We start from the raw sequence: 61,887 nt of genomic DNA on the forward strand, positions 1-61,887 counted from the left end.
TCCTAAGAGCAACAATTAGACACTGAAGGATTTGAAAGAGGCCACTGAAATTATCAAACTATGATCCAAAATGAGGCCAACCTTTTCTCTGGAGAATGAATTCAAAAAAAAGCCAAATATTTACTTCTTGGGTTAAAAAATTAATAACTGAACTAACAAGTTTAGATAACTTATGTATCAATTTCATGTTAACTGTGTATAATTAAATTTGAATTTTAACAGCAAATCTCAATGTATCACCTTCTTTTTTTTTTTAAGATTTATTTATTTATTATATCAGACACTCCAGGAGAGGGAGTCAGATCTCGTTACAGATGGTTGTGAGCCACCATGTGGTTACTGGGATTTGAACTCTGGACCTTCAGAAGAGCAGTCGGGTGCTCCTACCCAATGAGCCATCTCTCCAGCCCAATGTATCACCTTCTAATTGAAATATAATACCTATATGCTTTCAAATTCTCTAATAGCTTCATTTAAATAAGCAAAGAGAAACAGGTAAAATTAATTTCAATAATATATTATCTATTATATCCAAAATAATTTCAATAAGTAATCAACATAAATGGTTTTGTTGGGGAGGAGAGGTTAGGTTTTTTGGTTTTGTTCTATTGGTTTTTCAAACCCTGTGTATCCTTGTCTATCTAGAACGCATTCTGTCGACTTCTGCCAATCAGGTGCTGAGATTAAATATGAGCACCACCAGTGCCCAGCATAAAATATTATTAACTAGATAATTTATATTACCTTTTGCATTAAAATGTGTAGTTTATGCTGAGAACCTGTATCAATTCAGATAGTCATATTTCATGCACTCCGTGGTCATTAGGGAGGTGACTTAGTGAAATGTGTAATTACAGCAATTTCACCAAATGGTTCTCAAATACAAGCAGTACCATTTTAATTCAGTCATGAAGGTCACACAACCCTTAATGGTCCTGGGAGCGTTTGAACCGTAGCACTGGCATTCATCTGTGTCTGCTTCACGGTGGGAGATGCATGCAGCCAGCAGCCAGCAGCCAGCAGCCTGCAGCTGCCATGTCTTCTCTGCATGGCAGACAAACTGTACACCCTCAAACTGTGAGCCAAAAGAAAGCCTTTCTTCCTGAAGTTGCTTTTGTCAGGAGGAGTGACTGATATACCCTCCATGATCATGGCAACCCTTATAAGGAAAGCATTTAAGTGTGGCTTGTGTATGGCTTCATAGGTTTAATCCATTGTTATCATGGTAGGCAACATGGCAACACACAGGCAGACATGGTGATGGAAAAGCCGAGAGATCTACATCTGCATCCACAGAGAGTAGACAGAGAGAACGGCCCTGGCTTGGGCTTCTGAAACCCTAAAGCCCACACCCAGCGACACACTTCCTCCAACAAGGCCACAACCACTCCATCAAGGACACACCTCCTAATCCTTTCAAATAGTACTACTCCTTGCTGACCAAGCATTCAATGGGGACATTCAATGTTGACAATGGGGACACTCTTATTCAAGCTACCACAATCTTCTAATGACAGGAAGGCAGAGAACCTGGTAGTTATTCAGTCAATGAAGCTGGGTGTCTCTGTGGTTTTTCAATCTGGTGTTTGAGTTCTGGAGGATTGCCCTAAAACTACTGATCTTGAGTCTATATTAGAAGGTTGAAGACATTTGTTCTAATACCAGCGAAGGTATGATACTTTGGATCATATTCAAAATATGATCCAGCCAGAATGCTGATATGACCTAGATTACAGTACAACCTGGCTGAAATACAGACATGCCCTTAGTACACACTTTTAATACTTAACAATGAAGGTAAGGTTAGTTTGTAGAAGGAAGTGGCCCTATGTGAAAGTGACATCTAATTGAGGGGCAGACAAAGTGATGAGTCATAGAAAGATTTGACAGAAAGAGTCAGAGATAGGATACATCCAACTCACATGAGAACAGCAGAAAGAGAGAGGCTACTTAGGAGTAGTGAGAGAGAGAAAAAAGTGTGGTTGTGATGTATTGTGGGTGGTGTGTGTGTGTATAACAGTTTTATAGAGACAGGCTACAGAGAGAACAAGCTAGAAACAGGTGAAGACAGAACTAGCCAGAGAATGAGAAGGAGCCAGAATATTAGAACATATTGTCAAAGTTAGTATGAAAACGGGCAGAGAAATTCAGTCAGAAGCTGAGAAAAGCTGGATTGAATAAGTCAGCTTATATGGAGGCTAGAAGCTTATAGCCCTAGGCCTAGACGATAGAACAGAGAAGGAAAGGCTCTAGGCTCAGCCCAAGCCATGCATTTGTACACCATGGGTATGCCTCTCTCCATCTCACTTTATCTCAGGAAATACAAGTGACATTAACATTTACAGGGAAGCAGAAACAGAAGGATCTCTGTGAGTTCAAGGCTAGCCTGGTCTACAAAGTGAATCCAGAAAAGCTAGGTTCTGTTATACAGAAAAGCCCAGGGAAATCCTCTTTCAAAAAAGAAAGAGAGAGTGAGAGAAAGAGAGGGAGGAAGAAAGAAAGAAAGAAAGAAAGAAAGAAAGAAAGAAAGAAAGAAAGAGAGGAAGAAAGAAAGAAAGAAAGAAAGAAAGAAANAAAGGAAGGAAGGAAGGAAGGAAGGAAGGAAGGAAGGAAGGAAGGAAGGAAGGAAGGAAGGAAGGAAGGAAACAAAAAGAAAATTCCTTTCAGGAGTGTCTGGAACTTTGGGTTTTTTTTTTTTTTGGTCTATTTTGGACATTGGACATTTTTATTCTCATTTTAAGTGTATTAGTGTTTGTGTATATACAACATGTGCTTGCCCGGTGTCCTCAGAGGACAGAAGGGGGCATTGGGTCCCCTTGAACTGGAGTTATAAGTGGTTATTCAGTCTGTGAAACTAGGAACTCCATGTGGCTGGGAACTGAACTCTGGTCTCCTGAAAAAGCCACAAGCACTCTTAACCACTGAGCCATCTCTCCAGCCCCAGCTTGGGTTTTAGTTGGTCTGAGATACAAACAAGTTGACAACCAAGATTAACTACAACAGTTGCAAAAACAAATAAATGGCTCATGACCACCAACCCAGCACTGCAGAGGGTACCAGAAGGAATTATACCCATAGAAGAGGAAGAAACATTTCACAAACCAGTAGAGCTCAGAAATATATAAATATCTTGAGAAACAACAGATGAACAATAGAGAACCAAGAAAAAAACCTAACATGTTCACCTTAGTGAGCCAAAGAGCTCCTAAGGTCAACAGGAGAACAAGAAAAATAACATTTAAACAAAACAAAAATGATGAACAAAATTATAGGAATCCATAAATAACAACCAACAATAAATCAGACTATAAATGGCTTCAACAGATATATATATAGCGTGTATGTGTATATATGTATATATAGTGTATCTATGTATATACACTATATATGTGTGTGTAGGATGGAGAAGTGTATGCTGAGCAAGAATAAGGAACAAGCAGGAAAGGCCACTCTTATCTGACAAATACAATGCAAGCCACTCTCAGAAAAGATAAAGTTTACTACACATAAGCAAGGGAAAATACGGTAAGAAGATAGAGGGACGTTAAATGCTTCCTCAGCAAATGCCAGCATACCCAGTTTCATAAACTAAACACTGCTGGGCATAGAAAGATAGGCACCAATACATCCAATTCACCACTCTCCATTATACATAGATCATGCAAGCACAACAGCAAAAGAGCAACTTCAGAGTTAAACAGCACCTCAGAGAAGATGGACTTGATAAATGCCTATGAAGTATCATACCCAACAATTGCTACAGATTGTACATTCTTCTTAGCAACCCAAGGAATTTCTTCCAGAACAGATTGGGTCCTGGCCATAAAGCAAGTCTTAACAAATATCCAAAAAGTAAAAATTAAAGTAATTTATTTGATACTATCAAATCATAATAGAATAAACTCTGGTGTCAATAACAAAATAAGCTACATGAACATATGAAGATTAAACATGTTTGAACTCACCACTGACCCTAGACCTGTTCCTACCCCCAGTGACACACTTTCTTCAGCAAGGACACACCTGCTCCTTCAAGGCCATCCCTCCTAATCTTTCCCTAAACAGTCCACCAACTAGGAACAAGAAATTCAAATCCATGAACTTATGGGGCCATTCTTATTCAAATGACCACATGCACATGCTACTAAGCCTAGTGATAGCCTGAGTTCAATCCCCGTATGGTAGAAGGAGAGACCTGAACACTAATTGTTCTCTGATCTCCACATATGCACTGTGTCTGTGATGTACCCCTCTCTCCCCCTCCCCCTCCCCCTCCCTATCTCCCCCTCTCCTCCCCCTCTCCCCATCCCCTTCACACTCCCCCTCCCCCTCCCCCCAAAAGTTGGTACCAGGGACTGGGGTATTGCTGTGATAGGCCTGACCATGCATTTGTTTGGAGGAATGTAGATTTGGGGACTTTGGAAAGCAGTTGAATGCCTTAAGTTGGGCTTAATGGGCCATCCTAGTAGGAATATGGAAGGCTTCGTTTCTGAGTATGATGTGAAATGTGCAGACCTGCCTGGTCCAAGAGGTTTCAGTGGAGAAGAATTTCAGAATGTGACTGTTTTTGTGGTATTTTGGTGAAGAATATGGCTGCTTTTTGCCCTTGTCCGAAGAGTCTACCTGACGCTAAGGTAAAGAGATTTATATTAATTGCATTGACAAAGGAACTCTCTGCCCAGCAGAGACCTTGTTCTCTGGTTAAGTCTCATGAAGGACGTTTTGAACAAGCCTAGCAAGCTTAGAAAGGAAAAATATAAACTAGATGGTTCAAGTATTAAAGGAGAACCATGAAGTGAAATGGAACTGAATTCTATGTTCTAGGAGGTAACAGATTAAGGGATTTGGGGACAAGATCCTACCCAGCTAAATTTAGATCCAGGCAGGTGGTGCACACCTTTAATTCCAGGAGACAAAGCCAAACAGATCCCTGAGTTCAAGGGCAGCCTGAGTCAGAGCAGGTTCTAAGTGAAGAAAAGCTTAAATCCAGGCATGGTGATACACACCTTTAATCCCGAATTACAGGAGACAAAGCCAAGCAGATCTCTGAGTTTAAGGTCAATCCACAGAGCAAGTATCAGGAAATGCCAAGCTTAGGCAGAAAGGGAGTTGAAAAACAGAAAGCTGGTAACAAAATAAGGATGGCCATGTTCCAACTCCAGCAATCAGCAGAACACAGCAGCTTCAACCATATGGCTCTGGCTTTAGAGTGAAAAATAGAAGGGACTACTGGAACAATTGATGCTGGTTAGCTGGAGTTAGGAAATTAGCAGTGATTAAGAAGAGACCAGCATCACTGAAGCAAAATCTTCTGGGAATTATTTTTTGAGGGCACAAAAAAGCTGTATTCCAGAGAGAGCCAAGGTTGTACCTCGTGCTACAGTTGTACTTGGTAATGTGTAAGAGTCACCCAGGTGGAACTGATTTTGAAGGCATGAAGGGGTCATGAAGAGCAGCTGAGGCTTGGCACTGTGAGAGGCCATGGAAGGCCATTGGCGAAGGTGCAACCTCGGTTATAGTCGACAGCCCAGGACTGAAAGGTTTATGCAAAGGATTTGATGCTTTGCACCATGAAGAGAGCCTATGACAGGCTATTGGTGAAGCCCAGTTGCAACAGAAGACCCCAGTATATTGGAGATGCCAGTACCATGGGATGATCACCAAGAACAGCAGTGGCAGTGGAGTGGATCAACCTGAACAAGGGCAGAGCTGGAGAAGTGACCCAAGCCCTTTGAAGGAGCACAGAAGATCATGTGTAGATTCCAGACACTGAAACAAAAAGCTGTAACATTGAATTTGCCTTGGAGGCCACAAGATGTCTTGAGATTCCAGAGACATAGGCTATCTCCTGAGGACTGCTGCTAACAGAGTGGAATCAGCCCAGGAAAAAGAACTTTGTTCCAGTCAACAAAGATTAAAAAAAAAAAAAAAAAAAGGAATTGGGCTGGGCGGTGGTGGCGCACGCCTTTAATCCCAGCACTTGGGAGGCAGAAGCAGGGGGATCTCTGAGTTCAAGGCCAGCCTGGTCTACAGAGTGAGTTCCAGGACATCCAGGGTTAAAAGAAAGAGAGAAAGAAAGAAAGAAAGAAAGAAAGAAAGAAAGAAAGAAAGAAAGAAAGAAAGAAAGAAAGAAAGAAAGAAAGGAAGGAAGGAAGGAAGAAAAGAAAGGAAGGAAGAAAGAAAGAAACCCTGTCTCGAAAAAAAACAAAACAAAAACAAAAAAAGGAGTTGGAGATCTGAAAACTGCTTTGGCATCAGCCATGGAGATGCAGAATTTGGATGCAACTGATTTTCTGTTTTACTTTGGGGATTACAGTTAAGTGATTGAATGGATCTCAGAAGAGACTTTGAACTTTGGACTTTTAAGATTGTTGATACTGCTATAGACTATGGAGACTTTGGAAGTTGGATTAAATGAACGTTTTTATTATGCTATGGCTAGATGTGGCCCCCATAGACTCATGTGTTTGAAGAAAGCTATGGGGTTAGGGAAGGGAATGTGATGGTTTGCACATGCTTGGCCCAAGGAGTGGCACTATTAGGAGGTATGGCCCTGTTGGAGTAGGTGTGTCACTGTGGGTGTGGGCTTTAAGACCCTCATCCTAGCTGCCTGAAAGCCAGTATTCGGCTAGCAGCCTTCAGATGAAGATAGAGAAGTCTCAGCTCCTCCTGCACCATGCCTGCCTGGACGGTGCCAGGCTCCCACCTTGATGATAATGGATTGAACTCTAAACCTGTAAGCCAACCACAATTAAATGTTGTCTTTAGAAGAGTTGCCTCAGCAATGGTATCTGTTCACAGCAGTAAAACTCTAACTAATACAGACACCAACAACCCAATTAAAAATGAGGCACAGAGGTAAACAAAGAACTCTCAACAAAGGAATGGCCAAGAAACACTTAAAGAAATGTTCAAAGTTCTTAGTAATCAGGAAAATGCAAATCAAAACAACTTTTGAGATTCCACCTCACACCAATCAGAATGGCTAAGATCAAAAATCAAGTGACAGCACAAGCTGGCGAGGATGAAGCAATGGGAACACTCCTCCATTGCTGGTGGGAGTGCAAAATGGCACAACCACTCTAGAAATCAATTTAGCGGTTTCTCAAAAAACGGGGAATAGTCCTACTTCAAGACCCAACAAGACCACTCCTGGGCTTATACTCAAAAGATGCCCCACCATCCCGCAAAGACACTTGCTCAGCTATGTTCATTGAAGCTTCATTCATAATAGCCAGAAACTGGAAACAACCGAGATGTCCCTCAACTGAAGAAAGGACAAAGAAAATGTGGTACCTCTACACAATGGAATAGTATTCAGCTAATAAGCAAAGACATCATGAATTTTACAGGAAAATAGATATAAGTGAGAATATCATCCTGAGTAAGGTAGCCCAGTCCCAAAAGGACACGCATGGTAGGTACTCACTTATAAATGGATATTAGACATAAAATACAAGATATCCACACTACACTCCACAAACCCAAAGAAGCTAAACAAGAATGAAGGTCCAAGTGAGGATGCTTGAATCTCACCTAGGGGGAGTAAAATAGTCATAGGAAGCAAATGGAGATAAGGAACTGGGTGGAGAGGGGACAGAGAGGGGAATGGGGGTATCAGGAACAGGTGTGGAAGACACAGGGGAGAAAGACAGATGGCCACAAGGAGGAATGGAAATCTGCAGCTGACATGGGTGGAGATGGCACATCCTTGAGATGTCACCCATCCCTATGGATAGGGGGGCTCCCAAGAATCAACAGGGGTGACACTAGCTGAGACTCACAGCAGTGGGGATATGGAACCTGAAGAGGCCACCTCCTGTAGCAACCCCAGTGGAGCCATAGGGACACCCAGCAGCTGACTCAGACAGATGCAGAGACCCACAGTAAACGTTGGATGGAGCTTGGGAGCTCTTAAGGAAGACTTTGGGGAAGAATTGAGGACCTGACTGGGATAGGAAGCCACAGGAAGTCCAACAGAATCAACTAACCTAGACCCTTGGGATCTCTGAGATGGAACCACCAATCAAAGTGCATAAAGGGGTTCGACCTAGGCCTCCCCCCCACATATGTAGCAGATGTGCAGTTTGATCTTCATGTAGGTCCCAAAGAACTGGATTTGGGGCTATCCCTAAGCCTGTTGTTTGTCTGTGGAATCTGTTCCCCTAACTTGGCTATCTTGTTTGACCTCAGTGAGAGAAAAAGCCCTGTGGAGACAATGTGCCAGGGTTGGGGGAATACTTGAATACCAGGGGGTAGGGGTGTTCCACTCTCTCAGAGGAGAAGGGGAAGGGTATGGGGAGAGGGACTGTAGGAGAGGGACCAGGAAGGGGGACAGTGATCTGGATGTAAAGTCAACAACAACAACAGATCCAATCAAGAAAGTCAAATAAAGTGGGCAAACAATTCTCAAGAGCACAATGTCCAACACATTAGCCAGAAAAATGGCTCACTAGTAAAGGTTCTTGCCATGCATGCTGGCCAATCTGAATTCAATCCCACCCCATGCCCAAAGCCACATACAGGCACATATGAGAGAACTGATTCCACAATGTTATCCTCTGACATGTACACTGTAACATGTGTGTGCTCACATACACATATCATATACACATACAATAGTAAATGAACAAAATCTAAATAGCAAAAATTATGAAAAAACAATTTGACATCCTTAGCCATCAGGAGATTTCAAATCAAAGTACATTAAGATTCTATCTTACCCCCCCCCCCATTGGAATGGCTGCCATCCGGAAATCAAACATCAAAAGAACAAAAGCTGGCAAGGACACTGAGGAAAAAGACCCTTATCCAATCAATGGGTATTTGATATATTGGTGTAATGGCTATTTCTAGTTGTCAACTCGACTATATCTGGAATGAACTACAATCCAGAATTGGAGGGCTCAACTGAGATCCAGATCTTGAGGCTGGAAGACACAAGTTTCTGACCTGGATCTTGGCATGGAGATCTTGAGGCATAGTGGCTATGAAAAACTTAGGCCCAGGCAAGGTAGTACATGCCTTTAATCCCAGGAGACTAAGGCAAGGGATCCCTAGGGCAAAACAAGTCCCAGATCCAAGCGTGATAGTTCATACCTTTAATCTGGGCCACAGCTTATATTGGAGACCTACATAAGGACATTGAAGAAGGAAGAGTCCCACTTCTTCGCTGCTTGCATTTACTTGCCAGCACATCTGTTGGAATCTACTTCTACAGAAGACCAGCTGAAACAACTGGCCTCATGGGCCTGAGCAACTAACTACTAGATCCTTGGACTTCCCATTCACAGCTGCCCAGTGTTGGGGAGTTGGGGTACAGACTCTAAGTCATCATAAAAAATTCCCTCAATATAGAAGGACATTCCATATTCTGTGACTCTAAAGACCCCTGACTAATACAGTTGGTATGAACATAAATAGCACAGCCATTATAGGGCTCAGTATAGAGGTTCCTTAGAAAACTAAAATTAAAGGTACCATCTTCTCCAGCAGTTGTAATCTTCCTAGGCTACAGGAACCTAAATCATCATACTACTCAGTAATCTGATTGTTTCTACCGGTTGTGGTGGCACAGGCAGAGGTAGGCAAATCTCTGAGTTCAAGGCCAGCCTGGTCAACAGAGTGAGTTCCATGTCGGCTAGAGCTACACAGAGAAACCCTGTCTCAAAAAAACTAATAATAATAATAATAATAATAATAATAATAATAATTAGAGTATTATTATTAAAAACTGGCCATGGTGGCACATGCCTTTAATCCTTGCACATCTCTGTGAGAACAAGGCCAGCCTGGTCTACATAGCTGATGAGGACACTCATCAGGACAGCCACAGCTATGTAAAGAGACTCTGTCTCAAAGAAAGAAAGGAAAGAAGGGAGGGAGGGAGGGAAGGAGGGAAAGAGGGAAAGAGGGACAGAGGAAGGAAGGAAAAAGAAACCTGCCCATTCATGCTGATTAAGCACTATTCACAACAGCCAAGATATGGTATCAGCCCAGGAGTCTATCAATAGATTAACAAGTGAAGAAAGCATGGTATATATAGACAGTATTGTTCAGCTATTAATTAGAACACAAATGTTATTGGTAGAAGTATGAATGACACCTCTGTAAATAACCTCAATACAGTCACCAGCTCACCAAGTTGGACTTGGGTGGAATCCTTGGGTCTGTTGTCAGTTCCTTCCTGGGGCGAATAGGCATTTGTTCACTATTTCCCAGAAATAATGTCACACAACAGCAGGTTCCAGTTCTTTATGGTCATTGGTCAGGGTGTCAGTTTACTGAAGCTGCTATGACATGATAATACAAACTGGATGACTTAAGCAAAAGACATTTTTTCAAGAAGCTATAGAAAAAGTCAAAGGTCAGGGATTCTGCCTTTTTAGGCTTCCCTGGTTGGCAAACCGATGACTTCTCACATTTCAGTACCCTTCTCTACGTGCATCCATCCCACTTATATGCAAATTCCCTCTTATTAAACACACCAGTCAGAGCCAGGCGTGGTGGCTTTAATCCTCGGGAGGCAGAGGCAGGTGGATTTCTGAGTTCGAGGCCAGCCTGGTCTACAAAGTGAGTTCCAGGATAGCCAGGGCTATAGAGAGAAACCCTGTCTCGACCAAAAAGAAAGAAAGAAAGAAAGAAAGAAAGAAAGAAAGAAAGAAAGAAAGAAAGAAAGAAAGAAAGGAAGAAAAAACAGTCAGATTGGGCTAGGGCCCGGTCTAATGGTCTTATTTGAAGTGTTATGCCCTTAAAAGCCTTATCTTCAAATATAGTCAAAATTGTGAGGCATTGGGGATTAAGTGCTTCACGATACGGATATTAGGGGCTACAATTACCCTGTGACAGCCAGAGTGTCAGTTGCCCGCTGTAGATCTTTTTGTAGTTGGTTCCCATGCATATAGTTTCATGTAATCTTTGTGGGAGCAGATGAGAGTGTACCTCCTCCCCTTCCTCTTTTTCCTTCTATTTGTTTTGTTTTTGAAACAGCCCTGACCCTAGGAACTTACTATGTAGACCAGACTAGCCTTGAAGGTTACAGAGATCCTCCTGCCTCTGGCTTCTAAATGCTAGGATTAAAGGCGTTTTTTTGAATGCCCTGGTCCCTAGTGTACAGTGAAGAAATCTTAGACCAACGGTTCTCAACCTGTGGGTCGCGACCTCTTTGATAAACCTCTGCCCCCCCCAGAAGTATTTACAGTACGATTCAGAACAGTAGCGAAATTACAGTTATGAAGTAGACACAAAAATAACTTTATGGTTGGAGGTCACCACAACATGAGGAACATAAAGATCCACACCACTGGGAAGGTTACGAACGACCGCTTTAGACAGTCTAAACTTTGGAGGAACATGGGAGTCTGTGTCTATTGCCATGCATTATTAGATTTAATCCTTAATACTGATTAAAGTGGGTCACTTATTTGAGACTATAATTCCAGTTCCCAGGACAGCAGTTTCAACGCCTGAGAAAGGATGTGGCAAGATCCCCGCCCCTGGGTGGGAGTCCTGGTGGGCGTGGTCTCACCTGGCTTTAAGGAGTGGGGCCGGAGAGCCGCCGAGCCGTAAAGAACGCTACGTGTCGTGAAGAGTCGTGGCCGGAACAGCTGCTTTACGACTAGCTCGGCTTCCCGCAGGCGTGCAGAGCTTGCCGCGGCTGCTTTGCTGCACGTGTGGCGCTGTCGGCGGTTCGTTTGGTAGTCTCTCTTATTGGCGTGGTGGTGCCACCGTGAAGAACGGAGTGGCAGCTTCGGCCTAGGCTCGTGAGCTCATGGAATCTGCAGCTGAGAAGGAAGGGACTCCAGGAGGAGGTCCCCAGAGGGTAGCGGAGGGGGCGCGGCCGAGGCCTGCGGCTGGTTGGGAGGGAGCCAGGGACTTAGATGGGAGCCCCGAAGCTGGCAATGGAGAGGAGAGGAACGGACTGACAGGAACTAAGTCCACAGAGGATGCGGAGGAGATAAAGATGGACTTAGCTGTGGTGAAGCAGGAAGTAGTAGACTGGTCGGATTTAGACGGTGGTGTTGCGGACAGCCAGTGGGTGAAGCAGGAGGTGGAGGGCGGGCCGGAGGTGAAGGATGAGAAAGGCGTGTTGGAGGTGAAGCAGGAGGCGGATAGTAGCCTGGTGGTGAAAGAAGAGGAGGTGGATGAGCCAGAAGTGAAGGAAGAGAAGGTGAAGGAGGAGGTGACGGACTGGGAAGAAGTGAAGGAGGAGGACTTGACCATAAAACAGGAGTTGTTTGTTGGTCAGAACGTAAAGGAAGAGCAGGTGATGGATGCAGCGCCTATAAAAGAAGAGGGTTCCCTCAAGAGCGAAGCGATGGAAGACGCGAAGGTGAAGGAAGAGCCCCAGATGAACCCCCGAGTGGGCAGCAAAAGGAAATTGGCTATGTCAAGGTAGGGCGGGGAGAAAACCTAGATGGGAAATAGACTACTGGGTGGATGAGTCCGTAACAGCAGAAAGTGAGGTAAGTTAAACCAGGCGTGACGTGGGGCCCTGAAGTCTGAGTGATGAAGTTCAGGTTGGGTGTGACGCTTTCGAGGACACAGTGTGAAGTGACAGTGTCCGGAAGGGTATGGCCAGGTTAGGGAGTAAAAATTCTGGGCATCAGAGGGCCTTTGTGGAGCCAGAGCTTCTTAAATAAGAAGCGCTTGCGCAGTCTTCCTTTTAGAGAGAATAGGATTAGAGGGGCCATCTAATATAAACCAAAAACCAGCAAGTGGGTAGACTAATAGACACACGTCAACTTACTCTTGAATTTATTCCTGACTCGTATGAATGTTTGTTTCTTGGATGTAGTCTCTTTAATGTGCTCATGTGACAGTACAGAAGATCAGATTGTGGTCAAATTCAGTCTCAAACTCCTTGAGCTGATAGAGCTGACTGGTACGAGGTACACTTTGGTTCTCAGTATCACCAGACCCTAGAAGACCGAGGACAGATGAGTCATACCATTATTTGGGTGTTCATTCTGAATTCGCTGTGGAACTGGGGGAAGGGCACACATTGCTGCCAGTCTGGTTTCAGCCTTCCTTGTTTCTCCGGTGTATATGTTTTTAAAATACTCATATGTAGCTCATGGATTATACTTCTAGACACACACAAAATCTCCATGAATTACAATTTCAAAAATCGCCAGGCGTGGTGGCGCACACCTTTAAATACCAGCACTCGGGAGGCAGACGCAGGAGGATTTCTGAGTTTGAGGCCAGCCTGGTCTACAAAAATCAGCAATTCATATTATTCTCTTAAGTCCTGTAGGAAAAAAATGGGCCAGTGACTTCTTTCATACAGTTTTCTTGAATTGCACGTCATCGTAAATGTCATTTTCATGACTTTTCATGATTTCCAATGGCAGCTATCATATACTTTATCAGAGTTGCTTTGACTACCTGCCTGTAAACTGTGAAATGCCCTTGAGTCCAAATTCTAAGACTGGAAGGACATACATAGAGTTGATTTTGAGTATTAAGTCTCAGGTGCACTCTTACAGGTGTGAGACTTGTGGGACAGAAGAAGCGAAGTACAGATGTCCACGCTGCATGCGCTATTCCTGCAGGTAGATACATAGCTTCCTACCTCACTCCCTGCCTGTGTGCACTCTGACTTCAGGTACAGAGCTGCCTCCTGTTTGTTTCTTCAGTTTGCCCTGTGTAAAGAAACACAAAGCTGACCTGACGTGCAATGGAGTCCGGGATAAGACCGCTTATGTGTCACTGCAGCAGTTTACTGAGATGAATCTCCTGAGTGGTAAGTCACTTTGTGCACCACCCAGGGATGCCTTCTGGCCACTGGCACCGTGTCACTCGTTAACTTGTCCATTCTGAAATTACAAGACTATAGATTTTTGGAAGACGTGGCAAGAACGGCAGACAAGGTTTCAAGAGATGCTTTCTTGAAAAGACCAAAGCGCAAAAAATATGTAAGTATTTCTTCTAATCTTTTCCAGTTCAGATCTCTTCCACCCAGTTTATTCATTTCTCAGTTGTATTAAGTGACCACTGCGCTGTGGGGCTATTCTGGTTATTTGAGACGGATCTGAGTACTTACCCTTAGGCATTTGTACTGTAGAGGGGAGGTAGTTGAGTGGGGAGTTGGGAAGTAGAGAGCAGCAGATGGAATTTCTTACGGATGTAAGTGCGTGAGGACGTTAAGATGGTTCGAGAGAGTCGAGAGAACAGGGGGCTTGAGGGGCATAGACTACGCAGAGTGTGATCGTCAGCACGGTGGTAGAGATGAGCTTTCCTGAGCCAGGACAGATAGGCAGTGGACCTAATGGTATGAAGCGGACAGTTGGAGACATTTAGAGGGAAATCTGGGTGGAAACATAGGCAGAAGCCGCACAGACTCTGCACTCAGGAGGAATGTATAGCAAGACTGACTCAGAAATGCAAAGAGGCAGGCTGGGAACAGGGAATTAGCAGGGGCAGGGAGTAAGGAGGGATGAGGGAAACCTGTAAGAGTTTCCAAGCATTCATTCTAAGTAAACATGAGACTTAGGGAGGCGGGGCGTAATGGTGCCTTTAATCTAGCACTTGAGATGGAGGCAGGTGAGTCTCTGAGTTCCAGGCCAGGCAAGGCTACATTTGACCCGTTCTCAGAAAAGAAAAACAAAATGTCTAGAGCCTGGAGAGGCGGCCCAGCAGTTGAGAGCACTCGGTCTTACAGGGAAACATGGGCTACACAGAGATGTACAACCCCTGAGACTCTAGTTCTAGATGCTCCAAAACTCTCTTCTGGCCTCCAACAGAACCAGGCACACACAGGATGCACATACATGTGGGCAGACGCATAAAGTAAAAATACATTTTAATAAAAGGCTGGCTTTCACTTGGTGTTGGGGAGCAACAGTGGGGGGATGGAAGCATGAAGAACAGCTGAAGAGGGTGTAGGTCATGGCAGCAGTGCTGGTGGCTTGGGTATGCTGTTAGAAATCATTGGAAAGTGGTTCACAATTTTGACAAAGTAGTTAAACACAAGAAAGAAATTGATGAATGAAAAATTCAGTAATAGTGTGACTGAATCAAAGACCATTTTAGTAGAGAAGTTAGGATTTTCAGTAACTTTGACACAGCTGTGTTCTTGGTACAGAGATGCTGTTACACACGCAGAAAGTTACCAGGTAGCAGTTCTTACTGCTCCTCAGGTTATATTAAACATCCCTAAATTCTATTATATTGTAAAATACAGTGTACATTAAAACACTCATAAAATGGAACTATAGCGTAATGCTATAACTTTCACTGGGCCTGGGAGGGGACCACTCTGGCTTCCCTGGAGATCCTTGCTACCCTCTGGTGTGCTGACCTGGTGACCTTTCCAAAGGGTTGTCTTACATCCATACCATTGCTTATCCTTGTGTTTATAAACTTTGAATTTTCAGTAATTAACAAAAACCAAAAAAAGCTGTTTTTGAAACATTATTATTGGGAATCTTTTTGGTTTTGAATTATGGTTTGTCTGTGCACTTGTTTTTCTAGGATTTATACCTAAACATGAAGTTGTTTTGTTGTGATAAGACCATGTCATTAGTGTGACTAGATGTTAGTAGAACTTACTTAGTTAGTTTTCATTCTGACCAATTATGTCTAAATGTGGTCCAGCTAAGATTGCTCTCGGATTGATTGTAGACATTCAATTTCCTCTTTGTGAGTCAGTGCTTAAGCATTTTCTTTTTGTTGGTCAGCTTTGTTACCTCTGTGACTCAGTGTGGGCAGGCACATGCCATGGCACATGTATGTGGAGGGCAGAGGACAACCTTTGCTGCTTCCTTCTTTTGCCTTGTTAGAGACAGGATCTCTTCTCCTGTCTCTAGCTCCCATCCCTCCATAGGCGACTGGGAGAGCAGACTCTGCTAACACACGAAGCTTTCTGTGTGTTTTGTGATTTCCAACTCAGTTCTTCCTGCCTGTGCATCAGACTTACCCGCTGAGGCGTTGTCAGCCCTGGCAAGCTGTCTTTGTCTTTACTAGTTTATAAGAACTCTTTGTATTTTTTAGATACTGGTCAATACTTGATAGAATGTTATAAGACTATTTATTTCATCTGCTTTATCTTTTCATTCTTTTGGTGAACAAACTATTTTAGTGTAAGATTTCTTTTGCTTGTCTCTTTTATAGTTAGTAGTTTGTATGTTTATAAGGAAATTCTTTGCTATATGTGGTCAGCAGCACTGCCGTTTGGCTGTCCCTTTGAACCTAACATTTTCTTTGTTGAAGTTACAGAGATAATTGTTTTCTGGAAGCTTTATGGGATTACATTTCACAGTTTTGCCTTTTCTTGGGATTAATTGTCAGTGTCATTGAAACTGAAACTGTCATTCGATTTTCCACATAGATACTCCACTTCCTAGCACCATTTCCTGGAAAGGTCATCTGCTGCTTTCTCTCAAAGTCACCTTTATCATAAGCCAGGCAGCCATAGAACAAACGCTTCGGTCAGGTTGTAGCCTGTCTGCGCCATCTTATTAGTCTACTTATCAGTCTTGTATCTGCTGCATGCTGACTTATTGTAGTGTGCTTCACTCAGCATGCGGCGTGTTTGCTTGGAAGAGACAGAGAGTCCTTGTAGGTATCAGCCAGCCATAGATCAGATGTGTTTGGGGTAAAAATTAAATCCATAGTGAGCAGCCACAAACCTTTTTTTTACCATTATTATTCCCTGCATTACCTCTTGACTACTGTCTACAGAACGTTGGGCATAAAGATTATGTCACTGAGACAGAATGTGTGAATGTCGTATGCAAATGTCACACCATTTATACATGGACTTGAGTTTCTGCAAAGCCTGGTGTGCATCAGTGCTTCCAGGGGACAAGAGGAGGCTCTCAAAGGCAGGGTTGTTGAGTGTGTTATTTATTATTTCGCTTTCCTTGCTTACAGTATTCCTAGTGGGTAAAAGCAAAATTCCTTTCTGACCCCTATGGCTTGGTTAATTTCTTCTTCATTACTTGAAAGCTAAATTACTAAGTGCATCAGGAGTTAGTTCTTTTTTGACTTTATGAGGTCACCTTTTCTTCTAAGCCAGTGGTTCTTGACCTGTGGGTCACTACCCCTTTAAGACCATTGGAAAAAGCAGATATTTACATTACAGTTTATAGCAGTAGGAAAATTACAGTTATGAAGTAGCAACAAAAATAATTTTATGGTAGAGTATCGCCGTAACGTGGGGAGCTGTGTTAAAGGGTTAGGGTTAGGAAGGCTGAGAAGCACTGCTCTCAGCTTCTGTCTGCTTTGCCCAGTAGTAGTTAACGCTGCAGGGCTTTGCGCCGTGCTTGTGGTGGTTCTAGCTCTACTGCTCATGTTTCGATAAATCTCTGTGTCACAGTCGTGTTCTCTCTTGAGCAAGTGTGGTAATTTGGGAGCTTTTGCCAGCTCATAAATGGCTTTAAGGCAATTTTTAAATATTCTTATCCTTATATATGTATTTCTCCCATTGCTTGGCTATGTTTTCGTGGAAAAATTCATCTTTATAACTACTGCTGTTACTAAAACCAAAGTCTGATGACTTACGAAATTACATCCCATTATTTTTGTAATTTTCTTACTTAGCTGTGATTGCTAACCCTTCTCCGTGGACTTATGACTTGACTTTCCAACTTGGCATTACAACTCTTAGATTCCTATCTGCTTAACTAGAAAACTTGATCCCCCCCCCCCATATCCTCTGGGTGATCTTGTCTCTTTAACCCAGTAGAAAGCTTGGTTGAGCTACTTTGAGATTGTCCAGTTACCTCCTTGAGCTTAATAACTAACTCAGATGGAGTAACATATATTAGAAACAGGTGTCACTATATCCCATTTTGTACCTTCTTTTATACTATTATCTGAATATGAATTGTAAAGCATTCTGAAATTAACTTTTATTTGGTTTTGTTGTTAGCTGTTCTTTATGAAGAATCGTGCCCGAAAGCAAGGTATTTACTTGAGGCTTCTACCCAATGGATTTAGCAAGAGAAAAGAGAATTCAACAGTTTTTGACCATAGGTAGGTGTCTCACTTTTACTGTATGTATAGCTGTCATAATTTGATAAGGGACAACCTATAAGGTTTGGTTTGCTTTAGAACATTGTAAACAAAAGTCAGATCTGAAAACTGTTCCTGGATGACAACAGAAACTGATAATTGCATGTCCTGTGACTGGTGTGAATGTCCAAGGACGTGTATGTTGTCCTTGGAGAAGCTTCTCAAATGTTAATGTACATAACAAACCAATAAATATCCTTGTGATTTAATCTCAGTTAGTTGGAATGTGATAACATGTATTTCTGACAGTGCCTCAACATTATTTGTGGCTGGGCTGGAATTTGATAGTGTGCATTTCTAATGGTGCCCAGTAGCATTCATGGCTGAGAATCCTACTTGGAGGAATCCTACTTTTTGAGTGTCGTGAAGTTTTCTCTGAGACCTAGAACATCATGGAAGTATTTGGGGAGCTTAACTTCAGATCTTGGAAGGGTGGTAAAAGCTAGTTTCCTTCGACTAAATCGTTCCTCCTCCTCACTCAGCACTTTGTACCTTGGTGCAAGGTTAACACCCCTATATACTCACTGCCTCTGGCTTTGTAGGCAGGTCTCACTGTACTGCCCAGACTGGTCTCAGAGTTCTGACTCGGGCACTTCCCACCTCAGACCTCCGTAGGCCTCACTGCAGTATCTGTGACCTCTTATGGACTTTGGTCAGTTGTTCTAGAGGGACCTTGTTCTCCATCTCTTTCCTCCCCTTCTCCTGACTCCTCTTCTGCAGTGTTCCCTGAGCAGAGGGATTTGATGCACTTATCTTGCTTAGAGAGGTTCCAAGCATGCATGCTCAGGCTTTCTCTCAGGCACTCACGTACCCACCCTCCCTTCCTCCCTTCCTCCCTCCCTCCCTCCCTTCCTCCTTCCCTCCCTCCCTTCTTCCCTTCCTTCCCTCTCTGCGTTTTGTCTGGCTGTGAATCTCTGTATCTGATCCCATCTGCTGCAGAAAGAAGCCTCTCTGACTATAGCTGATTAAGACACCAGTCATTCAGTACTCAGTACTCAGCCTGTGTGATTAGTTCTACTCTCAACCTGTATTCTTGTATGGCCTAAGGACCAGTTCCCCAGAAGGGCCCAGGCTTCACCTTCCTCTGCCCCACCCAGTTCTAGACAACCCCTAAGCCCTGTACTTATTATTGTTCTTGTACCTCCTACTTAGAACTGAGTCCTAAACTTCTTAATCCATCTTTTGGACTTGGGGTTTGGTTTGGTTTGGTTTTTTGCTTTATACAGATGTATGTATCATCTTTATAGAATTTATAGATCATAGAGACATGCCCATTGTCAAAATGTGAATTAGTATTTAAGTGTTCCGGTTCTGTTTTAGAAGTTAGCCACTAGGTGTCCCTCTTGTAAAGACTTAACAAATATTTTACAAATTTAAAAACATTTTATTCTTTAGATACAATTATAGCTTTCTTGTTATATCGTGTAACATGTCCATCTACTTGTTGGTTAACATAATTGCAATGATTTCCTTAAATAGTTGTGGCAATGCATTTCTTTAAACACGGGATTGTTTTTAACATGGTATCTATATAAGTGTAGGTTTGTACATTCCTATAGCTTTGCTTTAGAAAGGAGCAAGGATAAGTGAAACGGTGAGTCTTGCAGTTGTGGAGAACAGGTGGACTTTACAGTAAGATTCAGAGGGCAATATAGTAGGCACGTGGTACAGACTCAAAGTTGTGCTGAAATGTTGAACTCTACTATTCCTTTTCCATATGGCTTTTAGATGTTACAGAGGAATTTCAGAGTGACTGCAGGGCCTTCCAAAATCAGTGGGAAGAAGTAGAAGCCTGATTGTTCCCCTGCCCAGCCTCTCCTGACTATGTCCATGACAGCAGGCAAGGGAGCTCTGTGACACTGCTTCCTAGGGCATACACTCCCGCAGAGTTGCTCAAAGGCTGTCTGTGAAAAACCTAACACTGGTCATGTTCAGTCGTCATGCTTTTACCATGATGGCCACCTACTCAGAATATTACAGCTTCTTGCCCACTGTGGTCAGTGCCTCGGGTGGCTACATTGGCCGTTGGCAGGATTGCTGGTAGTTTAAATCTGTAATCTCATCACCTAACCTGTGTCTGAAAGTCTGAAATGTTTTGTTCTTCCGTGGCTAGAAGTTAACATCTGCTTTTTTTTTTTCCAACTTTTTATTCGGTATTTTCTTCATTTATATTTCAAATGCTATCCCGAAAGTCCCCTATACCCTGCCCACCCCCTGCTCCCCTACCCACCTACTCCCACTTCTTGGCCTTGGTGTTCCCCTGTACTGAGGCATATAAAGTTTGTAAGACCAAGGGGCCTCTCTTCCCAGTGATGCCGACTAGGCCATCTTCTGCTACATATGCAGCTAGAGACACGAACTCCGGGGGGTACTGGTTAGTTCATATTGTTGTTCCTCCTACAGGGTTGCAGACCTCTTTAGCTCCTTGGGTACTTTCTCTAGCTCCTTCATTGGGGGCCCTGTGTTCCATCCAATTGCTGACTGTGAGCATCCACTTATGTGTTTGCTAGGCCCCGGCATAGTCTCACAAGAGACAGCTATATCTGGGTCCTTTCAGCAAAATCTTGCTAGTGTATGCAATGATGTCAGCNTTTGGAAGCTGATTATGGGNTGGATNCCTGGNTATGGCAGTCTCTAGATGGTCCATCCTTTCNTCNCAGCTCCAAACTTTGTCTCTGTAACTCCTTCCATGGGTGTTTTGTTCCCAATTCTAAGAAGGGGCAAAGTGTCCTCACTTTGGTCTTCGTTCTTCTTGAGTTTCATGTGTTTTGCAAATTGTATCTTGGGTATTCTAGGTTTCTGGGCTAATATCCACTTATCAGTGAGTGCATATCATGTGAGTTCTTTTGTGATTGGGTTACCTCACTCAGGATGATGCCCTCCAGATCCATCCATTTGCCTAGGAATTTCATAAATTCATTGTTTTTAATAGCTGAGTAGTACTGCATTGTGTAAATGAACCACATTTTCTGTATCCATTCCTCTGTTGAGGGGCATCTGGGTTCTTTCCAGCTTTCAATCACCTTTTTAAGCAGAGCAGAGACTATGTCAGGTATTTCTCATGAGTAATGGGAGATGCCTTGTGTGATTGCTAGTTAAAGAAGATTGCTACATAGGTCATACATACTCTTTGCTTGTTTCATGCTCACCATGGTAAGGCCTGATGTTGAGGGAGGGGAGTTTTCTTGGCGGGCCACTTCTCTGTGCCTGCTGCCTTGGGTATCAAGGAGGATCTGTATTGTGATGGGACTGTTGGCCATGTTTAGGGGATTCAGCTCAGAGCACCTTCCAGAACTAACGGTGGGCCGGTTCTGAAGCTCAGAATTAGGCTTGATGATGAACAGAGCTGTTAATTCATGGACCTTAGGGTATCCTTATTTTTAAAAAGCACCAGATAAGTTTGAAATCTGCCTCTGGTTGAAAACTACTGGCCTGTGTACCAACTAGCTCCTGCCCAACTTTTCGGCAGCCTCTGCACAGTTGAGCACTACTGATTGGAGTGGTGACATACAGGGTGCAGTAGATGCACAAGCCTCACTGCCTGAGAGCACAGAACAAAACCCAGAAGAGCAGTGTGCATCGTGACCACATCCCTGACAAGAGGCAGGTGAAAGGGGAAGAAGGACCTACCTTGGATCATGGTTTAAGAGGAGGGTACAGTTGTTAAGGTAAGGGACATATGGCACAGTTCATCTCATCAGGTAGATCAGATACAGAAAGACTGGGGCCTAGAAGTGGGGCTAGACTGTAATGCTCAAGGCCTGTAACCCCAGCAACCCGTTCTTCCAGCTGTATCCCACCTCTTAAGGTGCCATAGCCTCCCCAGGCTGGACCACCGGCTAGAGAGCATCTTATTTATTTCATATCCTGACCTCATCAAGGTCCAGGACACATTTAAAAGGAAGGGGAACAGTTTTGTGCTCTGCTGGTATGATAGCAGCTCCAAAGGCCTAGGGACTTTAAGACAGTGGAGGTAGTTTGTGTGTCTAGAGCTCAGCGTAGTGAGTCCTGGTGGGCTGCCGACAAGCTTGCCATTCTACACCAGGCATGAGTCATGGTGGGCTGCGGACAAGCCTGCCGTGCTACACCAGGGAGTTTATTGAGGTAAACCCCTTGGACAGGGACAGGCGATCTGTAGTCTGCCCCTCCTGATTTCCTGCTGATTCCTAGGGTGTCTCCCTCTTCGGCGTCCCCTCACCCTCTGTGCACGTGTACACACAGCTCATCTGCTCTCCATCCTGTCTCTCGTGCCTCAGTTCCTGTAGTGCTCATTTTCTCCACAGTTAACATGAAACAGATGTCAGCATTTAACACCACCTTTTGGTATGCATATATCTGCTCTTCTTCCTCTGTCTGTCATGGTGTCCCCATAGGGGCATCTGAGTATTTTGGAAGGTATATTTTGTGTGTGTGGAGCCCTTTGATACTTTTTAGAAAAACTTGTATTCCTGAACCTTACCTAGTAAATGGCTCTGTGCTCCCCAGTCTTGGACCTAGCCAGTTGTTCCCAAATGCCACTCTCTTCCTTCTACCGCACAGCCAGTAAGAACGGCCTGCTGTAAGTGTTAAATGTCTTTTCAGCTTGCCTTCCGTGGACTGCATGCATTTTCTTAGTGTGCCATCATTCACTCCAGAACCCCTAGCTGACCCTGTTCCCTGTGACCACGCAGTGCAGTGCTCCATGGGCAGAATATAAAACTGGCCCTTTTGAAAGTATTTTCATAATGATGTGACACGAAAAATTGTGGTTTTCCTTCTCAAACTTATTTTAATAGAAACTAAGTAACTGAGCAGATCCTTTGTATTCATGCTTCCAGAAATACTTAATCATGGTATTAATCCTAATAAATTATTTTTATGAGGAAGCATTGCATTTATTTTTGAGAAACTTTAAGTTTTCACCATGAAAAATACTTTAAAGGTCAGGAGGCTGTGAGTGAAGGATTGTGTAGCTGTTTCATGCATTTGCCCTTCAAGGGCTTCCAAATTTGGTAGATTTTCTTTCAGTTTTCAATTAAAATAAGATTTTATGGCTGCAAGTGGAACAAAATGCTTATATTCCTAAAATTCCATCAGATATTACTTGATGTTTCTAAATGTCCAGACAGTTGGCAGTTTGCATCCATCTTCCTGTCTGTTGCTTATGAATGAAAGGTGAAGTGTAGTGTCTTGGTTTTTTGTCAACCTGACACAAACCTGGGAAGAAAGAGCCTCAACTGAGGAATGAAGTGGCCAGACTAGCTTGTGGGCATGTTTGCCATGTTTTCTTGATTGTTAATTAATGTATGAGGTTCAACCCACGGTGGACGAACCATCCCTGGGCATGCTGGCAGGAGCACTGGAAGAAGAGTGGCTGAGCAAGCCAGTAAGCAGTGTTCATCCATGGTCTGCTCCAGTGTCTGCCTTTCTGTGCTGGCTTCCCTCCATGCTGGACTATGACCTGTAAGACAAATATTCTTCTCTCTTGTTTGTCGTCCTGGTGTTCATCCCAGCAAAAGAAGGCAAACTAGAACATCTAAGAAGAGAAAACTAGTCCCTTACCACATAGGATGCTTGATGATGCATAAAATAGAATCCCCAGGTCAGAACAGCGTGACAATCTGAAATCTCATGTTGTCACTCACACTGTGCACAGGTAGGACTGACGGACCTACCTCGAGGATATTTCAGTACAGTGATTTCTTTACAGCACCAGGGGCCTGCTTTCTTTATGATTTTCTCATGGTGTTCTCTTTGCTTTTCTTGTTTTATTTTGGCACACACTAGGGCCTTCAGTGCGTCTTCTGTGGTATGAGCTTAATTATCATGGTCATAAAACCGTACTAGTTACAACCTATATTAAAGCAGATGTCAGTAAGGAGTACAGGGGTGACCTGGAATCAAAAACTACCCAGTCCCTAAGATAGTGTACCCAGGAAAGTACTCTGACAGAGGGTGCGAGTCCAGGAAAATGGAGGTGAGCGGTAGGGATGGGTGCCAAGGAGGCAGTTGTAATGCCCACTGTATCTTGAAAAATTGTTCAAATATGGAGGTAAATATTCACAGTAAAAAATAATTGTGATATATTTGAATTGGAATTACTGAGAAGTGGTTTATTGTTGAATTTTTATTTCTGGAAGTATTTTCTTTCTCTACTATAATAGATTACAGTATGGATTCTAGGGCTATGATACCCTGTTCAAATACCGCCTTCCCAGTTGGCAGCTGAGCAGTCATCTCTGAAAACAAACCTTTCCACCTTCCTGTTTTCATCTGTAAGATGAAATTGCATTTATGTAATAGTTAGGACTTAGAAATGTAGGACCCTACTTGACTCTAAACAAATTATTATCGGTATTATTATTGTTTAGTTAATAACCAATAGTTTGTAATTTTTATAGAGTGTTCGGAAATGCAGACATGTGGAAGATCTTTCTTTAGTTTAACCTCATAATATCCCTTGTTATTAAAAATACCAAAGACCAGGTAATTTATTTATATATATGTATGTATACATATATACATACATACATACATACATACGTATATATACACAAACACACACACATACCCCTAGAGTTTAATTTTCATGACTATGAAGATTAAGAGCTTTTTAAATTTAATTTCGCTACTGTTTTAATGTACATATCACACATGTATGTGCACTCTTGGAGGTCAAAGGAAAGCCCTTTGGAACTGGAGTTTTAGGTAGTTGTGAGCTGTCTGATGTGGGTGCTGGGAACTAAGGCTGGGTCCTCTGGAAAAGCAGCAAGTACCACTGAGCCTTCTTTCCAGGCCCAGAGACTACGAAGTCGTAAGAGAAGCAAGAAGGCGTCACTGGCGATCACATGGGGAGACAGAACAAGCCATCCAGAGAGGAGCATACGTTCATAATCCACTATCATGTGCATGGACCGGTGCATACTCATGTCATCTGGGCAGAGGCCGGTGCTCAGCTGTGTCTCAAGCTCCAACTCAGCACTGGTGCGGTAGGAAACGGGATTCCAGCACAGGAGCCTTGTTGGGCAGCTCCAGACTATCTGAGGAGACATTTGTATCTAACACTCAACTTAAGGTTCAGGCTGACATCATATCAATGTGGTTCTCAAATAGTTAGAAATACTTCTTAAAAGCACAAACAAAGCTAGATATGGCGGCACAAGCTTTCATCCCAGCATTTGGGAGGAAGGGCCAGGTGGATTTCTGTGTTTGAGGTCAGCCTGGTCTGTCTACAAATTGATTTCCTGGACAGCCAGAACTACACAGTGAAACCCTGTCTCAAAAATCATGAAAAAAAAAAGCGGAAGAACATACAAGGACCAGTGAAATGGCTCAGTGAGGAAAGGTGCCAAGTCTTAGGCATCTAGTTTAATGCCCAGGGCCAACATAGTAAGAGGAGAGAACCAACTCCCACAGGTTGCCCTGTGGGTCTAAACAACTTTGAAAGTCCCACAGTCTTTACATAGTCTTAAAATTTCAACCTCTTTTAAAATCCAACGTCTTTTTATAATGAAAAGTCTCTTAACTGTGGGCTCCACTAAAATAGTTTCTTCCTTCAAGAGGGAAAATATCAGGGCACAGTCACAATCAAAAGCAAAAATCAATCTCCAACCATCCAATGTCTGGGATCCAACTCACGATCTTCTGGGCTCCTCCAAGGGCTTGGGTCACTTCTCCAGCCATGCCCTTTGTAGCACACACGTCGTCCTCTGGGCTCCAGATGCCTGTACTCCACTGCTGCTGCTGCTCTTGGTGGTCATCTCATGGTACTGGCATCTCCAAAACACTGCGTGATCCCCTTCAGTCCTGGGCCTTCAATTGCAACTGAGGCTGCACCTTCACCAATTACATGTTCAGGTGAATTTCTTTTTTTTTTTTCCCTTTTATTTATTTATTAGATATTTTCTTTATATACATTTCAAATGCTATCCCCAAAGTTCCCTATACCCTCCCCCCACCCTGCTCCCCTACCCACACACACCTGCTTCTTGGCCCTGGCATTCCCCTGTACTGGGGCATATAAAGTTGGCAATACCAAGGGGCCTCTCTTCCCAGTGATGGCCGAGTAGGCCATCTTCTGCTACATATGCAGCTGGAGACACGAGCTCCGGCGGTACTGGTTAGTTCATATTGTTGTTCCACCTATAGGGTTGCAGACTCCTTCAGCTCCTTGGGTGCTTTCTCTAGCTTCTCCATTGGGGGCCCTGTGATCCATCTTATAGATGACTGTGAGCATCCACTTCTGTATTTGCCAGGCACTGGTATAGCCTCATACGAGACAGCTATAACAGGGTCCCTTCAGCAAAATCTTGCTGGCATATGCAATAGTGTCTGGGTTTGGTGGCAATCCCCGGGTGGGGTAGTCTCTGGATAGTCCATCCTTTCGTCTTAGCTCCAAACTTTGTCTCTGTAAATCCTTTTGTGGGTATTTGTTCCCTATTCTAAGGAGGAATGAAGTATCCACCCATTGGTCTTCCCTCTTCTTGATTTTCGTGTGTTTTGCAAATTGTATCTTGGGCTAATATCTACTTATCAGTGAGTACATAACTAATGACTTCTTTTGTGATTGGGTTACCTCACTAAGGATGATATCCTCCAGATCCATCCATTTGTCCAAGAATTTCATAAATTCATTGTTTTTAATAGCTGAGTAGTACTCCATTGTGTAAATGTACCACATTTTCTGTGTCCATTCCTCTGTTGAGGGTCATCTGGGTTCTTTCCAGCTTCTGGCTATTATAAATAAGGCTGCTATGAACATAGTGGAGCATGTGTTCTTATTACCAGTTGGAACTTCTGGATATATGCCCAGGAGAGGTATTGCTGGATCTTTTGGTAGTGTTATGTCTAATTTTCTGAGAAACCTCCAGACTGACTTCCAGAGTGGTTGTACAAGCTTGCAATCCCACCAACAATGGAGGAGTGTTCCTCTTTCTCCACATCCTCACTAGCATCTGATGTCACCTGAATATTAGATCTTAGCCATTCTGACTGGTGTGAGGTGGAATCTCAGGGTTGTTTTGATTTGCATTTCCCTGATGATTAAGGATGTTGAACATTTTTTCAGGTGCTTCTCAGCCATTCGGTATTCCTCAGTTGAGAATTCTTTGTTTAGCTCTGAACCCCAGTTTTTAATGGGGTTATTTGAATTTCTGGAGTCCAGCTTCTTGAGCTCTTTGTATATATTGGATATTAGTCCCCTATCAGATTTAGGATTGGTAAAAATTCAGGTGAATTTCTAATAAAGAAGTATTTTAGTTTTTAAAAAATGTAAGGATTACTTCCAGTGTTTGTCTCACTATTATATGGTTCTTCTCAATAAAAATATCTTTGGTTTTAGTCGTGGAAAATAACAAATCAAATATGAAAGATTTATTTAATGCAGACCTATTCTTAAATAGGAACGAGGGTATTTCATGTCATACTCTGAGACTTAGAAGTACTTCCCTGCCTCACTGCAGAGCCCTGCCCGTGCCCTAGGACTAGTTAGCATTCACTGTGTTAATCTTTCCTGACGATGGAGGTTGTTTCCGCTGGCCCTACTGTAGCAGCGGTGCAGTGAACGGTTACCCATATCTTACTCCTTATCCGGTCCTTCCTCAGTATAAATTCATAGGAATGAAACAGATGGGCAAAAACTAATACAGTTTTAAATGATTAATTTGTATTTATAGCTTTTTGTGAAATTGCGCTGCCAGAGGCTTTTATCTATGTGTATTCTGGCCAGCAATGGACAGTGTATTTTTCTCCATATTCCTGGTGCTACTAATTTTCAGAGTATATCTTTAAGTCTGATAGCCACCACGTGTCTTTTCTGTGTGCATTCTTTGCATTGCATTTGAACAGCCCTGCAGTAGTACCAGTTATCAGGAGCTGGTGGCTTTGGATTTGTGGATTCCTTAGGATTCTGATAGAGCTTCAGGTTAAAATGGCAGTGTTTAAGAATAAAGTCAAGAGGGCTGGCGAGATGGCTCAGTGGTTAAGAGCGCCGACTGCTCTTCCGAAGGTCCTGAGTTCAAATCCCAGCAACCACATGGTGGCTCACAGCCATCCGTAATGAAATCTGATACCCTCTTCTGGAGTGTCTGAAGACAGCTACAGTGTACTTACATATAATAAATAAATAAATCTTTAAAAAAAGAAGAAGAAAGTCAAGAATAATTGAGTGCATGATCATAGAGCCCTCTGCCAGTGTCCTCATCTACATCTTTTATTGAAACTTGGAAAGGAAAGGATTATCCTTCACAGTTCCAAGTGAGTGAGGGTTGGTAAATACGTATAGCTCCTGGATATAAATATTGCATAATATTGATATTCCCTATTTCATACTTGTTTTTCCATCATTTTTTATATTGTTTTCTCCTCCCCCTCTCCCCAGGGAGCCTTTCAGACACTCGCTGCCCTGTGGAGGCTCCTGCAGTAAGGTTTTGTTGACTATCCAAAAAGCACTGGGACATTACTGGCTCTGTTGCATGCATGGTGTGTGTGTATGAGAGGGTGTGTGTGTGGGTGGGTGTTTACTTGTCAGTATTTGGGGAAAGATAAACTGTCACCACACCCTTGCTGATTGTTCCTCTGACACCTTTGGCTTCTTGGGACTGCAAGAGCTGATTGTGAGTGAGTTGCCCAGAAAGGGATGGCACTGTTAGTAATTGTGCCTACCGCTTCACTGAGCTAGCTAGTCAGCTGTGAACAACTGACTCGGGTTGTTTACGTTATGTAGAATGTTCTAGGTGGTATTTTCATCCTTGAGAAAGTGGATTTGCCAAGGGTGCTGTGTTCACTGTTGTTGAATGCATCTGACTGAATCTGGGGAACAGTGAGTTGAAGCTAAGCCTCTGTCCCGATACTCTGTTATGGCCGTGTTTTCCTTCTGGGGATGCCGGGGAGCATGGTCAGTTATTGTCAGACCCGGAAGCCTGAGTTCTTAAGACATCTGGTGGGTCAGTCTGGGCTCTGATAAATGTCCTCCAGTGGTGTATGGAGCAGTGAAGCGGCTGCTCTAAAATATCGGCCTGCCACGATTGAGAAGCACTGAACTAGCCTGATGATGGGAGGATTTCTTGGAATGTGGCTTTAGGAGACACCAGGTAGCATTCTGGCTTTAGTATATGTTCATGGTTTAAGCCATTTGTGTATCACCATATGTAATTGTGAAAGTTGAAAACAATTCTTTGGAGTCTCCAGAGCAGATTTGATTGTCTGTGTGTATCTGTTTCTTGTTGGTTATCACTTAAGTTAGGCCTACATGAATTTCAGTTAAAAAGTCTTCAGGGAAGAGCCAGTGAGGTGGCTCAGCGGGTACAGCTGCGTGCTATTCCCTCAACTACTTGCTTAAAACTAATAACTGCTGCATCTGAATTCAGGTCTTTGTCTCCGAGACACTAGACATCAGGCTTCTGTATTAGTAATGTGTGCTTACTGATGTTGTTCTATCAAAAAATAAAAATAAACTAAACCAAACTCAGTTGTTTCTTATATAATAATGGCACTGTAAACACAAACATAATCTGCACACTCTTTTCTTCAGCTTTTCCAAAACCTGCTGTATTCAAATGTGTGGTGACTTACTCACCAGACAGCATTTTCATTGGCGTACAGCCATTGCCTTCAGATAAAACGAAGAAGAATCCTCACTAAATCGTATACATGGAAGATGTACTGCTAAAGTTGTGCTTTTTAGAAAATGTTATAGATTTGGGGTTGTACTATTTACTACTACTGATCACTGCCTAGAAGAGATATAGCAAGCGGTGGCCAAAGTTTTCTTCTAAGACAAGCAAGTACATGTAGGCCAGGTCAGAGGCAGGTTGACCTCTGACCTCAAGTACAAACTGGCCTACATAGCAAGGCTTCTAGGCTAGCCAGGGCTGCATAGTCAGACCCTGGAACCCTGTTTCAAAACAACAACAACAACAAAAACAAACAGGAGAGCTGTATAAAGCCATCACTTCAAGTGAAGAGATTTACATTCCTGTAGTGGTGCTTCAAACAGTAGTTGGGTTTTTTAAGTTTCATTTTGTTTGATTTGGGTCTGATGAGCATGTGGTCATTTTTCTAAAAGCAAACATTTAGTGAGTTACGGTTTAGGTCCCACACAGACCAAAGTCTAGATGGAAAGCAGAGGCACTCTGTGTGTTTTGCTTAGCAACCAGCCTGTTGTGTCCTGTTTTGCTACTGAATGCACACAGTCATCCTCACAAGTGTGCAGACAACCAGCTGGACACAACTGGACAAGACTTCCTTCACCTGCTTTCTAGATGAGTCTGGAGGACACCAGCTCACTGTGCTTAGTCATGAGGAAATGTGAGTGTAAACTCCGAATGCAGGCTCACCCATCTCAAACACCCCAGCTATGAGAAACCACCTCCTAAGTCAGGAAGACAAACGTCCCTCGGGTTCAGAAGTTCTGTTCTTTCTGCTTATCAACCTTCCAAGTCCATGACTCCAGGACGTCGTTCCCACGGCTTTACAAAGTGGCAAGCAGCCCTGAATAAAAAGTAGTCAAGGTTTGGGAGCCGCTCTAGAAATTCCTACAGTGGAAACTGATCTGCTCTGTGGGCTTTGATTCTTCTCTACCCTAATCCGCTCATAATTGTTCTCTCCTAGGAAGCAGCAGTTTTGTTGGCATGTCAAGCTCCAGTTTCCTCAGAGTCAAGCAGAGTACATAGAAAAAAGGTATGTATGAGGCTATTCCAGTGCCTGGCAAATACAGAAGTGGATGCTCACAGTTAGCTATTGGATGGATCACAGGGCCCCCAATGGTGGAGCTAGAGAAAGTACCCAAGGAGCTGAAGGGGTCTGCAGCCCTATAGGTGGAACAACAATATGAACTAACCAGTACCCCCAGAGCTCGTATCTCTAGCTGCATATGTAGCAGATGGCCTAGTCGACCATCATTGGAAAGAGAGGCCCCTTGGTCTTACAAACCTTATATGCCCCAGTACAGGGGAAAGCCAGGGCCAAGAAGTGGGAGGCGGGGAGGTATGGGGGATTTTCGGGATAGCATTTGAAATGTAAATAAAGAAAATATCTAATAAAAAAAAATAAAATAAAAGGGAAAAAAGATTTAAAAAAATGAAAAAAGGTACGGTACTACCACTGTCCCCTACAGATGTCTTACTTTAAGGCTCTGGAATTACACAGGCAAGTGGCTGAATGAATAACTGAAGCTGTGCTAGTCACAGTGCAGTCCTCATTGGCCGTGATTAAGGGTCCTGCAGCTGAGCCCAGCAGCATGTGGATCAAATCAGCTACCATGCTGACGAGGTTCTGTCTGAGAGTATGGAAAACTCCAGAAATTTTAACCATTTCAGGAATGTCTAGAAAGTGGGTCAGACTTGAAGGGAAAAGTTAACCTTGACTGTGGCAGTGATTATTTGAGCAGGGAGCGTGATTTAAGGAAGGACGTGATCCAAATCAGGAGGTCTGAAACTGAGTGACTCCACGGGACATGAGAAATAACCAAGAATTCTGCTATAGGAAAACTCTGCTATAGTGATAGAATCCACAGAAAATATTATAGGTGTATGTATGAAACCTATGTGTATACATCATAATCTCTCCTACATATGCATGCATAAGTGCATCATCACTTAATATTATCAAGGCTTGTTAAGGTTGTTTAAGAATATATCCACGTATCACTCAGATTTTATTAACCATGCTGTGTGGTTCTAAGTGGATGTTAGGTGGTGTTCTCAGCATCTGTCCCCACTGTGCATTGTCTTTGGAATCGTCACGGGGAGTTAGCAAAGAATTTTGTTTCGAAGCAGAAGGCAGGATTGGTCTTAATACAGAGGCGAGTGAAGCAGAGGTTCAGTGAGTTAAATTGCTAAGATACATTAGTTTTTCAGGGGAGTCTTAATTTTGTTATGCAGCTTTTATAGAAATGTAAAGCTGTGTGCATATACAGGAAGGTTTGAAAACCTAATATGCTTCACTGCAGGGAAATTGGAATCAGCTTTAAGCCTGACTGTGGCTCTGGCTGAGTGAGCAGAACACTGGCTGGCTTGCAGCCTCCTGAGTGTTCCTCTGATGTATTTCTCTGAGAGTCATACATGTTTCAGTTTTAAGTTTTTAAAGTTTGAACATAGGTATACATTACAAGCAGCTTCATATTTTTATAAGTGACTGGTAAAGAGGTTTTCTAGATTTTTAAAGACTTTTATCACGTGTTCCTAGAAAGTATGTCTGTGCTTTTCTTCTGCAAAAACTTATCAAGAAAAACATTTTTATGCTATATTTTGCCAAGAGTAAAATAAAGAAATAAAGGGTCCTTGCCAGTATTTATACAAAATTTAGTAGTTTTAAGTTAACACTTAGTAGCAATTATTAATAATAATGTAGCTATTTTTCTTCTCTGTTGGAAAGAGTACCAGATGATAAAACTATTAATGAAATTCTAAAGCCTTACATCGATCCTGAAGAGTCTGACCCTGTGATTCGTCAGAGGTATGTTTCAAAAATCTTGTAGCTTTCTGACAAGATTTAAACTGTTGACTTAAATGTTGTATGAGTGTGCATGTGTGCACACGCGTGCTGCAGAACACACACAGAGATTATAGAGACTGTGGAGAACGGGCTCTCCTTCCACCATGTGCCTCTCAGGGTTGGAACTTAGACCACCAGGCTTCACGGGCATCTTTACCTGCTGGTTCGTCTTGCTGGATGCAAAGGTTAACGTATTTTTGGGTGTGTATTTATTATAGGAAGTTGTGGCTGTATTTAAGTATATTGTTGGAATTTGCTGAGGTTCAGTCACTGTAAAACTAGTGACACAGATGCTCCTCAAGTAGGCAGGAATGGTGTCAATTCATTTAACTGTTCCAGCAGCTCACACCCATTTTATAGGTGGAGAAACTGAGGCTTAAGTAGGTTCAATAACCTCCTGTGACCAATAGTCCAGGAAGCTGAGATTCAGACCTCTACAGGACTGAAGTCTACAGTCTCAGCCTTAGACCAGACTGCCTTTCACATTGAACTAAAAATTCTAAAACTTAAAGCTTTTCTAGTAACTGTGAAAGACAGGAAATTATTTTTCAGCCAAGTCCTCAAAGAACTAAGCAAGGTTACACTTTGCCTCTAGAAGTACAGCATGGCCAAAAGTGGGTAGCACAGCTTAGTGGAAAGTCTCTCCTGGATATGTGAGTTAAGTAGCTACCTGCCTGCCTCTGAACCGTGTGATCAGAGTAAACTGCTTCACCACCATGCTTTAAGTTCCCCATGGGTGATATTAGAATAATACTAGATAAAAAGTCAGGAAGCATGAAAGAGAGACGTCTAAAGTCTCTGGGCCTGGCGTGCACACGGCAGCGCTCTGGCAGGAAGCTTGGTGGTGGGTAGTTTCCAGGCTGTGCTCCCCGGCAGGAACCGAGTGGGTGGCCTCTTCTTGAGATGGGAGTGATTGTTTGATTCCTAGAGGGTTGAAGTTTATACCTGGTGGATCCTGTTGTTTCTCACTATTGAAGAAGACAGCACCAGCCAGACTCTTGCAAGCCATGCAGGAGCTGGGCCTTGTCTTTGGGACAAGTCTGACAGTTAAAGCTTGACTAATTGATAATCTAGTTATTATCATTGCTCAGATAGTTGGCATTGATGAAGAGGGTTTGTTACTAAATTGAAGGCAGTATGGTGGTAAGCAGCTGACTGTTTGCTGATACAAGTATGTTTTTTAGCATATGTACTGACAGAACAAGACTTGAATTTCAGATGTGTAACCTGCTCTGGTTCAGTATTGCTTTCACATCTTAGAAACCATCTTTTTCTCTCTCTCCTCATGGATAGCTGAATTATGAACATTAGCTGCTCATAGATGCTTAGTCTCTATGAAGACTATCTGGAAATAGATTAAAAATAATTTTTTCTTCCTCTACTGCATTGTTTTCTTCCAGATTGAAAGCCTACGCACAGTCACAAACTGGGGTCCAAATTTTAATGAGGGTCGAAAATATGCAACAAAATATGATAAGGTAAAATTGCTTCCGTCATTTTCTCTGTATATAATTAACTAGCTTGATTAGGTGAAGTAGCTAACTATTATACTAATTGTTTTGCTGTGAACAAAAAAAATCTCGAAATCTAAACTTACCACTTTCAAGTTAAAATACTAAAATAATCATACAATATTTATTATATATAAGTACACTGTAGCTGTCTTCAGACACCCCAGAAGAGGGCATCAGATCTTATTATGGGTGGTTGTGAGCCACCATATGGTTGCTGGGATTTGAACTCAGGACCTTCAGAAAAGCAGTCAGTGCTCTTAACCACTGAGCCATTTCTCCAGCCCCACACAAGTTTTATAGCAATCACCCATCTGGGTTTTTTGGCTTTTCAAGGCAGGGTTTCTCTGTGTACCTCTGACATCTTGGAACTTGGACCAGATTGGCCTCAAACTCACAAAGATCTGCTTGACCCTGTCTCCCAAGTGGTAGGATTAAAGGTGTGCGCCCACCACACTTGGCTCCAGTATTTTGAAGTATCCTCAGATGGAACCAAAAAGTCGCCCATATCTCAAGAATGTATGAGTTCCAGTGTTTATATTTATAATCTTGGAAGCTCAAAAGCTCACCTAATGAGGTGGCTGCTTCATGAACTGTCTTAGAAAGAGCCCCACATAAAAGGCAACGAGAGGGATCTGGCAAACCATGAGCTGAGAGAGAGAGCATTCCTGGGCTTTATTCACCCATGACCAGATCACCTGTGGAGCCATGGCCCCACTACTGAGCTTCGACACTCCCTGTGCTAGGCTGCTACTGAGAGGTGGGAATGAGGGAGACTGTGAGCGCACTGGCCATCTTGGTTCCCCAAATCTTTGACTTTAATCTCCTACACTGAAAGAAAGGAAAATATGGGGGGAAATATGTTATCTGAGATAACTACAAGTAGCGAAGGTAGTCACTGTCAGGGACTATACAGAAGGCTTGCTTAGTGTTTGCATCAGTACACGAATCTGACACCCACATTACTTTAACAAAATGAAATAATATTTATTTTAGTTATTATAGTCTGAGCTTGGCATGATTGCCTTGTACTTACTTATTCGGGTAGCCTGATAATTCAGTTTTACCAGATCTGGGGAAGGCCGCCTGTATTATTTTTATACAGTTATAAAACAAAAGGAAATGGTTTGCATTTTGGTCTTGCTTGTTTATTGATTATTTGATTTAAGTTGGTATATTGTTCCTGTTTTCCTTCATTAAGTAAGGTGAGGTTTATTCTGCTTAGATTGGAGTCAAGGTGAATTGGGCCGTGGACAGTGAACAAAAGTCGTAAGTGCTCCTTACACTCGGCAGATTTGACTGCGTGGCACCGGGCTCACTTCTAAAACTCAAGGACATCCAAGTGTTTTTGATAAAAAGATAATTGTAGGATACTTACTTAAACTAGAGGGCAGATTGCTAGGCTGATCGCAAATATTTTAACACTAGAAATTTGAGTTAACAAAGACAAAGTGTAGAGGACAGAAAAGCAGCAGAAGTGCCTGTCAGAGGACATGAGCCAGAGAGAAGGTCAGAGGAGTCAGTCCTGGCAGCCAGTCACATCGGGAAGGCCGAAGCAGTGGGTCCCAGCAGCTGAGCCTGCACACACACCTTGTTGGCTGCAACTGAATTTCCAAAGCGAAGGACCTCTTTTTATTAGTTACATGACTAAAATTCCTTATCAGTAAAATGTTCCAGTAAGAGATAATAACATTGTCTTTCCAGAGGACATGATTTACAGAGAACTTAGAGCCCTGTTTGTTTTACATTAAAACATTCCATATTAGATCTTACAGGCCACATTTCTTGTTGTTATTATTCACAATAAATATATATACATATATATATTTCATTATTTTAACTTGGCAAAAAAAAATACATCCAGCTTAGTATCATGTGAAATTGGTGTGAATTAAAAAAGTTGTCATTTCAGTTTGCTTTCTTTTGGTTTTAGCATCCTAGAGACTGTTTCCTTGGTAAAAGGAGGAAATGTGTTCTGTGTGAAGTTCCATGTGACTCACACTGGCCTGAGTTAAGCATCATGTTTCTTAAGTAACAGCCTCTTTCAGCCAACAGTTTCTTGTAGGAGGCATACTAAGGTCGGTGTCAGCTGACTCAGGCTGCTCACCACAGGGCGCAGGTGCTCCTGTTGGTTTACATTTCTTTTCAAGTAAATTGGGTCTTGGAACAATGAGTTTTTCAGAAGCTTGTTTACGATGGCAGCAGTATTACGTCTGTACAGGTGGCTCCCAGATCTACATGTATTGGCAGTCCTTCTCCCAAGTACCAGGCCTGGTCTCCAGCTATCTCTGCTTACAGACCTCCATTCAATCTAGAGCTCAGCGTGTCTGCAAATCATCACAGCACATCTCTTTCTTCTTCTCTGAGTGTCTTCATTTGGGAGTATGTATGTGTGATATATATAGTGTATGGTGTGTGCATCTGATGAGGGTTGAGAGATTCACTAAGCTATGAGTGTAACACCGAGTCTTTAAGAATCAGTTTAGCAGAATAATAATAGGTTCTCCCTCAGGGCTGATGGACTGTCTAACCACAGGTTCTTGACCCTGGTAATGGTGCCAGACAAGCGTTTCTCCTTGTGGAACAGGTCTTAAATCCAACCATAGTTACTCCCATGACCCTTCTACCACTGTTGTACCAGTGGGTGTATCTTGCCAGGTCCGTTGTCACTGTCACATTCAAGGGGTGCACAGCTGTGTAGGATCAGTGCTTATTTGCCTTATCCACTAGAGTGCATGTCACCTTCCAAGCCTGTGAGAGAGAGCCAGCCAGCAGGGATGACGCTTCCAGGCGGTATGAGCTTGCTTTCTCCGTGTTGTTTGACTCACATATATGGTGCGCTTAGCAGTGGAGTCTCACTGTCAAGTTCCAGAGGATAACCAAGAGCACTGGCAGCAGCTCTTAGTGTTGGGGGATATAGGACTTCACGGGTCAACAGCTCTACAAGAGGCAACCCATTTGTTAGCCTGTGGTGGGGACATTGTCATGCCATTATAAGGTAACTCCATTTGAACTCCTTCCATCGTGCATATGAACTCACAGCAGTTGTGACAGTGTCCACAACACCACTGCAAGCCCAAGACAGACAGAATCCCAGCATGAGGAGAGGAAGCAGACACTAAGTCCCACCACTAGCTGAGAGTATAGAGAGAGTTAATCTGTAAGGGTGTGACCTCTGTTAGGTTGATCACACTCCAGTTAGTGGCCACACATCCAAAAGTATATGGGACTTGATGGTTTTTTAGAGGAAGAGGAAGAGGAAGATAAAGAGGAGAAGCGTGATCTGGATGAGATGTGGGAAGGGATGAATGTGATCAAAATTGTATACAATTCTTAATAACTAATAAAAGGGGATACTAATTAAAAACAGAAACCTTAAAACAATAAATTTTTAAGATATACAAACTAAAAATCTATTCCAGCATCTTACTGAATTCCATTATTCTAGAATAAGCCATAATTTTTAAAAAATTAAGCCACCAGATAGCAGTGAGCTGACTTATACCTTATCAAGTCTTGGACTCTCCCCTCAACGCCCCAAAAAGTCAGAGGTTCAGTTCTGTACTTTAGGGTCAGTTGTTTTCACCTTTAACCCAAAGACCTAGGAGGAGACATATTTACCACTGTCCTAAAACATAGGTTATGTTTGTGGCAGATATGCATCACAACTTGAAATTTTACAGCTGTGATTGCTTCCGTCAGCGACCTTATTTTTAGTGGAAAATTACTGTGTACTAGACAATGATTAAATTGTCACATCTTGGGAGAGTTGAGCTTGGCTGTTTTATATTTTAGATAGTGGACGGGTAGAGATCCAGAGCATCACCACCTAGATGGGACGTAGCGTCGTTTGTGGCCCTCCTCTTTTTAAGTCTCTAGAATGTGAGGAATAGAAGCCTGCGCCCGCCCTAGCTTGCTGGGGCAGACAGAAGGAAGTTGGCCGATGTCTTTGAAAGATTGAGGACCAGGCTCCTAGTTACCATCAACCTTGGAGATGCCTGTTGAGCCTCCTGCGTGAGCCTGCTTGGGTTCTCAGTATCCATGTTGAGAGAAACAGCTCTTTAGTTGACAACTGTAACAATCTATGTAGTAAGTGTTTTGCATTGTGCCTGCTTGGTTTGCGCAGTAAGCCTGGCCTCTCACGGTGACCAGGTGGAACCCTAACAATCTCAGGCATCTGATGTGTAGCGTGCTGGTCAGTGGTATGTAGCTGTGAACATGGTATTTTTTTTTAATAGCAGTAATATTGGGGTTTGAGTCCATGCAGCTTTTGGCAATCTAAAGCAACCAAGTGCACAGTGAATGCTATAAAGTGAGATAAAATACTGAAAAGTATTAGCTATACACAGAAAATCATTTGCCAAAAAAAGCTAAAATCAATAGAAACGTCCCTTTATTTGTGAAGTCCCTTGGGGGAGCCGTGTGGTTAGGATTAAGTGTGTGGAAGGTAAGCTATTTCAAGTATGCCTGCCCCCACCGCCTGAGAAGACCCCGGGCAGTGTTTGCCCCTAGGAAAAGTTCAGTTGTGTCATTGTATACTATACATTAGTTTTCTGTTCCGTTATCTAATGTAATCGCCTGTCTTTCTTAGTGTAACTATAACTGGGGGTTATTTTAATTGATGCTTTTTAAATTTATTTTTAATTATATGCATGTGAATGCATGCTTTGCATGCATGTAGTGCACCACATTTTTGTAGTACTGGTGGAGGTCAGCAGAGGGCATCAGACCTCCGGGAAGGGCAGTAACAAACAGTTGTGAGGTGTCTTGTGGGCTCCAGGAATGGTACCCAGGTCCTCTGCAAGAGCACTGAGTACAACTGCTGTGCGGTTCTCCAGCCCCACGTTGTTTATTTTTAAGGGAATGATGTTTGAAAGATGTGAAGCATTTGATCCTTAAATCCTGGACCCACTTGTAAAATATTTTCTGCACAGCTGTCTTCTGTTACCCAGGGAGGGAATGGTGTGTGACCACAGATGCTGCTGCAGAAACACACTTACTCTGCATTTCCTGATTCTTTTTAATGCTCTGTGATTCTGAAATAAATAACTCCAGTTCTTGGTAGAGCAATTGTCAGAGAAGCTGCACACAGGTTCCTTCACACTCAGTCTCTCAAGTGTTTTCCTCTGAGGAAGTCCTGTTACCATGGTAGGCATGGCTTTGCAGTTTTAAAGCGCATCTGTTTCCCCTGTTGCCCAGGACAGCCTTGCAGGATAGCCTCGCTATTACCAGAGTTCATAACTCCATATACAAATAACTTGATACTAGTTAAGAGCTGCCGGAACTCACCAGTGACTTACTCTGAATCCCTGTCGGCTGTGGTGCTTCCAGAGGACATCTCTGCTCTTGAGCCTTCATGCTCCAGTATGCTTTCTTTATTAAAGATTGATTTTTCAATACTATTATTATTATTGTTTTCATCACGTGTGCTGTTTAGGCATGTGCATGTGAGTGCAGGTGCCTGGGGAGGCCAGAGGCTTGGGATTACTGGGGCTGGAGTCAGGGTTGGGAGCCACCCATGTGGGTGCTAGCCAAACCCAGGTCCTCTGCAAGAACAGCAAATACTTGGAAGAGCTGTGGGTTTGCCTTTGAGTGTCATATGTCATTGGTAGGGAAGAATGAAGCTGGTAACCCTCTTCTTGGCATTTTCTTGTTTACCTGAAACAACATTCAGATGCCAGCATGTTCCTGCACACACTGTTACTGCGCAAGCTGACACACCGCCCCAGAGAGGAACTCGATGTGTATGTAGCCTAGGCTGCCCTCAAAGCCATGAGCCTCTTGCCTTAGCTGTTCATGCGTTTGGTTGTAGGCACTGGTACACCTGCTGATTCATTTCAATGTTAGTCTCTTTGCCTGGATTCTTAGAAGACATAAGTGTGGTGTTTTGTTTGTTTTTCTTAAGGTATCATGAACTGGATCCTTATAAAAGCCTTTCAGACAACTTGAAGGACAAAGTGATCATTGAGTACCCGACTTTGCACGTGGTGTTGAGAGGATCTAGTAATGACATGCAGCTACTTCAGGGTAAGCAGTGTGGGTGTTTTGTGCCGGTTACGATGCTGAGTGGATGGTGGGCTAGAGTGTCTTGCTGGAATGGTGGGCTAGAGTGTCTTGCTGGAAAGGATGTTTTGGCTGATTTGAATTGTGAAGATGTAGTTTACTGTCTACTGAAAACTCAAGAGATTCCTGAAATGAGCAATGACTGCTTCCTATCCTCCCTTCTAGGAAAGGGTGTGCTCTGTGTGAAATCTGGGCCATGTTCAGTTAAGCTGCTGTGGCCACGCCTCTCTAGTTACCTCTTTAAGCTCACTGGTGTTATTTCCTGCCTCTTCTGATTCTTTGTCCACGTGAGGATATTAAAACTGCTAAAGCTGGGAGTGTGAATGTTTGGTGGTGTATAAAAACCTTACACATCAGTGTTCCAGCCACTGATGGAAGTAACCTAGCTGTGCTACGTAACACAGAAGTCTCTGGCTGGGTTAAAGCTCAGCACTAACTGTTAGACTTAGATTACTCAGAACCCTGAGATAACATTTCAGCTGAGAAGTGTGGATATAGGCCAGGCTGTAGTACCGCAGACTGTAGGAGACACTGAATCTGTACGTTTAGATAGTTTTATTCAGCAAGTGTGGCTTTACCTGTTTGTAAGGTGTTCTCTCCACATGTATATATGTCATTTTTTTCTTTCTTGTATAAAATTAGCAAAAAAGGTTTTGAAGATTCCTTCAGTGCTATATCTTAACTAGATTCTGATTAACAAATGTAAAGGGTTTTTTTTTAAATAAATTAAGAATCTCTAAGCCTTATATTTATTCTTGTCTCTTTTTACCATTTGAGAATAGCCCTTTTTTTTTACATTAGAAATTTCAGTTTTAAGTAATCATTTTTAGTTCTTTAAACTTTTTGTAAAACCTTTTTCTTCAACATGATTAACATAGCGCTGAGTCTTCTAAATGTTGGTTTCAGGGAAAGTTGTAGGGTGAGTTCCTCGCCAGGGCAAACACGGGCTATGTAAACAAACAGCACACACAGCTTCTCTTTCACCTTGTTTAGGAATAACACTTGATTCAGGCAAGGCTTCCTGGGATGCAGCAGTAAGAAAGGATAATTCATCCTGTACTGGAACCTCACATAGAATCTGTTGCTTTATTTTGGACTTATTTACAGGCACACACAAGTGACTCCTCTTTCTCTGTAAAGGGCTGTCTAGGGCTGCAGCTGCAAAGAGAATCTGACAGAGGTCAAGGGCCCTGCCCTGGCTGTCGTGTCCTCAGTGCATCCCTTAGCAGGAAGGACAGACAGGCCTATGGACATGCATTTATGCATTTATTTTCCGTGGCCCATCAAGCGACAAGCTCCTCTGTGCAGTCCTGTAGCGGGTCTTCTGCAGCGTGGCTCATGGTGAGGGAGGTTCTGCCAGAACTGAACATTTTCTTGGGAAAGCATTGAAAATTTTGTTCTCTCCAATTGAATTTTTATCCTGAGAATAGAGTTCTCTTTGGGGGGAAGATGTGAGTTTTATAACATGACTGCTTCTGCATTTTATCTGTGTGCTTCCCCACAGTGTTTATAGATGTAAAAGAACTGACTGTGTACAGCAGCTGATATTGTGAATTGCGTCATTTCCGCCCCGTGGGAAAGTGTGCTGGTTAAGGCGCCGAGTGGGTTAGAGTGTCTTGCTGGAAAATGCAGTTGATGGTTGTTACAGTGTTTGGTTGGAGATTGCCAAAGTTATGTCTGCCTGTATTCATCACCAAGGGGTTTTAGTATTTGCTTGTTTGTCCTTCCTTCTCTTTTTAAGGAATGAAAAGGGTTAACTCTACCACTTAAAGGCTAGGCAGGAGAGGCAAGTGCCAGTTAACTCTGGCTGGTGGGGGTACACACACACACACACACACACACACACACACGGGCACCTTTGAGTCCTGTGGAGAGCACTGAGAAGAGTGTAAGATCCTGCCCAGGACCTCCTCGGCTGCCACTCCAGTAGCAGATGGGAGGGACTTGAGAACGCAGCCTGTGCTGTCCTATGAGGAAAAGGACAGAACCCCAGGAAAAGTCAGCTGAGCAGCTTTATAGGCAAAGAAAAGGCACGCGTGTTGCCTTGCTGCGGAGCTTCACGAATGAGTCAGCAACATGACCAGTCTCTCAGTGGGAAAATATATCCTTCACTGACTCCCCTCCCCCATCCTTCCTCAGCCCTCTGCTTTTTTTACCTTTTACTGTTTCAATGAAGGTGAGGCTCAGACGTACGAAAGGACAGCTAAGCTGTGTGTACAGTGGGTGCCATGATAAACCCCTGCAGAGAAAGCCAGAGGACAAAATAATTCACTCACAAGATCTTGGAGGAATCTTAAAAAGAAGGTTCTAGAATGTATAAAACTCCCAAGATGGATGTTGCCTGAGGTGGCTACATTTTGGTGCCTTACCGTAGGAAAGACTTGGCAGCTGTTGTTTCCAGTACAACTGCAGATCTAAATGAACCCCAGGGAAGCCGTCAGTCGGAATATGAGACAGAGCTCTGGGCAAGCTTGTCTTTCTAGCCTGTGCATGTCCTCTGTCCGCTTCCTTCTGCTTCTGCCTCATGGAGATGAACAGTAGTAACTGTAAGCCAAATAATCTCATAATCTCATTATAATTCCTTAAAGGTTTAGTTTTATTTAAATGTGTACATGTGTGTGTCTGTTTCTATGTGTGTGCGTGCACTCACACTTACATACAATGCTCTCAAAGGCCAAAAGAAAATGTTGGATCTCCTAGGACTGAGTTAGAGGCAGCTGTGAATGTCTCTGTACCTGCCCCGTGTGAAAGAACAGTGAGTCCCCTTAACCCTGAGCCATTGCTCCAGATCCTAATCATATTTTAATGTTAACAATTTTAAAAGTGCTTTAAATATGTTACTTCCTTTTAATTTCATTATCTATAAGGACAGAGTAACATACAAGTACAGGGTTCAGTATCCTGCACATTATGAGACAGATCCAGGGAGGAGAGGTTAGGTTTTGTCATGAAGGACTGGCTTCAGTGCCTGGCTGGGTGCTGCTCACCCTGGGCATACAAGCTTCAGAGATTCTCCATTCGTGGTCAGTCTTCTGCCAGCCTTCTTTCCTTCACCTGTACTTGCCATTAAGTTAAATTTAAAATATACACATATGTAAAAATGTTTCCAGCAACATGTAGGCAGCCCACATGATAATAGTGGTCTATTAGGTGTCATCAGTGGGATAACTGAATGAGAGGTCGGTCCCCAAGTCTTCCACAGTCAGGAAGGATATAACCTCACAGGATATAATTGCCAGTTTCACCCATCAGTTCTGTTTCCTATGTTCAGAATTGTGGATCCTGGCTGCTTGGGATATGACACAGTCTGTCCCTGTGCGCAGTGCTGTTGCTATGCCTCAGAAGGGAGGAGTGGCGAAGAGAAAACAAAACAGGCTGAGCAGTATAAACATCTGACTCTGTGTTTGTGGTTTTTTTCCAGTGAAAAGTGAGTCTGCCCAGAAGCTTGGCAATGGAAATTAAGCACTGCGGAAGAAGGTGGACGTTCCCAGAGGGCTGAGAAGATTGTGTGTTACTGGACTGCAGGGTGACTGGGTCTGTCAGTGGGTGGTGTGTTGTTTGTCTAAAAAGTAATTAAACAGCATAAGGTTTCTCTCGGGGAGAAAGTGCATGTACTGCCTTTTGAGCTAAGTGACTTATAAACCCTCTTCTTCCATAGGGTGAGCTCCTGGTGCACCTGGCTGGTGTAGTCCCTACTAGACATTCAGTGTGCTCATTTCTATAAGCTGAAAACCTGTTTTATTTGTTAAGTTGTCACGAGACCAAACCCAAGGATCACCTGTGTCAACCACAAAGCTGGCGCTTTCTGTGGTCTCAGCTCTCTGAAGAGAATGCCTCACAGCAAAGCATCTAGCTAGGGAGAAGCCGCTGTCCAGGAGTTGGCTGTCCTCTGGTTGGGCTTATATGCTATACAAAGGGTTCATGTGGAGCAGTGTTGTTGCCAGGGCCACGGGGAAGACGGGAGGCTCCATCGCATGGGATGCAGATGGAGCCAAAGGTGAAGTCTGTGTCCCTGACACGGGCAGGAAGGAATTGAACTGAACTGTCTGGGGTTTGGGGGAAGAGGGAGAAAGTACACAGAAGGCCACGTGATCCAAGTGTGGGGAGAGAGGGCTCTCCTCACTGAAATCAGCACTTTCCTCGGAAGTTGAAGAAAAGTGTTGAGCTTTATAAAACTAAACAACAAAGACAAAAATTATTCTGTGCTTTCGTCTGCTTCCCAGAGTTCACCTAAATATAACTGCCAGCCATTTGGCTAATATATATATTTATTCCCAATTTATAATGAACATGAGTTGTCTTAGATAAGACTTTATGTTGTGAACAGACACCATGACCTAGGCAACTCTTCAAAAGAACATTTCATTGGAGCTGGCTAACAGGTTCAGAGGTTCAGTCAGTGATCACGAAGGTAGGATCATAGCAGTGTCCATATGTGGTACAGCAGGAGCTGAGAGTTGTACGTCTTCATCTAAAGGCTGCTAGCAGAATGCTGACTTCTGGGCATTGGGGATGAGGGTCTCGATTGTATTGGCATTGAATATCAGAAGCCCACATACACAGTGCCATAACTACTCCAACAGAGCCTCCCCTGGGCTGAGCATGTGCATACCATCACGTGTCATAATGAATAATTGTGTTATAGGGGGTGAGGTTGGAATAATTCGCTGAGAGCCCTAGAAGGTAGAGGTATTAAAGCTCACTCTTAGATTCTGACAAATTCTGGAGGACACAGGCTGAGACAGTGACAGGTTTGTCATCTGCAGTCTGTCCATAGATTACCTTCTAGGAGGGGAGAACCTGCGCCTGGCCTCTCAGTTTTTAAACAGTGATTTCAAAGACAAAATGTGGCTTTTCATAGTTGCTAATTATCACATATAGGATTAATATCATAATTTACAACATAGCAAGTTTGCAAGTTCAAGAACCTAAATTTGATCCTCAGAACCTACATTTACAGAAAAAGCAACAGCTGTCAGGCGTGTAATTCCAGGCCAGCCTGGCCTGGCTTACTCTGTGACTTGAAGGTCAGTGAGAAACGTCTCAAAATCAAGGTGGTGCGCACGCACAGCACACACAGTTCTCCTCTGGCTGCACACATGCACGCTGCATCCTTCAGCCAATTGACAAGCCAGCAGTGTGAGCCTACTCTTTCCTGTTTCATATTCTTAGTGAGTAGTTCAAGGCTCCAGAGCTCCTTTTTCTTCCCATTCCTTACTGTGATACTTATGATCTCTAGCGTCACGTGAATACAGTGTCGTCGTGGAGGAAGCTGAGGTCCAGCCAGATTAAGGCTTGTGCTGGAGACCATTAAGTGAGCCAGCATTGCATTCAAGCCAAGGCAGTTGAGCTTCCTAGATTACATCCTTAACTGTTGGGCTACAATCTCAGGTAGGCTCTGTATCAGAGACTATGGGGATTTCTGCTGTCTCAAGTTACTGTGGCTAAACTTGCCACAGACATTTTGTTCTTCATACTTGTGACCAGTTATGAGTTCCTGTGTTTACCACCCTCCACTATGCAAAAAAACTTCTCTAATGAGCTCTGAGAGCTGCTCTCAAAGATAAACTTGTTGGGTTATTTATTTGTTTGTTTTGTTTTCTATTCTTTTTAAAGACAGGATCTCCTGTATTCTGAACTAGCTACAAGTTTACATGTAGCCAAGAATGGCCTTGAGCAGCCACCTGATCTTCTGCCTCCACCTCCCTAGTTCTGGGATGGTAGATACCCAACCAACCACTTCTTTTTTTATTTAAAGAAGATTGTTCATAATTTGTTAGACCACTCTTCCCCATTTCTCCCAAAACGTTGGCATCTGGTCTTTTTCATTGTCTCCTGTGAATTAGCCACAGCTAAACTAAGTACGGTTGAGAGCTATCGCAGCAGTCCTGTGGCAGCATGGCTGTCCCAGACTGCCTGGTCAGTGGGCCCACATGGAAAGGACACAAACATGCCTAAATAACTGGACGACTGTCATGTTGGCATATTGAGCATCAGAAGACTCATGTGCTTGGCCTGCTGGTGAATCCAGCTATAACTATTGGGCCATGCCCTTAGACAGGACAGGCTTGAGGGGTAGAGTTTGTGGGCGCTGTTGCAGCTATGGGAGATAGGGTCTTTTGGAATCCTTAGGAAAGGCTCCAGGAACAGAAGTCAAATGATTGAAGGAAATCCATGAAGCTAGCAGGGCAGACAGGGAAGGTCTTGGAGACCATATGAGTGTTCATTTCATAGACTAGAGACACATGTTCATCTCTGACATAAGCACCCAAGAAGAAAGCCGACTCGTGAAGGTTTTATTTTTCAAAGCAAGCTTCCTATCTCTCTTAGGAGATGCAGAGACTTTTGCACAGTGATTTCACATTTTTATTTCAGAAAACTCACGTTTCTCTTGGGTTTCTGTTTAGCACTCTAGTTATTTTTGCTGTTAGAAGAAATTGTCACAGTCTACCTCTTGGTATCTTGATTCTTTTGGCTCCTTGAACATTGGTTCTGGTTGAAGTCCATATGGTGTAAATCTGTGGTGCAGAGACAGTCCCTAAAGCCCAGTAACTTTTTATTTTCCTAGAGCCCTGTGGTCCTCCTTTTGACTGGTACTCTGTGTTCCTAAAGAAAAATAAAAGAATTCAGTTTCTGTGTTTTAAAGTATGGGGGACTGGCTAACCAGGCACCGGGATTCTCTGCTTTTAGAACTTTCACCACTGTGAGAGTCGGTGATCTTTCCATGTCCCTGACAGATTGGAAGGTGGTTTTCAAGTTCTCCGCTTCAGATCTCTCCCTGGAAAGCTTGGTCAGTTGTTCAGCCAACATCCTTGACCTCTGCAGCTGTTGCAGCTTAGAAGCCTGTAATAGTTTTCGTCACATTTGGACCCTCACCGACAGAACTTCTAAGCACTGAGGTGGAAAAGTGGAGGGGCAAAGAAAGCGGGTATCCAGTTTTCCAGGTAATAGACTCCATAAGGAAGCTACTGTGTGGCTTGACCCATGTGGACAGTCAAGGGGAAGGAATGACCCAGGTGTTTCTTCATTGCTTTCCTAGGTGGCAAGGAGGGCAGCTGTGACCTTTGAGTTGATTCTTTTTTCCCCTGACCAGCTTGTGTGTCCTTAGCAGTGAGAAGGGAAGCAAGTTAGATACCAAGTCCTGGCAAAAGTGTTTTTAGGGCCTGGAGAGATGGCTCAGCAGTTCAGAGCAATGACTGCTCTTCCAGAGGTCCTGAGTTTGATTCCCAGCAACCATATGGTGGCTCACAACTGTCTATTATGGGATCCAATGCCCTCTTCTGGTGTGCCTGAAGACAGCAACAGTGTCCTCACATATATAAAATGAATAAATCTTTTTTAAAAACTGTTTTATTTGAATTTCAATAACTTAGACAAAAAAAAAAAACACTTTATACTCTTCTATAATCTCCTACATTAATACTTCTCCAAAGAGCAGTAGTCTATCTGAGTGGCTTGGACTTCTTAGTGGGCATGGTAAAATCTGCTATTTGCTGCTCAGCATGCTCCCCACTCCTACTGTGAATGCCTCTGAGAATGACTGCACTTAGCCACTGAGTTTATACATCCCTGGCCAATCTCCTCCTGATGGGAGTCTTTGCTCTAAACTGTTCAGCCTCCAATTCCTCTTCTTAGGTCAAAACCATGCAAATGTGACCTAAGAATCAGGGAAAAGGTGGTGAGCCTGGTCAGGTACAGACTCTGCCCTGTCAGAAAACTAAAAATCGGTAACTATTTCACTGTAAGTGTGAAACGCTAGTTTTGCTGGTGAGGAGGAAGAAGCTAGTTGTATCTGTGGTAAGCCATGCCATCCATCCCTTGAAGTGTTCTGAAACATCAGCCAAAGTTTTTTTTTTTTTCCTCTTGCAACTCTACTAGAATGTAATAACCAGGAAATGAAGTGTACTAAATGGAGGTGACTGGACCATAGAATCTGCTAAATAAAATAGAAGAACCTTAATATTCAAGGCTACAAATAAACATAGTTATAAATATCACTGTAAAAACAGTTTCCAGGTGTTACAGCATTTCTGCTTATATCTCACCTGCCAGTGTTTGCCAGGCAGATATAAAAGGAAGACTGGCTTGTCGGGTGGGGCAGTATCTCTGTGTAGTGCTGCCTGTACTGAAACTCACTCTGTAGACAAGACTGGCCTCGAACTGAAGAGATCTACCTGCCTCTGCCTCCTGAGTGCTGGGATTAAAGGTATACCCAGCTGGTTTTCTTGATTTTTACTGAAAATTGTGAATAGTTTTACTAAGTCGGGGTATCAATAAGGTATTGAGATAAGACACAAGTAACAGTCTTTACCATATTTGCTCGTTGACAAATCACACTTTGTAATACAGTAAAATAGTTGGTTATTCTATTCCTACCCTTGGTGCATATGCCTGCCAGGCTGTGGCATTAAGAGATTCAGGCAGGAAGTAGATTGCTTGCTCAGTAGTTAAGAGTACTTGTTGCTCTTGCTGCTCAGTAGTTAAGAGTACTTGCTGCTCTTGCTGCTCAGTAGTTAAGAGTACTTGCTGCTCTTGCTGCTCAGTAGTTAAGAGTACTTGCTGCTCTTGCTGCTTAGTAGTTAAGAGTACTTGCTGCTCTTGCTNGCTCAGTAGTTAAGAGTACTTGCTGCTCTTGCTGCTTAGTAGTTAAGAGTACTTGCTGCTCTTGCTGCTCAGTAGTTAAGAGTACTTGCTGCTCTGGCTGCTCAGTAGTTAAGAGTACTTGCTGCTCTGGCTGCTCAGTAGTTAAGAGTACTTGCTGCTCTTGCTGCTCAGTAGTTAAGAGTACTTGCTGCTCTTGCAGAAGTCCCACGCTTTATCGCCCCTCAGCGCCTTATTGTGGTTCACAGTCATCTGTAACTCCAGTTTCAGGATGTCCAATGTTCTTTTTTGAGTTCTGTAGACACCAGACATATGTGCACATATATAAATGTAGACAGAAATCTGATACATACAAATAAATCTTTTAAAAGGAGTTAGGCTTTGACAAAAAAGAATTCATGCTGAGCCAAACCCTATATAAATGACACAGATGATCTTCAGAATTACCCATACTGAGGAGCTACTGGGAGAGCATAGTTGCTGGGGTAGGGAGAATCATTCTTTACAGACAACGCTAACTAGGCTTAGTGGTTTTTCAAAACAAAAACAAACAAACATGAAAATGGGAGAAGGGCATGATGGGAAAACTGAGTTGGAAGTAGTATATGTGATCACTGTGTAGATATATAAAGTTCTCAAATTATAAAAAATCAAGTTCAGGTTGTATATCATTGCTGACAAGTTAAAGGTGATTGTAAATCTTATAAGAGACCAATTTACTTTAAAACTAATGCCTTTCTCGGGGGGGGGGGGGGGAGGGGGAAGAGAGGAAGGAAATAGTTGTAATACAAGCATACTGCTGTGACCTCCAGCCCCAGGCAGCTGCAGCCCTCCCTGTAAAGGCAGATTCCTTCCTAAGACTAAGTCAGTTGGAAAGAAGAGAGACGGAAGCTCAGGGAAGTCTTGTGGAACCCTGAGACTCCTTTCCAGTCTTCACTTTCTAGTCTGGCAGGACTACCCATGCTCCTTGGAGAGGTGCAGCCCGTGTGGAAGTGTCCTGCAAATGGGTATGTCCTCCCTTCCCTGACAAGGCCACTGCTTTTGCATTGCTCCAACCGAGACCAGCGAGGAAGCAGAAGCCAGTAATCTACGGCCACCTAAACCTGCATTCTAAAGACAAAACCAAGAGTCAACTAATCACTTCTACTGTGAGCCCATGAAACTGGAAAACAGAGTTCGTAAGCATGTGAATGGAAAAGAAGAGATCCGTGTACTAGAGTGACTCCCAGCTGTGGAATGTGACAAGTCCCAAGACTTTACAGGTTTGTTGGCAAGCTAGAGAGTCATCAAAACCAATGTCCCAGTCAAAGGTCTTAGGAAAGAAGAATCCTCACTCAGCCACAACATTCTTTGCCCCATTGACACCAACAAGCAATGCTGTACAGTCCTCTGAAGGGTTATAGAAATTATCAAGGACAAGTCCCTTTGGGGAAGTGAAACGGAAATAACCGCAGACTTCACAGATCTCTGCCTTTTGTTTTTAAAGATTGTGGTGTGTACGAAGGGACAATGACCATGAGTTGTCTCATAGTCTCTTTGGAATTAGATTTTTTTTTTTATCATGGTTCTATTTTCCTTCTCTGTAACATGAAAACTACATTTGTTTACCCACAGATCACTGAGCCAAAAGTCAGTTGATAGGAGACCCCGCTGACGTGGAAGATCTCCTTTAAATCTAGCTCTAGTAGCACAATGGCTATCACTACCCTTTAGAGATGCTGTGTGAGTGCTGTGTTTTGGAAGTTGCAGGATCATGTTAGCCAATGAGTTGATGCATGCAACAATGTTTCTTCTACCTAAATTTATACTCTCTACTTTGATTTGAAAGTGATTTCCCCTCGGTCTCAGCATTTAGTCAGGGTTGACATCTCCATCCAAACTGCTGTCTGGGCAGCAGTAACTGGTTTAGAAATGGGCATATCATCCCTACCAAGGTAAAATGGACTATTACAGTTTAACTACCTCTTCCGTGTTGGGCTTACCTCTGTAAGGATGTAAGCATTAGAGCCCTTACAACCATTTGTGGTACCACAAAGGGAACTGAGAGAGTAACTCGGGGGCATTTTGCTTTCACTCTTGCCATTCTGAGCTGTGTTCCTTTCATTTCCAGCAATGGCAGTGAAGCTTTCTGAGTGATACAGAAGGTGTGGGGAGAGTCAAACAAGCAACTCCTCAGAGAGGGCTTGTCATCCTTTCCAGAGGGTTCCCTCCAAGGTACATGAGTCACACTGTGAATGACCAAAGCTTAGAACCTTTGGTCCCTTGGTGGAGCTCGGCTGGACGTCCCATGTGCCTCAGGGTGAACAAGGTGATTTTGAGGTGCTTCTTAGACATTTTTTTTCTATTTTAGCAAATATCATCATAATGATTACCAGGAAAATAGGACTTTTTACATCAAACTTAACAGTTTTATGGGTTTGGGTGCAATGCTTTTATTGGAAGAGAAAGGTTAGAAAAACAAACCTTACTTTTTTTAAGGGATTGCCCAGTTGCAGATGAAGGTTGAGAGGTATTAAATGTGAAATATAAAACTGTAAGGGACCCTGGAGATCCTACTCTTGACTCCCACCTTCATCTGTCTTCAGCATCAGAGTTCTCCCCAGTGTGGGCCTCATAGGTGTCCATCTTGCTTCTGCTTGACCATGTCCAGGGTGCTATGCTACCACCACTTGAGGCACACATACCATCTGCCAATTCTAACAGAAAGGCCTTTCTTGCTGAGCCGGATTCAGCACCCCCTGAAATGTCTTCCCATTTAACTCTGCTTCTGCTCAGTAAAGGCACCTTCCGTGTCTCAGAGTCATGACCTTGCACCTCCTGACACACTCCTAAGTTTATCATAGCTGATGGCTTTTGATCCTCATTTTCTTACCTTTCTTTTGATTGAGTACTCAGTGGTCTCTATATATTTGCTTTGAGGCTAAAATAACAATATACCTGCAGTACAGAAGAAACCAGAACTAGTCCAGCTTTTGTCCTGAACCTTAGGTTTCTGTGAGGGCAGCCTCCACTCATCATACCCCACATTGAACATTGAATTACAGCATTAATCATTCTACTTTGCCACCCTCCCTCCTGTTCCCTGTGCCAGAGCTGGGGGGTCAAACTGTGTCTCGTGTGTGCTAGGCAAGCTCCTGCCACTGAGTCAGTCACAACCCGTAGTCCTGTTTTCTGTTTGTTCGTTGCCTGTACCATTTATGCCATATTCCGTTGACTGAGTGAACTTTCCGTTTATAATTCCTAACTTACTCATTCTGAGTCTATCAGCCAATTCATTAAACCCATAGGTAGGCCTTGAGAGTGTCCCTAGATACTTAATAAAAATAGGTTTTATTCAAGTATAATGAGTGAAGGATATTAAAAGCCTGGGATCTAATATGTATCCAGAGATTGATATAGACTGAAAGTATAAAGAATTCAGCGTGACCTAACATTGCCAGTACCCCTAGTGGTGAGTGCACAGAATGCATGCCTCTCCAATTTGACGTGAAATTTTTTTTTTTTGGTTTTTCGAGACAGGGTTTCTCTGTATAGCCCTGGCTGTCCTGGAACTCACTTTGTAGACCAGGCTGGCCTCGAACTCAGAAATCCGCCTGCCTCTGCCTCCCAAGTGCTGGGATTAAAGGCGTGCGCCACCACCGCCCGGCTTGACGTGAAATTCTTATCAGCCTTCCCCTGCTGCAAAGGCCAGCGGTCTTTGTTCTAAAGAGCTGATTTGGAAGTTAAATAGGATTGAGTTCAATATTAAGCATTTAAATCACTAGTTGATATTGTCTCAAAAGCATCCATAAGCCTCCACTAACCAATCGAATAATATGATTCTATTTTCGTGAGTTCTGCATAATAAAGATTTCAGCACATCGGTCCTTACATACCCTGGATGATAACGTGGCCCACAGTCTGCTAATACATAGTAATTATAAAACTAAAAATAAAATCGGCCCACCTGGGGTATATCTGTCCTTCATAACTTTGTGTGTTTGGGTTTGGACAGTTGCTACCCTGAAGCCCTTACCTGAGGATGCTTTAATTTGATGAACTTCCACAGCCCTGCGGCTTCCCAGGTTAAAGGGAACGGGGCTGTGTGAGAGAGAATGAGCGTGAACAGCGGTGATGAAGGAGGGAGTGGAAACCAGCTGCCCATTTCTCTTTCACTACTGTTAGCTCAACAGCAATCTGGAAAGTGCACAGATGCCTCTTGTATTAAAGGCCACTCTTCAGTGTCACCTAGGGAGGAAGCAGCATGCCGCTCCCCTCCCACACACAGTTCTGCAGAACTGCCGGGCAGGAAGGAAGAGACTGATCAGACAGGAAGTGGAAAAGAACTTCTCCAGCGTACTCTTTCTGACCACTGACTTGCATCCCAACAGAATGCTTTACTATTGGTATTGGTATTAATTAGTATTAACTCGTCTACTATACATCCCCATCACTGCCCCACACACCTGGGATGCTTTTTATTAAACATGAAGTTGCTGGCTGCATATGCCTGGGCAGACTTAAGTCTCCCCATTGTGCTTCCAAACTGACTGGGCTTGTCAGTCTTGGTATGGTCCCACCCGATCCGAGAGTTATTGTTAGGCAAGAGGGCTTTAAAAAGTTAAATCCAATTAAAGGCAGCAAAACCAGCTTCCCACCCTGTAAAATATCTTCTATTAGCAGCCCCATGGTTGCTTTGTTCTTAAGATTTTTGAGGTGTATCACTATTTTCCCCATCAATGGAAGAGCAGTCAGTACCTAGATATTCATCGTAGCCCAAACCATAAAGATGACTGCTGGGGTTAATACTTCTGGTGACCCCAGGGTTGGCTCGGCTCTCCCACTCAATGCTTCTGTCAGCATTGGTACTGCCATGTTGAGAACGGAGTTCTGACAATTTATTCACTTGGGGGACTTTTGACTAATTAGTCATTCATCACTAGATAATCAAAGGACTGTCTGTCCCCATTCGTCATTTCATCTGCCTCCCACTTCCTCACTCAGATCGCAGAGCCCTTCCTGAAGTATTACCAGTTTTCCATTTCTCTGTTCCCTCCTTTCTTTTAATAACTCTGGGAGACAGGGAGGCACCTTGTAAAGTTAATTTCCTCCAAAGCTTTCAAAGCAAAGGCATCGCTCAGGCCAGACACCACCACCCCTCTCCACCCCTCAGCAAGGTCGTACACCCCTCCTCGAAGCCTTAGTCACTGGGCTGTGCCCGCCACCTAGGATTTGCCAGGCCCCAGCTCGGTCTCAGGGGCACAATGAGTTACCCTGTCCTTTGGTCACGGGGTGAGGTCCCTAGATGGGAAGAGTCTCATTTATCTGTCTTGTCCCTTCCACGTTCCACTTCCTAACGATGCCCCCCTTCCCCTTCCCTGTCCTGTTACTTTCAGGACTCAGGGGCTGGCTGGCTGCCTGTACCTTGGATGGCATTTCCTCTTCAAAGGCCTGTGGCTTCAGCCACCCAGCTCCACTGAGCACACAAACCAATGGAATTGCTGCGGCTTTGTTGCCTGCCTCCTTGGAAAGCAAGGGTAGGTTTTTTATTTTTTAATACCCCTTTGGTTTCTTGGGGTAAAGCTTTTCTCGATCCATTTCATTTATGCGAACACGACCTGTGGCTTCAGAGTGTTTGCTTTTGAATGTTTGTGTTAATGGACTAAGCTGAAAGCATTTCCTCTTACCGGAGAGGGCCGGCGCAGCTGGGGGCCAGGCTGCTCAGCTCTGGCAAAAGCTGTCCCAGGAGGAAGGAGTCGCCAGCCAGCCAAGGAAGTCTAGAGGCTCAGAGAGGAATTCACTGAGGCTCCGTGGGCAGAGACACTGAGCCTCGAGCCTTAGCAACTCCTTTTATTAATAGGAAGGGCTGGACCAGGAGACACCTAGATTTTTGCAAATATGCTTTTTAAATTGTGCATATATTTACCAAAACTGTTTTTTAACAGCTGTGGTGTCTGGTCTTTTCCTCTATCCCCAGCCTTCTGAAGCATGACTGGCAATATTAACTCTTCCTGAACGTGGTCAGTCCCTAAGCCATTTGTCTGTTAGCTATCTAGATCAGCCTGTACATGTCTGCTTTCTCTTCTCTGTCTTCTCCCTCCCCAGTATGTAATGAAAACAGAAAAACTCAAAAGTTATGGTTTTAGGCAAAGCACTGTTATTCGTGGCAGAGTGCTTGCCTAGCATCCGAAAGGCCCTGGATTCAGTTCCCAGGTCAGGGATAAATTAAGTCTCAGTTTAATCTTGTTCAGTAACTGGATAACCTAACCCTGAGGTAAGGAATGGAAGAAGAAGAGGCGGTGATGAGGGGCCAGACAGGACTGTGCAATGAAAGTGGGGTCCTCAAGGATGTCACTGGGGTCCAGAACAGAGTTTAAGGGAAACTTAGCTAGTCAGTTTTTAAGAGTGGATGCTATCCCATCCTTATTACTGGAACTCCTGAGTCTTCCTGGGTCTACCAGCCATGGGAAGCTACAAGCAGTTGAACTAGTGGTGCCCACTGACCTGGACAACTTGAGGATTTGAGCGTGCTGGGGACGTATCATCTTACAGACAGATGAGACTAACCGGAGCTAACTAGTTGGCTCTGTGAGTTGGCCTGGAGGATGGACCTACCATGGATGTGGCCTCTGTTGTTAACCTCGAATAGACAGAAGAGTGGTTGTTAAAGACTGTATTAAGCCGCTGTGAGAGTTGACTCGGGCCATAGAAAAGTTACCGAAGTTTTGATTTTTGGTTTTGGGTGGTGTCTAAGAGCTACAGCCAGCTTGGAAAACTATTCCATGGTTCTTCGTATGAACTGTGAGTTCAATGGTGATGGCTCTGTTCACTCTCTATGCTTTTCTTGGGCAGGGTCTACCAACCATCAACCCTGCGACAAGTGTCGTTTCATGTTCATGCAATCTCTCTTCAGTGTCAGTCAGACTTCTAGCAACTTACTCTGCCTAGGACAACACATGGTCTCAAAGTGATGGGGACTCCCCTTTAACTCTTCCTTTGTTGTCCCCCTCCCAACACCAGGGAACATCTCCACAGTTCCTTTCTCAACCAGCTCTGCCAAGAGAGAAACAAGGTCACCTTCTGTCTTTTCTCTGGAATCTCATTAACCACGGAAGGCTAAGCTGATACACAGGGAGAGAGACTAAAGCCTGCTAACCTGGGTAGACTTTTTATTTTTCTTAAAAGAATAGTTTACTTGATTATATTATTACATTTACTATAGTTTTCCTTTTTACAATTTAAATAATTCTTTTCATATACTTTATTTTAATCATTTTCCCCCTTCTCAGACTTTCCCTCTCATCATTCTATTCTTTCTATTTCTGCCTCATTTAATATTCCAAACAGAACCATTTATAAACCATTGTCCATTCTGCATTCCTAAAGGGACTTTGTTCTAGACTATCTGTTCTCCAATCTTCATTACTGCTGGTTTTTTTCCTTTAAGGCAGTCTCAGCATGTAGCCCAGGTGTGTTTCAAACTCATGATCCTCCTGCCTCGGCCTCACAGAGATCACAGGTGTGTGCCAGCCACCACACCCAGCTAACAACTACTGATTCTTCCAGAAAGCAGTGGTGGGTTCTAACCCATCCACTGATAAAGACCAACCATGCCCAGAGTGTACCCACTGGAGCAAGCCACACCCAGGACACGGACACAAACACACACACACAATCAGAGCAAGCAAAAGGAACTGCCGTGAACCCTCCCCTTGCTACAGTGGGCATTAAGCCCCACTACAGTGCAAATTACTTTTCTGATCGCTTTCTTTGGCTCTGCCTCCTTTAGTGAACATTTAATTTGCTCTCCTGTAGAAACTAAAGCCAGATTCCACTGTGTCTGATGAACAGGATGACTCTGACGTGGGTGTCCACAGACAGTAATTAGAACCTCTTCAGTTCACTGAAGTGTCACAACGCCCATCAGGTGCTTACTTTTTACGCTGCCTTGTTTGGACAGAATTCCAAAACATAGTGCATCAAATATACATTTTAAAATGAGAAAATAGAGATAAAAGAAAAATAAGGGCATAAAAATTGCTGCTGAGTATGGTGGCTTGCAAATGCAGTCCTGATGCTCCAGAGGCTAAGGAAGAAGAATCGCTGTGAGTTCAAGGCTACGTAGTATGTCTCAGGCTAGCCTGGGCAACTGAGTGAGACCTTGCTCCAAACACACCAGAAATTATTTTCAAATTAATATACCATGAGATTAACATATTCACACAGTATCTAAAGTTTTATATATTTAATAAATTTGGCTGAGTTTTCTGAAGCCAGCTCAGAGTGGACATGACCAAGGACGAGGTAAATCAATGCTGCTTCTCTTCTCTCCTTCCTTCCTTCCTTCCTTTCTCCCTCTTCCCCTCCCCCTCCCTTTTCTCTCTCTTTCTTTTAGTTATCTCTGAAGAAAACATTTCTCTGTGTAGCCCTGGCTATCCCAGAACTCACTCTGTAGACCAGGTTGACCCCAAACTCACAAAGATCCACCTGCCTCTACCTCCCTAGTGCTGGGATTAAAGTCACGTTGCACCACCGCCTGGCTCATTTGGTGTTTGAGACAGTCTCAGATATCCAGACTGGTTTCATACTCTTACATAGGATGACCCTGAACTCTGGGTCCTCCTGGGTCATCGACCTCTCACTGGGAAGAGTTGCAGGTGTCCATCACCCTCCCTAGCGTACCCTTGAGTTTTTAGCAATGAGAGGAGTGCAGCTTCACAGTGGATATGAGTATAGAGATCATATGTTATACCATATGTTACATACAACTGAGGAGAGAACCATTGTATTACCATCGTCTACCAGACCTGGGTGCACTCGAAAGGCAAGGCTTTTCCTGTTCTTTCCTACGGCACACCCAGAGTCTTGAGCCCTCTGTGAATCATGGCCCTTTCTCCCCTCTCTTCTCTAAAGGGCAAGCCGTGGGGAGATGGCTGCTCTGTCAAGCTGCCTTTTCATTGTTTTGTTTGTGGCACCGGGAACAGATTTCAGGCCCTTGCACATGCTAGGCAAGCTCTATACCACTGAGCTGTACCCCAGCCCTCAGCATGTTCTTGGTTCTTTGAGAGGTCCTAGAGCCACTGTCGTGTGGCTCCAGGTGGAACTGTGGTCATTTTGGAGACATTTGTGTTTCCACAGTGATGTATGTCAGCAACCACAACGCAAGCTGCCTGTGAGCTCATGTCAATCTGATACCCTGGCTTTATTTGCTCCTCGGGTTTCACTTTCGCTTATGTAATGGGCTGTGACATTTCTCAGTCATTACCTCATGCTGGGACCTTCTTTTCCTTTGTCTCTCCCTGATGATGCGTCATGTTCTTGCCTCTACTCCCTTGGACCTCTGGGCTACAGTGTTCTCAGCTGGTAGGCGGAATGGGTGGAAACTAGATTGTGTGGCCACTTCTCCGCCCTTCCCCAGACAAGGGCCGGGGTTTGTCACAGTGCAATCTCTTGACATCCCTCAGAAACAATGCTAACAAGTGTACCAACAACCACAAGTATCCACTAAATAGGCCTGGAGGAAGGAACCCAGGCTGCACGTCAGTGCCAGTCAGGGAGTCAGGCAGTCTTCGGAACTCTTACCTAAACTGACATGTTCCCACAGCGTCTCTAGCTCTAGATGGCTACTGTCCCCTGGGTGTTGTATACCTGACCACATCTACTCTTAAAGGAAATCTAAGCCTCAAAATATGAGCAGGCTTTGACTTGAGACTCTTCTGCCTGGGCTTGTCCACTGTTCTATGTCGCTGTCTGCTTGAAGCTTGGACACGGAGCACTTGCTTCACCCTCCCATGCCACTTCTGACCACGTGTGACTCTACGGAGAGTCCCATGTTGGCAAGTGGCCAATCTTTACCCATTTGCTCAAAGAGGAGGAGGAAGAAGGCGATTTCTTGCTTTCACAGGCCCCTTCTTTCAGCTCTCACGTCTACCTCAGACATGGTCTTTCCCCCAGAATGTACTAAAAGCATCCAGTTGCTTCCGTATACCTGGCTTTCACCACATAGTCCAAGCTGCTGCTCGATCTTCACTCGTGATACCACCGACCAGCCTCCCCACGTCCCTTCACGCCCCACTACAGTCCATTACCAACCAGTAGGCAGGGTGACCAGCCACAGCACTCCAGAGCCTACAGAGCTCCTTCAGCTCTTCAGCATCCTTCAGCTCCCAGAAAAGGGTAAAAGGCCAGTCCCCCTGCCCACCTGCTAGACCGCATCCCCTTTGCCTTCCGAGCTCACGGAGTTGCAGACTCTCTTCTGGCCTATTTTCCCTTCCTCACAAACTCCAATGAGTTTGTACTCAGGTCCAAGCATTTGGTCATCTTTCCTTGGGTAGCCTGCCTCTGAGTTCTCACCGTTGCAGCCACACTTCTCAGTGAAATCCTATTGCTAATGTCTCACAGCCTTTTCTTTCTTTCACGGCACTTCCTATCACATCAGAGTGTCTCCAGTGTTAATGTGTTCACTTTTTAAAAGATTTATGTATGTGAGCATGTCTGCATGTGTGAATATGCACCCCATGTGTGCAGTACCTGCAGAGGCCATAAGATGGCGCTAGATCTGTGGAACCCGGAGTTACAGCAGTTGTGATCCACCAGATGGGTTCTGGGAACTAAATCACCTTCCCCTGGAAGAGCAGCCAGTGCTTTTAGCTGCACAGCCATCATCATTCCTGCCCCACGTGCCCTCTCGCCTCGCCTCCCCTTACCTCCCCTCGCCTCCCCTCACCTCCCCTCCCCTCCCCTCACCTCCCCTCGATCTCTCTCTCTCTCTCATTATTTGTCATCAGCTTCATCCAGAACACATGTGGTGTTCATTACTGGATCTCTGGCGGAGATTCCAATAAACACCATATGAAGGAAAGCGTCTCTGGGCGCTGGAGCACGTGGGGCAGCCCATGCAGTACCTAGGCCATCCCCTAGGTACCAGGTGCTCACAGCGCACTGTTCAAACATTACGGGAGCCCCACCCCCTGCACCTGCTTCTTTTAGCCATCCTGTGAGTGACTGCCTGCCTTGCTCACGCTCTCTTCGTTTTCTTCCTGACCCTTGCATTATCAACCTTCTCATTTCTTTGACCCCCTCCCCCACGTTTGTTTGTAACGTGAGTTCTTTCTTCTGGTTAATTTTATGATTCCCTGATCTTCCCTTGACTGTATCAACTCTACTTTTACTCAAGAATTGCTTTTAATTGTAATAATTATATTTTTACATATTCTAATATACAATACATTTTACAATATAGTGTTTTAAATTACTATTTCCTTTTTTTCTCAGTTCTTCCCAGTGTTTTTATTACTTTATAGGTTTCTTAATCTTTATACTTTAATAAAGACTTTATTATCATCGAAGACCTAGTTTCCTTTGCTGCAGTGTACGTATTCACTTTTATCCACGGTGTCTCATTCCCTACCGCAGTGCCAAGCTACACCCTTATGCTCAGTGACACTGCGTTTGTTAGATTTCTTTGAAGCCATTCTGACTGTCCCTCTGGAGAACATCTGCTTCTGCCCATATCCTGGGATCCTACCAACTTGAGACTAGTTATTTTTTTTACTTAATGTTTCTCAGCTCACATAGGGAGTGTAATTCAAACACTAAACCCATGTGAAGCGAAGCCTGGGATTTTAACACCTTGAGTCCAGGCCGAGACACACCAGTTTCCTTGCCTTCAAAAGCAAGCGGTTTTGGCTTGTGTCTGTCTTGTTTTTGCTGTAGTCCACCCTTTCACTGGGTGTCCATTCCTTTGTGGCCTCGCCTTTATGCAGAAGCCTCAGTCCTAACTGCATCTTTTGAAGGCACTAAGCCTTGTCTCCTTCCTCTACACGGTCTTTAAGTCTAGTGCTTCAGTATAACCGTGACAGACTGACTTTCTAAAGCAGCAAAAACTTCACTGGAAGATTACCACTCTGGTTTGCAGACTCTGTGGTGTGTATGTGCGTGTGTGTGTGTGTGTGTGTGTGTGTGTGTGTGTATGTCCCCGTCCAGGGACACCTCTCTGTAAGAGTTTGGCAGTGCATTTGCAAATGAATTGTTAAACTTTAGTATTAATTAGTGATCAATCTCTTCGGTGATTCATCGGCTAAAGCAATATGTTATTGACATCATGGCTTTGGCACTTCATTTTCTATTTCTGTATAGCTCTCAAAACACTTTTACCTCTATTGACTCAACTTATCAGCTCATCTGCCCCCCCAGAAGGAGACAAGGGCAGGCGCTTTGGCTTTATTGATGAATGTGAAGTTTCCTGAGGTAAGAACAGATCAGCACTAGGAAAGCCCAAGCATGAGCTGTGTACAAGGAATGTGTGAGGAAATGCCAGACGAGAAGCCAATGGTGGGCCTGCAGGAATCTGTGGAGAGGAAGTGATGGCAGGCGTTTGATCCTGACTGATCTCTTCTGTTCCAGCCACCTCATCAGGCGTCTGAGAGTGGGGATGAGGTGTCCATGTGACTGTGGGTTCATCATCTCACCTGCAGCCTTACTCAGCACTCAGACTGGGCTCCCTCTCTGAGATGCCCACCAGGCTTTGTCAGACTTCCTCATCAGACTGCGGACTCCCTGAGAGCAGGTCTCCTTTTCCTCTGCTGAGTTACTCTAGCATATCACATATGCTCCACACGTGGAAAGTGCTCCACATTTATTTAGTAAATGATAAGTGAGTGACTTGGGCATAAAAATGGAGAAGTCAGGAGAAGCAAGGCCAGTGTGAGAGATTTAGCTATAAACCCTAAGAGAGGAAGCAGGAGGAAGAATTAACAGTGAGCCTTATGCCTGTAAATGGGGCATTCAGTAGACACGTGATTGATCGTGAAGGATTTTAGGAACCAAAGAAGAGTCTAGAAAGATGGCTCACTGGGTAAAGACACTCATCCACAAACCTAGTGGACTGTGTTTGACCCCAGAAAGGGAAAACTGACCCCATAAATTTGTCTTTTAACTTCCATGTATGTACTTCAGCTGTGTCCCCACCCCCACCCCATCAATAAGTCAGACTGTAATAAAAAATTTAGAAAAATCAGAGATCTTCCCCGGTGACCTTAATTGTTATGACTTTCCACTTATTTAGCCCAATTTTATTTTCAAACATAGTGCAAAGTGAACTTTATCCTTGGTTTTACCAAAAGTCCACAAAACCCTGAGAGCTGAGGTGGCCCTCAGCAGGGCTATTTATCCATGAGATTTCACACCAGGGAGGGTGGCTAGCCCTCAGTTCTAGTGACTCTTTTTTTTTTTTTTTTTT

The 61,887-nt window shown here is 43.6% G+C and overlaps 1 protein-coding gene across 2 annotated transcripts; it reads left to right on the forward strand.

The window, feature by feature from the left end:
- Positions 1–11,578: 11,578 nt before the first annotated feature.
- On the forward strand, positions 11,579–44,349 carry Znhit6 (zinc finger HIT-type containing 6). Of its 2 annotated transcripts, XM_021158145.2 has the most exons (11): positions 11,585–11,821; positions 12,248–12,393; positions 13,491–13,556; positions 13,641–13,747; positions 13,834–13,919; positions 17,879–17,982; positions 30,610–30,678; positions 32,374–32,454; positions 33,894–33,971; positions 39,910–40,031; positions 43,489–44,349. In XM_021158145.2, exons 1-11 carry the CDS (start codon positions 11,771–11,773, stop codon positions 43,527–43,529), a joined length of 951 nt encoding a protein of 316 aa, XP_021013804.1. In that variant the 5' UTR covers positions 11,585–11,770; the 3' UTR covers positions 43,530–44,349. The 2 variants fall into 2 exon arrangements, with proteins under 2 accessions (XP_021013803.1, XP_021013804.1); XM_021158144.2 differs by having other exon boundaries at positions 11,579–12,393.
- The last annotated feature ends 17,538 nt before the right edge of the window (positions 44,350–61,887 follow it).

The sequence above is a fragment of the Mus caroli genome, chromosome 3, assembly GCF_900094665.2.
Source record: "Mus caroli chromosome 3, CAROLI_EIJ_v1.1, whole genome shotgun sequence".
Taxonomy (NCBI): Eukaryota; Metazoa; Chordata; class Mammalia; order Rodentia; family Muridae; genus Mus; species Mus caroli.

Bases quoted from the DNA above. Each gene is read 5' to 3' on its own strand.
- Znhit6 (XM_021158144.2), top strand. From the start codon at position 11,771: ATGGAATCTGCAGCTGAGAAGGAAGGGACTCCAGGAGGAGGTCCCCAG. The intron at 12,394-13,490 runs GTAGGGCGGGGA...GCACTCTTACAG, and splicing joins AGGAAATTGGCTATGTCAAG to GTGTGAGACTTGTGGGACAG. The intron at 13,748-13,833 runs GTAAGTCACTTT...TGAAATTACAAG, and splicing joins TGAGATGAATCTCCTGAGTG to ACTATAGATTTTTGGAAGAC.